Consider the following 72,089-nt stretch of genomic DNA (forward strand, 5'->3'; position numbering starts at 1 on the left):
ATACATTTACCTCTGACAAAAACTTTGTGGTAGTCCTTGCTCAGTGGGTTATCACATTCTTCAGGGATGTTCACTAGAAACTCTTTCACCAGCAGCTCATAGCAGGGACTGAAGTCACAGACTGTCTTCATCAGACCAGCTTCCTTAATGTAGTCAAAGATGTCTTGACATTTGAGAGCATCTTTGGTCAGTTCCCTTTCAACGGCCAATCTCCTTTGGTAAATGTAGTCCCATCTCAGTGCAAAGGCAGCACGATGGAAGGAGATGTTATCACAGGGGGCTTCTTCAATACCTTGAGGAACCTTCTTTGCAGTAGCCTTCTTAGGGTTTGGAGATGAGATGTTAGCAACATCTTCAGCAACATCATAATCTGAGTCACTGGATGACTCCTTCTTTCTCTTCAGTGTCTCCTTCTTCTTGACAGGAGGGGAGAGAACTTTGCTCCAACCTTTGACTGGTCCAACACCTTTTGTTTTCACTCTTGGTGCAGGAGTCTTGCTTGCAGTGGCCACAGCCTTCCCTGTACAACTTCTCAACCTTTTTGTTATACCACTAGTAGGTTTTGCAGCAGTCTTGGTGGTGACATAATCATCAACATCTACTACATCTCTCTCTGTTTCCTTCTCAGCTTCTTCAGGCTTGTCAGCTTCAATCTCTTGCTCTTCTGTGGGTATTGACTGGTTACTTTCCTCAGATTGAGTGTCCCCTTCATCATCAGAAGTACCCTCATCAGCAGTTCCAGTTTCTTCATCTGTGGACTCAGATGTTGTGGCAGTTGTCTCAACATCCTTTTCAGCAACAGTTTCCTTCACATGTTCTTCCTCAGCAGTTGCAGTTTCAACTTCTTCATTCTCATTCAAGGATGTTTCAACATCCTTCATAACAACTTCCTCAGTAACAACATGGGTTGATTTTTCAGCCACCATCTCAGCAATTGTTGGTGATTTTTCAGAAATATTAGGATCAACCTCTGTAGGAGTGTCTTCCATCTCAGTATCAACAGGCAAATTATTCAGATCTCTCTTCTCAGCATCAGATCCCAAATTATCTTGATTAGGGTTTCCAGCAATTGAAATAAGTGTTTCAACAACTTCAGAGACAGATTTAGGGTTCTGAGATTCTACTTCGGTTGCTTTCTCGGATGTGTTAACATTCGATTCAAAAACCAAATCGGACATAGACAGAGCAAACTTAGATTTATAATCCCTTCTATTCCTTTTAGAAGTTCCTTTACTAGATTTAACAGTCGAAGGAGAGATATCATCACTCACTTTTGAAGTTTCTTTCTTTTCAGCAGTTTTTCCTTTCCCTTTCTTCTCAGCGACATTTGTTTGGGCTTTAGATTTGGAAGCACGAACAGTTGTAACAGGTACAGCATCCTTGATGATTAGTGCCTTTGATCGAGAAGAACGACCGGACTTTGTAGTTTGGGAAGATTCAGACATGTTTGAATGATGATTTTTGAGGTTTAGGAAGTTGAATGGATGAAAGTTGAAGTTGGAAGTGGAAGAATAGGGTTCACGATAAAAAATTAGGATTTGAGTGAAAGTATATTGATTGCGTGTACAGACACATTTAAGGAAAGTTTGTAATGATTTCCCTAGATTAGCGTGCATTGAATGATGGGAGAGAAAACGGTTTCCTTTTGCACGCCTCAACTGCTGTAACTGCTATGCTTCTTCATGCAGGCAAATTCCCAATTTGCCCCTCAAAAATTCAAACTGATTAGCATCAAGCGCCTTTGTAAAAATGTCAGCTAGCTGTTCACTTGTACCAATGTGCTTGAGTTCCACACAATTGTCTTCAACAAGGTCTCTGATGAAATGATGCCTGATGTCTATGTGTTTGGTTCTTGAGTGTTGAACTGGATTCTTTGATATATTGATTGCACTCAAGTTGTCACAATATAATGTCATGACATCTTGGTCGACATTATATTCTTTCAGCATCTGTTTCATCCACATCAACTGTGAACAACTGCTACCTGCAGCTATGTATTCAGCCTCTGCAGTGGATAGAGACACACAATTCTGCTTCTTGCTGAACCATGAGATCAAGTTGTCACCCAAAAAGAAGCATCCTCCTGAGGTACTCTTCCTATCATCAGCACTTCCAGCCCAATCTGCATCACAATACCCTATCAAAGTAGAATTCTTTGTCTGGGAGTACAGAATCCCATAATCACTGGTGCCCTTTATATATTTCAGAATCCTTTTGACCTGTACAAGATGGCTCATCTTTGGCTTGGCTTGATATCTTGCACAAACACCCACAGCAAAGGTGATGTCTGGTCTACTGGCTGTAAGATACAATAGACTGCCAATCATGCTCCTGTATAGGCTTTGATCAACATCAATGCCATTTTCATCTTTGGTTAGCTTTAGATGAGTAGCAGCTGGTGTTCTCTTGTGTGCTGCAGTGTCCATTCCAAACTTTTTGATCATGTTCTTCGCATACTTGCTTTGAGAGACAAATATGGTGTCTTCCATTTGTTTTACTTGCAGACCAAGGAAATATGTCAGCTCACCTACCAAACTCATTTCAAACTCTGATTGCATTTGTTGTACAAAATGTTGCACCATCTTTTCAGACATTCCACCAAATACTATGTCATCAACATAAATCTGGGCAATCATCAGCTTCTCTTCTTGTTCTTTAACAAACAGGGTTTTGTCATGGCCTCCTTTTCTGTATCCTTGACTAACAAGAAAATTTGTCAGCCTTTCATACCAGGCCCTTGGAGCCTGTTTCAGTCCATAAAGAGCCTTCTTCAGCTTGTACACATGATCAGGATTAGCAGGATCTACAAAACCTTTTGGCTGCTCCACATAAACTTCTTCATGTAAGTACCCATTAAGGAAGGCACTCTTGACATCCATTTGGTACAGCTTAAATTTGAAGATGCATGCTATACCAAGAAGTAGCCTAATAGATTCCAGTCTTGCAACTGGCGCAAATGTTTCATCAAAGTCAAGTCCTTCAACCTGAGTGTACCCTTGAGCCACTAACCTTGCCTTGTTTCTTGTTACAACACCATTTTCATCTGACTTGTTCTTGAACACCCATTTTGTGCCTATGACATTAACACCATTGGGTCTAGAAACAAGATCCCACACATCACTTCTCCTAAACTGAGTTAATTCATCTTGCATGGCTTCTATCCAGAACTCATCAGTGAGAGCCTCTTTTACATTTTTAGGCTCAACCTTTGAGACAAAACATGAATTAGTAACCACTTCATTTGTCCTTCTTGTAGCAATTCCCTGGTTAGGATTTCCTATGATGAGATCCTTGGGATGGTTCTTCTGTATTCTTATTGAAGGAACTTTACTCACAGGGCGAGGTGTAGGAATGGTTGATTCATCATCTGAATCTGATTCCTTTTCTGCTACAGCTTCTTCAGATGTTGGCAAAGTTGTTGCCACATCATCTTCAGTATCAGATGTTTTAGCAGATGTCAAATCATCTATCACAACATTGATAGATTCTACTATTACCTTAGTTCTCTGGTTGTAAACCCTGTAGGCCCTGCTGTTTGTTGAGTATCCAAGAAACAATCCTTCTTCACTTTTAGGATCCATTTTTCTTCTGTGCTCTCTATCAGATAGGATATAGCACTTACTTCCGAACACATGAAAGTGTTTGACAGTTGGTTTTCTGCCCTTCCACAGTTCATATAGTGTAGTAGAAGTTCCAGTTCTGAGTGTGACACGATTGTGAATATAACAAGCAGTATGCATAGCTTCAGCCCAGAATTGATATGGAAGATGTTTTGCATGCAACATCACTCTGGCTGACTCTTGTATTGTCCTGTTCTTCCTCTCAACAACACCATTTTGTTGAGGTGTGATTGGAGCTGAGAATTCATGCTTGATTCCTTCAGAGATGCAGAATTCAAGAAAGCTTGCATTCTCAAACTCTTTACCATGATCACTTCGTATCCTAACAATAGCAGAGTTCTTTTCTCTTTGGAGTTGAAGACAAAGTTCTTTGAATGCATCAAAACTTTCAGATTTGTCTTTTAGAAATTCAATCCATGTGAACCTAGAAAAGTCATCTACCATGACAAACGCGTACCTTTTTCCTCCAAGGCTCTCCACTTGCATTGGCCCCATCAAGTCTATGTGCAGTAATTCTAGAACCCTTGTTGTGGTAAGATGTTGCAACTTTGGATGCGACATCTTTGTCTGCTTCCCTATTTGACATTCTCCACATATACTTCCTTCCTCTATTTTGAGCTTTGAAAGTCCTCTGATAGCCTCTTTAGCTATTGCCTTCTTCATGCCTTTAAGGTGCAGATGGCCAAGTTTTTGGTGCCACAACTTTACCTCATCTTCTTTGCTAATAAGACATGTTGGTACATCTTCTTCTTTAGGAATCCAGAGATAGCAGTTGTCTCTTGACCTTACTCCTTTCATTAACAACTCTCCTTGCTCATTTGTAACTAGACATTCAGCTTTCGTGAAGTTAACTTTCATGCCTTGATCACAAAGTTGGCTTATGCTGATTAGATTTGCTTTAAGCCCTTTTACAAGCAGCACATTATCTAGCTTTGGTAAGCCATGGTTTGCAAGTTTTCCAACTCCCTTGATCTCTCCTTTGGCTCCATCTCCAAAGGTTACAAAGCTGGTAGCATATGACTTCAAGTCTTCAAGATAATGTTCAACACCTGTCATGTGTCTAGAACAGCCACTATCAAAGTACCAGGTTTCTCTTGAAGAAGCTCTCAAGGATGTATGAGCTATTAGACCTGTGATCTTCTTCTTTTCTCTCCATTCCTGTCTTGTTGTAACATTAGGAAAGACAGGAGTATAGAATTCTTGATGGACTCTCCTTGGATATCCGTGCAGCCTATAGCAGAAAGGCCTAATGTGTCCTTTCCTGCCACAATGATGACATGTCCAGTTATAGAACCTGGGCATAGAATGTCCCATCAGATGTTGCGACAATCCTCCTGACACAAACGTGCTGCTGATTGGAGTATGTATAGTAGCATTGTTGAACTTCATCTGCTGCTTTACTCTTTCATGTTCAAAACCAATGGGCTTAGGTTTCCCATAGTTTTGTCTATGTAACATTTCCTCAAAGGCATCAGTACCTTTGGTCATCATTTTAGCCACTTTAGTGACTTGATCTAAATCAGCATTTAATTTGGTTACTTCTTCATTCTGTTCAGCAACTTTACACAGGAGGTTAGACTTCTCCATTTCCAGCTGTTGAATTTGACTACTCTGATCTTCAACCTTAGCATTGAGATTATCAATGTTTATGAGTAAGTCATTTTTCTCAGCTTGTAGTTTACCATTGATCTTCTTTTGTTTCTCTAATGCTTTGCAAACTTCTATACTTCTAGTATGAAGATCTTTATAAGTAGCAGCTAGTTCCTCATAAGTTACCTCCTCATCACATGATTCTGAGTCAGATACACAAACTCCTGTTAAAGCATTAACAAATTTGGCAGATTCTTCCTCCTCTGAATCTGTATCAGACCATGAAACCACAAGACTTTTCTTTTGCCTTTTTAGAAAGGTTGGACATTCAGGTCTGATATGTCCAAAACCTTCACATTCATGGCATTTCACTCCTCTTTCATCTTCATTTGTCTTTTTCTGAAAGCTGGACTGTTTGTTGTTGTTGAGTCGACCATTTGGCTTGTGCCTTTGATCCACTTTCTTCATCAACTTGTTGAACTGTCTTCCAAGCATAGCCATAGATTCAGCTAAGCTTTCTTCACCTTCAGATTCAATTTGTAAGTCATCAGCAGCACTTTTTGAAGCGAAGGCTAGATTCTTATCTTTCTTTTCATTTCTCCTGTTTAGGCCAATTTCATAGGTCTGAAGTGATCCTATGAGTTCATCTAAATTTAGACTTGAAAGATCATGAGCCTCCTCAATAGCTGTCACCTTCATATCAAATCTTTTAGGCAAAGATCTGAGTATTTTTCCAACTAGCTCCTCATCTGAGATAGGTTTTCCAAGTGCATCAAACGAATTCGCAAAATCAAGCACATTCATCTGAAAGTCATGAATGGTTTCTTCCTCCTTCATCCTGAGATTCTCAAAATTGGTTTTGAGCATCTGAAGTTTAGATAGCTTAACTTTTGATGTTCCTTCATGAGCTTTTCTCAGAATTTCCCAGGCATGCTTAACAGTAATACATCTCTTAACAAGCCTGAACATGTTTGCATCCACACCATTAAAAATAGCATACAAGGCTTTGGAGTTGCCTAGTGCCAGATCATCCTCATCTTTAGTCCATTCATCATTTGGCTTCTTGACATCAGTTTTATTGCCATCTTTGTCAAGAACCATTGGTGGTTCCCATCCACGTAACACAGCCTTCCATGTCCTGCTGTCAATTGATTTTATGAAAGCCTCCATTTTAGATTTCCAATAATCATAGTTCTCAGGACCTGTCAGTAAGGGGGGTTTAGACACTGACCCTCCTTCTTTATCCATTGTACCAGAAAGTACTCTCCCTGGAGCTCACCCAAAATAACAGAACAGGGTGCCTGCTCTGATGCCAATTGAAATTCTGGTATTACTAGAATGATGTTGCCTAAGATGTCCCAACAACTACTTTGTGAATAATGTTGTTTTCTATTGTTGGCACATCTTATATAACATATAAAAACTGACAGAGAATAAATAAATGACACAAGTAATTGTTAACCCAGTTCAGCCAACTGCCTACTCTGGGGGATACCAATCCAGGAAGGAAATCCACTAATAGCTCTAGTTACTAAGACCTCCAGCAAACCCTAGGATTTACGCCTTAAACTAAGACCTCCAGCAAACCCTTGGTTTACGCCTTATAACCTCGACACTACTCATGCAACTTCTGCCTAGGAACTCCTAGACATGAGATCCCATCTCACTTCCACTCACACAACACAACCTGTGTTGATTATACAATGTTAAGAATGATGTGGCGACAACTTGCCAAGACAACACTTCACTTTTGCTTAAAAGCTTCAAGTGAATCACACACGGTAAACTCCGTACTTCAAAGCTTAGGAGTAACCTTAAAATAATAAACTTACTTCTTAACTCGTGTTATAGAATCCACAAGCAAGAATTACAATCAAACAATAAAAGACTCAACAAAGACTCAATATGTGTAACTAATATTTTTCAATGAGATTCTTAGTCTTGAGCTCGGTCTTCGTATATATAATGATCTAGCACGCTCCTCTTTCTTCATTACTGATAGGACGCTCCTTGTAGCTCATAAAAGGTGATCTGATTTTCTTTTGATCTTCATCAAGAATGTATAGAAACTTTCCAAAAGTGTTTAAGGACTTTATAGGATAATTGTGATCATACCGTTGTACCATTAAGTCTTATCTTATCCTTAAAGCTCCTGATCAGATCAAATCTCCATTGAGCGTGCTCTTTAAGTGGATTTCCATATATAGCAGATGCTCTCATAAATGCGCGAGATTTCCTTGAATAAATATGATGTTGTAACATGTTTTCCAACATCTTGTTAGTATATTTGTTTTAGCAAAATTAAGCCAATTCAAATATCCAACAAAAGTAATTATATTATCTCAATAGACTTCACAGAATTTTTTTTAATGTTATTAAAAGTGACGAGGACAAATTAAGTTTTTTGGTAGTAGTTTCTTTTAAGGCGCATTTGATCTGCTAAAAAATAAGAGACTGGACAGGACAAATTCAATTGTACCGTGTTTAATTTTAAAACTATTCATGATACTGGACAAACTGAGGGCTAATACAGAACCATGAGACATGTTATCTGCACAAGTTTTCTAAAATACCAAAATAACATTTTGTCCACAAAATATTGTATAACACAAAGTTTCTTCAAAACCTTAAACGTTTGTCCCGTGTTGTTCTTTCTTGTACCGTACTGTTTTGTCCAGTTCGTATATTTTGCAGATCAAACGATTTAATGTATTGTAAGTAGATAAACGGAAAGTAGATTTAGATTTTTTTTAAAATCTCTAAAAATAAATCCTCAATTTATATTTTCAAAATAAAATCACTTTTTTAAAAATTTAAACAAACACACGATTGATCTCTCCAATTGTAGAAGATACCATTTTTTTTTCCACCACTAGTTTAATCTGTTTGGGGATTCTATATCAAGTGGTTCAAGCTCTCTTCCGATCACAGTTGCGAGGATCGACGTCAATCACCACATTCAGCGTCAATCACCACGGAATCAACTAACGATTGGTTAGCTGAAGATACCATTTATTTATCAATAAAAAATCACATATTTTATATCAGAGTTGGGGTTTCAATCCACACTTATTCATTACCTACTAACTAAACTAAGGTTAGAGTAAAGTTATTACGAACACTACTGTTGTCTCTTGCGACCAAAACCCTACTGAAGATGAAATCTGTAGCTGCGACAAATGATAAGGTAAGCAACAACAACTATATACCTGATGATATTGTATTCTCCATTCTATCTAAACTTCCTTTTAAATCTTTGAAAAGATTTGAATGCGTTCGTAAATCATGGTCTCTCTTATTCGAAAATCATCGCTTCTTCAACATGTTCCGTAACCATCACTTCATGAACTTGTTCCGCAACAATCTCTTATTTAGTTCTAACCGTTGTTCTTATTACGAAGATGCATCTCTCCTCTTAAAGGATTATGGAAACGGTTTATATTCTCTTTACGGTGACAAGTTTGAAAATAAGGTTAAATTAGATAGTCCATTTGGAAACCATGATAGTACTCAATATCTTGGTTTTGGTAGTATTAATGGCATACTTTTTTATTCTGAAAAATATATATTCTGGAATCCAGCTACACCGGCACTCAAGCTCCTTCCGGAGAGTCTGGTGTATGAGTCGCTTGACGTGTCAGAGGATGGTTGTGGAATGATTTATACTTCTACTCATTTTAATGGATTTGGTTATGACGACGTTACAAATGACTATAAGGTCATTCGATATGTATCTGTTACTGGCGAACTTGTTGGCGTCCAACATATGTCTCTAGATGTGTTGGGATATAAATCTTTATGTTCCTTTTGGGAGATATATAGCCTAAGAAGTGATACTTGGAGGAAACTGGAGACTGAAATGCCGCCTTCTTTGGACTGTTTTGAGGGTAGTCAAGTCTACATGGATGGAGTTTGTCATTGGTTTTGTGAAGAAGATAGCCCTGATGGACAATGTGTACTTGTAGTATCATTTTACTTGAGCAATGAGGTGTTGTTCGTAACACCCATACCCTCGGACGATGATTATTATGTATTTGATGAAACATCGTGGATAAACTTGGTGGTGTTAAATGGGTTTATTGCATTGTTCTCATATCATAAAGATACAACTTTTCATATATCAATTTTAGGTGAATTTGGTGTGGAGGAATCTTGGACTAAACTTTTAACTGTTGGACCATTGCCTTTTGTTGAGCGTCCTATCGGAGTGGGGACAAAAGGAGAAATATTCTTCGTAAGAAAAGATGAAGAACTTGTTTGGCTTGATTTAGGTACCCAAATGATTGTGGAGCTTGGTTATAAAGTAGATCCTAATTCAAGTCGGATAATAACTTACAAGGAAAGCATTCTTCCATTTGAAGGAATAAGGGACTTGTTTTTCGTGTATTGATATGTTGGATATGCTCTTTGTAATTTTTTCGTAAACTTTTTTTTTTTTTTTTTTCGTTTTGAATTCACAGATTGCATTCTCCAATACAGCTAGTTGTATAAATTGTATTGTATCTGTTGATAGTGGCTTAAGTGTGATTCGCAAATTGTATTGTATAAATTGTTTTGGATTCACAGATTACATCCTCCAATATTAGCCTATGATGAGTTCTGGAAGGTTTTACAAGGAGTTACCAGTGTGGTTTTGTGGTTGACAATCCAGTATTGATTGGAAATTTTCCGCTTGAAAATCTGTCTTGTTGCAATTCGGTTTGCAATCCAGCATTGGCTGTGACCGATATGTGGAAGGTGTGAGAGGGTGGTTGTCGTCTGTCACTGCGGCGACAGTGAATGAAAGGAGATTGTTTCTTTTATTGATCTACGTAAAGCTATTTCCTTTTTCCTCTTCTAAGTTTCTTTGTTGTAGTTATTGGTTTTAGTCTTCGTACAACTTGCTAATCTTTACTCAATTTACTATTTGAGACAAGATAATGGATATGTTTCTGGTTATGGTGTGAGTGTCTAAGGAAGAAGAGATTAGATATCCTTATCATGACGCTATGTGAGACAAGCGAGCACGCGCACACAAAAGTTAGTTGTCTTCTCTTTTCTGTATTATAGATAGAACCTATATGTTTGACAAGTAGGTTAATGATTCTGACAATGTGTACTGCACAATTATTGCTTAAAGTTCTGTTCATGGGGGCAATGGCAGGTTGCATACAAGTAGAGTAGTTATAGCTTTAAGACATTGTTGCTGTCGCTGTCGAGGGATTTTCATCTTCCAAGGTATTATATAATTTTGATGCATTTTTCATAAGCTTGTCTTTTTTATTTTGGTACTATAGCCTAAGATGTGTTCTGGAAGGATCTTAGATGGAGTTATTACTTATTAGAACCATTGTGGTTTTGTTGCCGTTCAGTTGACAATCCAGAATTGAGGATGCTCAATGTGCTATAAACGCAGCACACGTTGAAGCTGAAAGTGTTCAAAATGGTATTGGTGTCGTCAAGCTGATGGGTCGATACTCGATACAGTGCGTCATCGATACAGTTTCCTAAATGTTTGTAATGCCTTCACTAATCAGTTTTTTTTTTTTTTTTTGATAAGCCACCTTCACTAATCAGTTTATTGGTTCATTATTTAATCACCTTCAATTGGCCTAAAGATAATAAAAAATTCTGTTATATACTGTTTAAGATTCTTGCTATTATGTTTCCAAATATTGCTTGATATACTGGTATGCTTTAATTTCTTGCAGTTTTGTTAAATAGTGGCTATAAAGGCGCTATACTGTAGTGGAACCTTTTTTTTTTTTTTGACGGTATACTGTAGTGGAACTTGAACAAATCACTATTGTTCCGCGATATGCTATTTAATAGATAATGTTTTCAAGTAGTGGCTATAGCACTGCAGCATAATGGAATTTGAACGAACTGCTATTTTTTGTGATCCACAATTGATAACACTAATTCAATGTGCAGGATTTATTGCACAAGGAAAATGGTCACATGGTTATTGTGATTACTGAAGGAGCGAGACAGGAACTTCTTTTCCATAACACCAATTCCAAAAAAAAAAACAGGATGCTCTGGAAACAAACTTCTTCAAGATGTTGGGATTTGGATATCCCAAAGTATAAAGGTTTGATTGTCATTTGTTCTATTTGTAGTATGGCGCCGCTATTTTAGAATACTGATTTGACATAAGTGGTCAAAAGTACACCAATCATATTGTGTGCCTACTCACATGCTTGAATAGACACTCAAATGAGAGATCACTAATTCAAAATATACTGCTTTCTCTTTTCTGCGTTACAGATCCAACCTATATGATCTCAGTTGTTCCAAGTAATGCTTCTGAAAATGAGTACTGCGCACGTCTTGCTCAAAGTTCTGTTCATGGAGCAATTGTGGGTTACACTGCCTATACAAGTGGACTTGTCAATGGAAGATAGACTTATATACCCTTCTATCTGAGTTCATTGATCATGATATTTTTGCTGGTTTTAAATTTTAATATATATAACATTATGAGTGTTCGGTTTAGAAAAGAAAACTGAACCGTTAATGATTTGTAACAAACCAAATCAAATTAGTATAATGGTTTGGTGCACCGGTTCTGTCTTCTGAACTGAACTGCAACTACTTTTCAAACTGAACTGTACCAAATTGTTGTTATTAACTGGTATTAGGACTGTTACAAAAATATTAGGACTGTTGAAAAATATAAACTGAAGTACACTGCATCAAAAAGAACCGAACTGTGACAGACAGTTCAACTAGGTGGTGAAATGCCCGTCACAGCTTGATTTTTCTCGGTGCAGTTTGATTACGCGGTTTATTTTCGGTTTTCTTTGGAACACTCCTAGATGGCATTTGCATATGTTAGTAGTATTTATCACATTTTTCTGCATGAATGGCACTCTTTTGGCTAGCTCTCATCATGTTTTGTTGCAATGTTATGCAGAGAATCACTTTGAGACAGAACAATGTTGTCATAACTCATAACTGATGGAATGCGGGCCAGGCTGTTATCTTCAACAAATCAACCTAAATTCATAGAGGTCAAGTCTTCCAATGAAGACAAAAAAGAAGAAAACTCACTGGACCAGTTGGAAGATCGACATTGTTCAGAAGACAATTCGGTTGTTCAGCAGCAATCCGGGATTCATAGCTCCGATTACGGTACTGGTATCGCGCACAGGCTTGAAATACGGTATTTAAGAATCAAGATGTTAAGAATATCAAACTATAGAGAAAGAAATGAAGAAATTGTATTGATGAATCATCTTCGATTACATGAAAAATGAATGTGTAAGAACTCTATATATATGAGTTCCTCACTACTACACTACTATTTACACACATGTATTACTACAAGGAAGCTTCTAGAAATGGTTATAACTGAAAGGAAAGAGGCTCTAACTAAAGGCAGTTATGCTGTGAACTCTTGCACTTAGGATGAAGTGTGCAAAGTTGGCCTCAAGAGTAAGATTGTATTTTAACATCCCCTCTCAAGCTGTGGCTGCTAGAGACTTTGTCAAACAGTCTGCTAGTTGATCTTCTGTGGTGATGTGAAGTAGTCTCTTGAGTCCTTGCTGTAGTTTCTCTCTTACAAGATGACAATCTATCTCTGAGTGTTTAGTGCGCTCATGGAAAACTGGGTTAGATGCTATGTGAATAGCACTCTGACTGTCACAGTATATGGCTGGAGGTTTACTGCATTGTACCTTCAAATCCTTTAGCAAGAACAAGAGCCAGATAAGTTCACATGTAGCACTTGATAAAGCTCTGTATTCAGCCTCTGAGGATGATCTTGAAACAGTAGTTTGCTTCTTTGCCTTCCATGATACAAGAGATGAACCAATGAAGAAGCAATATCCTGTTGTTGACTTTCTAGTATCAAGACAACCTGCCCAATCAGAGTCAGAAAAGCCTAAAATTTGAAGATCAGAGCTTCTAGGTAACAAAATTCCTCTACCAGGGTTGTGTTTGAGATATCTGGATCACTCTACATGCAGCATTATAGTTATTAACTGTGGGCTTATGCAGAAATTGACCGAGTTGTTGAGTGGCAAAGCTAATATCCGGTCTTGTGTTAGTCAAGTATAGTAATTTCCCCTTCTTAAAAAAAAAAAGTATAGTAATTTCCCTATGAGCCTTCTATACAAGGATATATCTTCAAAAGGTTTACTGTCATCATTGTGGAGTTTGATAGCTGGATCAAGTGGAGTTGGTGCTGGTTTGGATCCTAACAAACCAGAATCCTTCAACAAATCTAGACAATATTTCCTTTGGGAGATACTAATGCCCTCCCTTGATTATGCCACCTCTAAGCCTAGGAAATATTTCAAAACGCCAAGATATTTTGAATTGACAGTCAAGAATTTTCTTGATTCTTTCAATCTCAACAAGGCTAGTTCCAGCAAGTATAATGTCATCCACATAAACTAAGAATCTTACTCAATTCACTATTTGTTATGGTGTGAGTGTCTAAGGAAGAAGAGATTAGATATCCTTATCATGACGCGCTTTGTGAGACAGCCGAGAACGCACACACCAAAATTATCTTCTCGTTTCTGTATTATGGATCAAACCTATATGTTCGACAAGTAGTTGTTCCAAGTAATGCTTCTGACAATGTGTACTGCACAATTATTGCTCAAAGTTCTGTTCATGGGGGCAATGGCAGGTTGCATACAAGTAGAGTAGTACTTTCAAGGGATTTTCATCTTCCTAGGTATTATATAATTTTGATGCATTTTATCATAAGCTTGTCTTTTTGGTTTTGGTACCAGCCTATGATGAGTTCGGGAAGGGTCTTAGATGAAGTTATTACTTGCTATTATATGTTTCCAAATATTACTTGATATACTGGTATGCTTTCATTTCATGCAGTCTTGTTAAATGGTGGCTATAAAGGCACTGAACTGTAGTGGAATTTGAACAAATCATTATTGTTCCGCGATATGCTATTTAATAGAGAATGTTTTCAACTAGCAGCTATAGCACTACTGCGTAGTGAAATTTGGACAAACTGCTATGTTTTATGATCCACAATTGATAACACTGATTCAGTGTGCAGGATTTATTGCACAAGAAAAACGGTCACATGGGTATTGTGATTGCTGAAGTAGCGAGACAAGAACTTCATTCCGAGAACACGCAATCCGGAAAAAACAGGATGCTTCTGGAAACAAACTTCTTCACAGTGTTGGGCTTTGCATATAGTATCAAGGTTTGATTGTCATTTGTTCTATTTTAGTCGATGCATCAAAATCACTATGTTATAGCGTTTTGGCGTCGCTATTTTAGAATACTAATTTGATATAAGTGTTCAAAAGTACACCAATATATATTATGAATATATTTTCTACTGCTTACTTTAAGTATTTTGTCCTCCAGGGACATTTCGCCAAAGAGAAGATACTTGCTATAACTATCAAATATATAGGTTTGTAATAATTTTAATACATAAAGAATTGTGCGCTTACTCACATGCGTGCTTAGACACTCAAAGACTAGATCACTAATTGAAATAATATTGCTTTCTCTTTTCTTGGTTATAGATCAAACCTATATGGTCCGAGCTGTTCCAAGTAACGCTTCTGAAAATGTGTACTAGGCACTTCTTGCTCAAAGTTCTGTTCATGGAGCAATGGCGGGTTACAGTGGCTATACAAGTGGACTTGTCAATGGAAGATAGACTTATATACCCCTATATGAGTTCATTGAGCATTATATTTGTTCTTGGTTTTAATATATAACATTACGGGTGTTCGTGGTTCGGTTTAGAAAAGAAAACTGAAATTTTACAATAGTTTGATAAAAGTGAACCGAGCCGTTAATGATTCGCCATGAACCGAGTTCTGTGTTTCCAAATTGAACTGAAATTACCTTTACATACTGAACAATACCTTTTCGAACTGAACAAATTCTTTGTGAACTGAACTGTACCAAATTATTATTATTAACTGATATTAGGATAGTTAGAAAAAACCAAAAACCGAACCAAACCAAATATTTGGACTGTTGAAAAAATAAAAACCAAATTGAACTACATAAAAAGAACTGAACTGTGACTGACAATTCAAGTAGGTCATGAACAGCAAGTCACAGCGTGATTTTTTTCGGTGAAGTTTGATAGCGGTTCGGTTATCGGTTTTCTTTGGAACACTCCTATATAGCATTTGCAAGGTAATTTCAAGAATGGTACTCTTTTGGCCAACTCATGTTTTCTTGCAGAGAATCACAGAATAATGTTGTGATAACTTATAAAATCTGAGCCAGGTTGTTAATTTGAACAAATCAACCTAGTTTTATGGAGGTAAGTCTACCAATGAAAGATCGACATTGTTCACAAGACACTTCGGTTGATGCATTCAGCAGCAATCCAGGATTCATAGCTCTGTTTACAGTACCGTACGGTATCGCGTTCGTGCTTGAAATCCAGTAGTTAAAAATCAAGATATTAAAGTTGGCAGATGGATATCATTCAGAAGACACTTTGGTTAATGAAATCACCCCCATTTGCTTGCTAATTGTTATTTTGGGTGGGGGAGTGGTTCAATTTAGTGGGCAAACGAATAAGAAATGGAAAAAGGGAAATTTTAAAAAAGATATTTCACAAAAAAGGAACTTAAAACCTGTTGATAGCTATAAGTTGTCAATTACTTTTTTGCGACCAAAGTTTCACTAAACAAATTAAACCATCTTGTGAGTTTATGATAGTTATGCCATTTCGTCAATCTACCAAAACGAATAATTAAACAATGTTGTGATTACTGTATAATATTACAAAAAAAGAACTCCAAACTTGTTGATAACTATAATTTTGATACTAGTATAATTAGTGCATATTATGCAATAGAAAAAGGAAGAGTTTGATATAACATGTCTATCAGTTGAAGACAACAACATTAAAATTCTAACATAAAGCTAATTTTTTCCATAGCCGTATCAGTTGGCAATGACTCTAACATAGTCATCAAATCAATATTCTCATCCATTTTCATAGGCAATGAATCTTAGATAGTCTTCAAATCAACATTCTCATCCATCTTCGAAGAGTTTGTGACTTTCAAATTGATGATTATTTTGCAAGTACACAAAATTATCACAAGTAGTAAAAATTATCGCAAGTACGTAGTAAAAGTTATAATTCAAACACAAATTGAATACATACTTAAACACATAAATTTAAATGTAAAAAGGGGGGAAATTTGTTTGGTTCAAAGTTGATCATAAACTTTAAAATTGACTTAGGATTAAAATCAATAGAAGAAAAACGATTGATCCTTTTGGTTCATCTAATTACTACTTCTCTTGGTAATTTCATGTATGATTACAAATTACTCAATTTAGTTTCATGATTAGATTAAATCTCAAGTGATTATGTCCAATGTCTTGGTAACATAATCCTCTCCCTTGATCATCGATTCCTAATGTCTTAGGTAATCTATGATCAATTGAGGATTACAAACTTTAATCTATTAAATCTCAATTAACAATCCGAAATGTTTTAAGTGAAAGTTAATTGATCAATTATTCTTAGATCGATGATTCATTCCTATTGTCATAGTAAAACAAATCATTGAAACCATCATATAAGTAACTAATTCATATAAAGCTTTAAACATAAGGAATAATCAAATAAACTAACTCCGTAATTCATTGATCATAACATATGATAATCACATGGTTCAAGAGAAATAATAATCAGAATCCCCTAAGGACCAATCGTGAGAATTTAGTTACACATAGTAGAAAGAGACATTACAATCAAAAGAATGAAAGAAAGCATGATTACAAGATGATCTTGATGTGTTTCCACACTTCAATCCTTGCCTCCAAGCTCCTAGATCTCTAAATGTTCATCAAAATGATGTTTTTTCGATCCCTAATCTCAAATCTACCACTTCCTTTTAAAGTCGAGGCCAATAAATGAGATTTTCACCCCAGGCACGAGCATTTTCACCCCAGCCTGCAAAATTTCGCCCCAGGCACAAAGAATTTCGCCCCAGGCGGAAAAACAGCAACTTGGCCAGATTTTTGATACAATTTTCGCCCCAGGCACGAAGATTTCGCCCCAGGCGGAAAAACAGGAACTTTGGCTTTTTTTTTTTACCAATCTTCAGCTACTTTCTTCCTTTGCAAATATTCTCAAACTAGTGCATTATTCCTCCATGAAATAGGTCAAAATTCTTCTAAAATCAGTTGCAATTGGTCTTTATTTTCATGTAATGACGCATGTCATCACAACCCAAAACTTATTCCATTCCTTTTCCTCGAGGAATATTTCAATCTCTAGGAAAACAACACACTCCCTCAATTCATTTGGCTACACAAACTCAAACCCAATCAAGTTAGACACAATTTGCACAACATTTCAATTATCAATTTCGTCATGATTCAAATGCACTTGTTTTCATACTTAGGTAAAACAAAGAGCATCAAACAAAGATTGACCACACTTAATCTCTTCACACACTCACCGACTCTCCTGTTTAAGGGTGAAATACACTCAATCAACACATCGTAACTAGACTACTGTAAATTTGCAAACATTCTCAAAAATCAATTACCATGCAATGAGCACACACATTAGAGGACTTTTATCGGTTGTATCGTGGCCTGGTTAAAGGGTGGATGGTGGCATTTTGGTAAGTGAGTAGAAAAACTTGAAGTTGATACCACTAGATTGAATAAATATAAAACCCCACCCTTTTTTTTTTTCAAGAATTGATACTAGAGAACAATTTTTCAAAACACTTTTTCTCTTGGATTTGACTATCCCAATTTCAAACACACTTTCTTTTTGTTTTCAAGAGGATTACCATATATATATATATTTTTTTTTTCGGTGAACTTTTGAATTTTTTTCTTTCATAATTTTTTTTTTTTTTAGTTCTCTAGTATAGCCACCCCAAACTTTATTTGTTGCTAATTCCAAAAGCAACCCCAAACTTAGTGACGTGCATTGTGCAACAAGCACTAAAAAGGTATCTAATTCTCCAAGAAAATCATAATTTTTTTTTTTTTTTTTTATATTTTGATATTCAAAACTTGGGTAAGATCACAAACAAAACATTTTTCTTTAACCTCAAAGGGGTTAAACAAGCGATATACAATGAAAAAGGGTGGCTAGAATAGGCTCAAGGTACCAAACAACTTGCCTCGTGTATGCATCAAAACAATAAATCAATTAAAGAGAACATATGCAAATTCTAGAGACATAGCTAAGTGTGGAATTCTCATAATCAACAAAAGATCAATGTATGGGCTAAAAAACTCACGGCTAGGCCGGATTAAAAATGTGGTCACTATTTGTAAGAGTCCCTAAGCTTTGCCTTAATAATCAACAATGATGCATAAGAATCAATTAAAAACATCACACATTCATATCAAGCAAATGGTCAACAAATTTGAATCTAAGGTGGTAGCCAAACAAATTGCAAATAGTGCCAAGTTTTCACAAAGACTAAAACATTCAAAGAGAACAACAAATAGCATAAGTACTTATTTATGACCAATATAGAGCAAGTAACAACTTCAACAATTAAAATACTAAGCAGGTCAAAAAGTAACATAAAGAAGAGAAGAGAGGGAAGAGAAAAGAGGGATAGACAAACCCTCGATCCCGCTCAGGCTGGACATGATCATCATCAAAGCGAGACATGTTTCCGGGAAATGGCACATAAGAAATCTACCCTTTCTCGAGTCACCCAGGAATATGAAATCTACTCTCTTACCTTAGATCGACGAACTCTCGAACTTTGCTCCTCGAATCTCTCATTCAAGCCCTTGCCCTAGCTTTCCTCTCGCTCTCCCTTCTCTCTAGCTTCCGAGAACAACAAGGAAAAATGAATGTTTTCTCTCTCTAAAGGGCTTAAGTAGTGCCCCCATGTATGTCCAAGGCCCATTGGGCCTCAAGCCCAATTGCTCGGTCCAACTCGCGTTAAAACTCATAAACCCGTGTGTTAACTTAAGTTCCCGTTAAATAATTATTCGCCACTAAATTAATTAAAAGTCATCGCAACAATTAATTAAGTACTTAAATAGCGAATAATAAAATCGGGTCGTTACAATATTCGGATTCGAAGCTTGTTTAAAGAAGCATAAAAGAGATCATTTGCTAAGCACAAAAGATTACCACCATGCCATAACCACCAAACCGCAGCCAGAAACATAAAGACGGATCTACCTTTTATGCCAATCTGCAGCCAGTTATAGAGATCATTCTACTGGTAAAAAGACTGATCTGTGAATTCGATAGAGCGCCAGAATCGGTGTGCGAAGTCACAGTCTCGAAGGCAGTGCAACGTCGTCTCGATTTCTTGGTTACACTGAGGACAACTGTTTATCTGAAGCATGTTGCGATGGTAGAGCATTGACCGAGTGGGAAGAGAATTATGGAGAGCTGTCCAAAGAAAGAATTTGAGTTTTTCCGGTGCAGGAAGTTGCCAGAGCCAATTCCTTGCCAGAGCCAATTCCAAGATATGTTGTCTATATCAATTCCAGCAAAATCACCTCTATTAAGCCAAAAATATCCATCTCGGGCAGAGTAAATACCATTAAGATTACCTTTCCAAGTGAAACAGTCAGCCATTCAAACACGCAGGGAGAATTTTAAGATAATCTGTGACATAGTAGTAGGGATATTAGTATAGAGCACATTAAAGTTCTAATTCCCCTCAGTGTAGACATCTTGTACACGCATTTGGAGATCATGGATATCCACATATAGGACCTTGTCTGCTAACTTCCCAGCTCCAGACCAATTAGAAAACCAGAAGGAGGAGTTACCAATACCCAAAACAACTATTAAACCTTTAATTTAAATATTAACATAAAAGAATAACTTTTTAAAATGTAAGAAAAGAAAAGAAAAAGAAATTACTTACGATTAAGTTTACCAACTAAGTGGATTCTAGGGTGGGAAAGTGGAATAGGTCTCCGATCTAGGGTGGGAAAGGGGATTCTAGGGGATCAGAGTTTGGAATGAAGTTTCACATTGATAGATTTTTGATGATTTTTAACTCTTTCGTCGTGATGATAAAAAGATTATATATAATCCATCTTTTGAGTTACTTATTTTTATAATTGGACATTAAAAGTCCTTATTTTCACTTTTATAATTAGTGTTCACAGAATGATAGTAAATTGCATTAATAAATAAAAAAAAAACTTATAAATCTCCCTTTTCCACTTCCCACGACGGCGGCAAATTATGAAGTTCGTATACGTGAGACAATACCGATACGATACTGATATGTCGATATGGGAAAATTTTCAAAATTTCCGATACGATATGATACAATACGGCGGGGATACATTATTTAAAATTAAATATATAAATGCACAATATGTAAACATAACTAAAATCAATAATTATAAAAAATTAACATTGAAATTACTCAAAATAAGCAAACAAGTGACAATTAAATATCAAGGTAAGAAATACCTAAAAAGGACAATTAGTACTATCCCAAAAAAATATCATCAATACTCCCCAAAAAAAACATAATTGATTATCCATAAATAACATCATACTCTAACATTTAATACTTAAAAAGAAACACAAATTGTATCAGTCTTCTCTTCTATGTTTCCATCATCAAAGAAAATTAATTTTCCGATACTTTTCCGATATGCGTATCGGTTATATATTTTTTTAAAATTTAATATTAATTGCCGATACTTCTCCAATACATGTATCGGAAAGTATCGGACGAATATCGGTATCGAGTATGTATCGAACACGATACTTTGCCATTTTTAGAGTATCGGGACTTTCCATATGGCAACACACCGAAGAAACTGCACAGTAGTTGCGCAAGTCTTCTTCCAATTTTCGGATTTAAAGTTTTGGTTTTCGAGGTTCTTCTTGTTTTGCCATTAATTTATTTATGTTATGAAATATAAGTAATAGTAATAATATATAAGTATAGAGGAGAGAAGAAGATAAGAGAGAAAGAATAGAGATTGTATTATTCTCATCAAGGTGTATGTTTACATGACAATACAAGTCATATTTATAGGACAATATAATGGGCCAGTGGAATGGGCCAATGCTTAATGGACATCCACCAAATTATTCATAACACTCCCCCTTGGATGTCCATCGAGGATATGCCTCATTAAAATCTTACTAGAGAAAACCCTTTGGAAAAAATCCTAGTGAAGGAAAAAGAGTACATCATCCTTTGTGTGTGAACTGCCTCATTAAAAACCTTACCAAGAAAAACCCAGTGGGACAAAACCATGGTTAAGGGAAAAAGAGTGCAGAACATATTTATATCTCCCCCTCATAAAGACAATTATATATGAGACGAAGAAAATCAAATAATCTTATGTAGTTGTAGTAGTTGCTCAAAAGTTTTACTTGAAGCTGACTTTGTAGAAAGACATGTCTTATCTTCTTTATCATATAATCTTCTCCAAATATGTAGTTTGTGCGACATTATCTTCATGTTGAATCGTTGCAAGAACCATTTAGAAGAAAACTCACAAATTCTTGTATCTGATGAATCACACACTTCAACCAAATCATATTCTTGATTTATGTTGGCGTTGTATGGTTGGCCCCATTTTGCTAAAAAATATGATCTTTCCTGATGTGGAACTACATGCTTCTATCATCCAGTATAAGCAAGATGTTCGGTACAATGCTTCAACATTGGATACCACATCCAGTAGGCCGGGCCTGTGTATGTTGAGATCTCGCGCCTAAGTTCTAAATATGGAATCCATAATAAATGATCGTTTGTGATAAGGAGCGTTGTCACGCATAATTATTAATGGATCTCGTGATCAAGTTTTGCTTACTAATCAGATCTTCAAGTTAAGGAAACAAAACATTTTAATCGAAGAATATTCCTTGAAGGATCCATTAATCAAGCTATGCCATTGAAGCCTAACTGAAGACCTAGCCTGAGCTCGTGAAGGCTATTTAAAGAAGGTTGAAGCTTTTGTTCAAATCACTGAAACCAGATTTGAGTCTTACAAAGCGTGAGTTTAGGTTTTAGTATTGTGTCTATTGTGTTCTAAGTCTTGTGTTGATTTCCCACTAGACTAGGAACTGTGTGTTTGTGCATTGTAATATCTCTGGAGCTTCTAAGCAAGGAGATAGTGTGTGTATACCATTCCAAAGCTTTTAAGCACGGAAGTGGTGTAAGTGTTTTATGAAGTGTGTCTTCACATATTAAATTTTGTATTGTACGATCACAGTGGCTGTGATCAAGAGGAGGTGAGCGGAGGTTCTCATACCTAGGTGTGTCTTAGGTAGGATATAGCACGGGTGGTGATTAGGTGAGAAGTCATAAACGGGAGGTTTATTGAGGGCTTCAAACTGATACTATCATAGTGGATTCTCTCCTGGATTGGTATCCCCCAGAGTAGGCTTATGCTGAACTGGGTTAACAAATCACTGTGTTAATTTACTTTCAGTTTGTTTAGTTTATTATTCCTTGTGTATGCGCTGTTAGATGTTGGATCATTGATTCACGCATTAAAAGTATACTATAGTGGTGAAGCGTTGAGTACAACATCTTAATACTAGTGTGCCAGAATTTCAATTTATCTTCTATACTGCTCAACTTTCCTCGTCATTTTGTTTCATGATATTGTTATTGTTGTTTGTTTCATAGATCTCCATGAGTAATTGTACTTCTTCATGTGAACATATTGTTTGTTTGTGTTCTATACCTTTACGAGGATTAAACAAATTACCTGCATATCTAAAATAACAAAATATATACTTGATGATATATTGACAATAAATAATAGGTCCATAATATATTTGGCCCCAATTGAACTAAAATGTGGTACTTCATGACCAATTAGTTCTTCATCATTTACTCGAACTCTAAAATATTCTTCAAATACTTATTTTGTAAGAAATGACAATATTTCAAGCTCTTAAGGAGTCTCTTGATGATATTGTTATCATCAACATAGATATAAAAAAAGTTCATTGTCAAATATTTTCTTAAAATGAACAAATTGTCATTTTCATATTTCTCACTTGGAAATATTCAACAAGAATATTATACAACATGCATATATATTGCTCGAGTATATAAGGAGACTTATTCATGTTTATTAAGTCATTTCTCCAATAGTTTATATATGTGTTTCACGAAAATTAAATCCTTCTGGGATTTTCATATAATCATCATTATCAAATGAGTCATTCAAACACATTGTAACACATATGTGTAACTAAACTTAAGAAGTTCTGAATTCACTTCAGGTGAATACGCCTCTTGAAAAATTAATGGTAGACATTTATCATTATTCTTTAATAATGAGTCAAACTTTAAATATTTGTATATTTTCTTTTCGCGCGAAAACTAATTTGTAATAATTATTTTCATCTTCAAGTGTATGGACTGCTGGTCCAACAACCTTTTGATTTGCAAAGCTGGTTTAATATTGTATCAATCACGTCTATCTATTTAGTCAATAATTTCATTGTCTATAATCTTTAATAGACTTTGATCTATGATCCTCATTGTCATTTATCACATATATAGCGCTTTACTATGTGCAAAAAATATTGTCAACGTTGACTTCATCTCGGTTCCATCATATTTTATCCATGACATAATTTATTGAGATATCTTTATTTTCATATCTTTCAGGTACCTGATAAGTTCTTCTGGAACTCGAAAAATCAATATCATATCCTCACTTGGTCATCTTTCTTTTTAGCTCCTTTTCTTATTTGAGGATTTTCATCTTTGGAACCGATTCGCTTACCACGCTTCGGGGTGGTTAAATTTCATTTGCTTGTCCATCAAGAACATCCATTTTGATTGGAGCATTAGCAGCTGTTTATTAATTTCATAGACTATGCAAATGAATTATCTTTAGAACTTCTGGTTCATACTAATTTGTAAGAGGATCAAGACGAGATAAAAATAATAATAATTTATTTCAAGTGATTCAATTGAACTTCTGGTTCACAATTTCAGCTTCTCTCCCCCTAATATTGGGAAAACTAATTCATCATTTGAGAACCAGCCTACAGAGTTGAAAATAAGTTCAATTTTTTTCTTCTCAAGATACTTTATAATGTATGAAGATTCATATCAAATACATTTTCCCAATATTCTTTAAGAACTGTTTAAATGCATTATATTGGAGCAATTGCACATACACAACACATCCAAAAATGCTGATATGGGAATCATGTTTATAAACCAAAGTTCAAATTGTATATTAGGGGAGAACTTATAATAACTTGTTGGCTTGATGCAAATCAATATCTCACGTACATGTTTGAATGTTCCCAAAATATAAATTAGAAGTTATGATCTCATAAGTATCAGTCATGTGATTACTTTAGACGTCTAAAGAATGAATCTTCTAGTCCATTTTTGTATGATCATATTCTATTCAATATCGATTTCAATTGACATACGATACTTATCAAATATTTTCTAACAATTCAGAAAATGAGATCTTAGCAAAACTATTTGAGAAAACAAACTCACAAACTTCTGGTTGTGAGTAAACATGTATGTGACCAATTTAGTTGATGCATCAATTCAAGTCACAAAATATCTAAATGGTCAAAAATCTCAAATTATCAATTTCTTTTGGGAATTAGTAATCGATAAAAATTATTAGAATGAAGGAACTTCGGGCCCTTCAATATATATATTTATAGTATTTTTTTCGCATCATAATAAATCCGGGATGATCCAACTGGTATTGCCAACAATAAATTTAATATGATTTGTAAACTTCTGGTTTACAATAATTTGTGCTTCAATTGCATTATTTAATATAAAAGTGTAGTATAAACTTCTGGTCTATAACTTTTTCATTACACTTAATTTATCCAAAATATGTGTATAAACTTTTGGTCTATAACTTCTTCATTTCTTGTTTCCATATTGATATTCATATATGAATGACAACAAGATTATACTTATGCAATCAATTGTTCTGCAAATCAACATCTCCCTTATTATTGAGCTGAATTGTTACTATTGTCATTTATGCTCGTTTAAAAACGTTTCATCATATTAGCAAGTGAGTGCCCTTACCAATCATTGGTACATTTATATAAATGAGCTCCAAGCAAACTTCAGGTTGCCACTCGGATTCTTCCTTGCAAATGGAGCCAATAAATTTTGAAGACTTTACAAATCAGCTCAAATAGCCACAAATCAACGGCAAACCAATATATAATAATAAAAAAACTCTAATAATAAATCAATGTAAGGATAACTTAATAGTCAATTGTCTTAATAGTTCCTCAAAATAATAATTTCAATAACAGTTTGCAAGTGAGCATTCAAATAACAACAAGACAATATAAAATTTACAAAATATTTACAAATATTCATATAAATAACATTTGGTGTAATAATTGTCGTAAAAAAAAAACATTTGGTGTAATAATTAACAAAATTGAGCCTAAAATAAATTTCCAAATAGAATACTTTAACAAAATAATTAACATTAGTGTTACAACTTTTAAAGTAAAAGAGAGTTTCTCATATAATATTTTAGGCTCAAATCGTGAGATTATATAGTTTAAAATTATATATGATTCTCAGTTCCCACATTCAATCAACACCAAATATTTAAAAATTTCACAAAATAAATTCAAATCCCATAAACCAAGGATATGATATTAATATTAAACAAATATTCTTGAATTGAATATATATATAAAAAAAATATTCTGGGTATAAATTATAATTAAATTTATTTCCAAAAGAAAAAAGATATGCTTAAGGTATGAATTATAATTTTATTTCCAAAAGAAAAAAATATCAATTAAATTGATTTATTATGGAAGAAAAATATTTCCTTAATAAGACACAATTCATACCTTAAGCATTGTAGTAGCGGAATTAATTCATAATAACACAGAGTACAAAGTTATCGTATAAAATAAAATGAATAAAGTATTAAGTCATGCACACCTTTTATTTTAGTAACATTCAAACTTAGTATATGAAAGTAACAGGAAACATCACAATTGTCAAAAATAATGTAAATAAATAATCCCTTAATTCATAATTTAAAAGGTCAAGTTGATTTCATCTTGCAAAAATCCCAAAAGTAATAGGTAGTATCACAATTACAAAAATTTGGCTAATAGAAATCACAAAAGAAATTAAATGATATGATATTTCAATTGATATTTGAAAATCTGTCAAATCAACTAGTTTTATTTTCAAAACAAATCATTTAATTTCAAATGAATCAATCATAATACTTCCTTAATCGATAATGTAATAAATTGAAAACAATAAAAGAAAGAAATAAAAGGCATTCAATTGTTTTCAATAATATTCATTGATCAAATTAACATATGAATGACATTTTTTTTTTGACGGTACATATGAATGACATATGAATGTATTAGTAGTGTATTAAATTATTGAATTCTTCTGGAATTCACACGGAATAATCTTGAGTTCTTCATGAACTACCCTTTTGAATTCTTAGGAATTCATAGAGAATAATGAGTTCTTCAGGAACTATGCTTTTGAATTCTTCAGGAATTGACATAGAATAATGTTGAGTTCTTCAAGAACTATGCTTTTGAATTCTTCGGGAATTCATAAATTAAATCTGTAAGGCCGTAAAAACGGTGCGATTCATGCTACATGCTTTCTGTGAAATTTACTTAGCAATTGAATTTTACAATTTTATCCATTGAGTTCTTCAGGAACTATATAATAAATCACTATCAATTTACAATCCTTCAAGGATGTAGGAATATTGAATTCATCTAGAATTCATTGAAGAGAAAAAGAAGTTGTTTTATTAGTTCTTCAGGAACTATATATCACATAAAAGTATTTTGATGTGCAATCCATTAGGGATGCATGGTGATAAATGGTGATATTTCGTAAGTTCTTCAGGAACAAAATAATTTTTTTTTCTAAGTTCTTCGGGAACTAAGATTATGAATTCTTCGGGAATTCATGTATTAAATGTCTAAGTTCTTCAGGAACTAAGAATAGGTTCTTTAGGAACCAAGATTATGAATTCTTCGGGAATTCATGTATTAACTTTCTAGGTTCTTCAGGAACCAAGATTATGAATTCTTAAACATGTTTATGTTTTTTTGGATGATTGAAGTGTCGATGTTTCACCATACATGTGTCGGTCACGAAGCATAATGATGCTTCACCAGACTATTGTCGGTGACGAAACTCAAACAATATCAAACGTCCAAGATACATATTATAAATAAATAAATAAATAATTGATCAACATTTTATGTAATATTAATGATCAAAGTGTTATGCTTCACCATACAAATGTCGGATATCACGAAGCATAAACAACATTGAATCAATTAAATATATAAAGGAATGATGCTTATTTATTTATTTATTTATTTATTTAATTTTAATTATTATTATTATTATTTTATCTTTATAAGTATACAAGGTGCAAACGATTCATAATCATATAATAATCAAAAATAAAAACTACTTGTGATTTCATAAAAATAGAATAAGAATTGCGTACCTCAGTTGGTAAGCTCGTGCTGATAACGTGTTATGAAATATAAGTAATAGTAATAATATATAAGTATAGAGGAGAGAAGAAGATAAGAGAGAAAGAATAGAGATTGTATTATTCTCATCAAGGTGTATGTTTACATGACAATACAATTCATATTTATAGGACAATATAATGGGCCAGTGGAATGGGCCAATGCTTAATGGACGTCCACCAAATTATTCATAACAATTTATCTTTAGTTTTGTGTTGATACTTGACTCAATTTATGCATAAAACTATTACAATTTTTTTTGCCAAATCTTAGCCACATTTACCGTTATGCTTATGCAATAAGTTAATTTCTTTTTGCTAGGATTTAAATTCTGAATCTCCAAGTTTTTTTATTTTTACTTTTATCGGCAAATATATTAATAATACAGTTTCTGCGCAAGAAGAACAAAGACCGATAAAGAACGAACTACATTATAGCGACACCGTATATATGCGGACACCGAAAATAAACACCAAAAACAAAACCCTTTAGAGACAGAGAATCTTGTAAATCTCAACTGATATGGAAATAATCAGAGAATTAAATTTTCAGATAACCAACCTGTTGTGAATTCGTCTATAAAATCACATCAATAAAAGAACTTGATGTGTGGAGCAATAGAATGGCAACCATTGATTAAGCGGAATAAGCAATAATAATAATAATTGATAAACAAGATAAATGAGAAGAAAGAACACAATATTTGTTTACCCAGTTCGGTCCAATAATGACCTAGTCTGGGGGAGAGAGCAGCCCCTCCGTTCCACTATATCAAACGAGTAACTTTACAAAGAGTTCTAATTGAGTTACAAGAATTAATCCTAATTCTACCCAAAACCCGAATCTCTTCCCGTGGCCAAGAGACTCAATTTGATAAGTATTTCACAAGGTGTACCACAAAGATAGTTCTCCCACCCTAGAGTTGTACCAAGAGAAAACTTTTTTTCCTCTCTAAAACCCTAGCCCTTGTGTGGTGGCAAACCCTAATCCTTGCCTCTACATCTCTACTCTCTTTCTCTCAATTTTTCTATGAATAAAGTGATCCCTATTTATAGAAAAATATATGCCAAAAAACTAGTAACAAATCTATTTTAAAATAAAACAAATTCAAATCAGAGTACCCTCTAAGAAAAGATTTTTCCCCAAAAAAACAGCAAAACAACACATGTTGTCAAAACGCGCTGCGCTTGGGCGTGAGCTCCCACGCCTGGGCGTGAGAAGGCAGAATTGATCCCAGTTCTGCACGCCTGGGCGCCAGCTCCCACGCCTGGGCGTGAGCAGGCAGAATCTCCCAATCACATGATTTTCTGACTTCTTGATACCAAGATTTCAAGGCATATCCAATAATTCTCTACCTTGCCTTTAAATTGATGGTGATCCCATCAACCACCGTGCTGGTCTCTCCATCTTGAATCTTCTATTCAAGATCACCGGATTGTACCTCCCTCTTCATCCTCGGAATGCCTTCCGCTCTCATGAAGATCTTGCCTCCCACTACCATAGGATTTTAGGTAGCCCCACAAGATTCACCGCCCCCTCTTCAGACTCCGAAGTGGTCAACTCCGTACCTACCTGAAGAAATGCTTGTTCCCCACTATCATCAGCATTTTAGATAGCTCAACAAGCTCCACCATCCCTCTTCAGCCCCCGGATTGTGCCTTTTCCGTCCTCCTGAAGAATCGCTTGCCTCCGACTATCCATGGATTTTTTGCGATAGCCCTACAAGCCTTCACCACTCTTCGACCCCAGAATGCCTTCTGTACTCTCGAAGTTTTGCTTGGCTCCAAACCAACCTTGAAATTTTAGGCGGTTCCACAAGGTGCAACATATAACTCTCCTTGTATCCAACTACCTCCAGTAGTCTTATAAGTTACCAAGTTTGATCACTGTTGCTTTCAATTGCCTCCCTGAAGATCCTCCCAAGGTCTTGCACTTCTTCATCTACAATTGAAACATAACCCATAAGGTCTCCATGGTCATCCCCTTCGGTTCAACAATACCACTCTTCTCCCTATCTCTGATTAGATAACCAAGAGCTAATGTTGACTGTCTACCACTATTGGAAGACTCCACCTCAAACCGAGTTTCCACCAAACTATACCCACCATGATCTCCACCTTGTAACACGCAAGACCTCTTCAACTCCTCTGAAACATACTTCAAGTTATTGTTAGTCTCCAACAATTCCAGTTCAGTTCAACACCTAGTAAACCTTGTTCACTAGTCCAACTAAACTCATGTCACTAACAGGTCCACCCGAAGTCCCACAACTCAACCACATTATGAGAGTCACCACTAGTTAAAGATGCATGACCAACTATCTTTGCATCTAAGTTCAGAAACATGCCTCACATCGTGTAAAGAAATTCACGATTGTCAAACTTCGTAGGACAAACTGAACCCATACCTTGAAACTTCAAGCTTTCCCGTTTTCAAGATGAACAACTCCACCTTCAACTAACTCTAGAGTCTCAAAGTATTCATTCTTTGACCACATGTGATAGGAGCATCAAAATTCCATGACCCAAATACTCCACCGGTTCCCAACTTCCACTAGCACTTCTACATAATAATAAAGTTGTTGTTTCAGAAGTAACCCGAGTATTATTACCACTGCCTCTCCAGGCCGACCGTCTTCGCCATCTCCATTCACCTTTTATCTTCGAGGCACCGGATAACAACACTCTATGTTTTACCCATCATCCCGAACATTAAAATTGCTTCCATCTTCACTTTCCACAATTCCAAATTGCTTTCGGAAAGTCCCTCGATATCCGACTTATAACCCATGGTGCTCACTTCAAATTGTTCCAATTGCCCCACGGTGGGCGCCAATTGTTGTGAATTCGTCTATAAAATCACACCAATAAAAGAACTTGATGTGTGGAGCAATAGAACGGCAACCATTGATTAAGCGGAATAAGCAATAATAATAATAACTAATAAACAAGATAAAGGAGAAGAAAGAACACAATATTTGTTTACCCAGTTCGGTCCAATAATGACCTAGTCTGGGGGAGAGAGCAGCCCCTCCGTTCCACTATATCAAACGAGTAACTTTACAAAGAGTTCTAATTGAGTTACAAGAATTAATCCTAATTCTACCCAAAACCCGAATCTCTTCCCGTGGCCAAGAGACTCAATTTGATAAGTGTTTCACAAGGTGTACCACAAAGATAGTTCTCCCACCCTAGAGTTGTACCAAGAGAAAACTTTTTTTCCTCTCTAAAACCCTAGCCCTTGTGTGGTGGCAAACCCTAATCCTTGCCTCTACATCTCTACTCTCTTTCTATCAATTTTTCTATGAATAAAGTGATCCCTATTTATAGAAAAATATATGCCAAAAAACTAGTAACAAATCTATTTTAAAATAAAACAACTCCAAGTCAGAGTACCCTCTAAGAAAAGAATTTTTCCCAAAAAAACAGCAAAGCAACACATGCTGTCAAAACGCGCTGCGCCTGGGCGTGAGCTCCCACGCCTGGGCGTGAGAAGGCAGAATTGATCCCAGTTCTACACGCCTGGGCGCCAGCTCCCACGCCTGGGCGTGAGCAGACAGAATCTCCCAAAAAAATGATTTTCTGACTTCATGTTTCCGAGATTTCAAGGCATATCTAACACAACCACACACGACAACAACCAAAACACCACCACCACCACCATGACAACCAAGCACCAAGAAAACAAAAAAACAGAGACGCTGAGCCAACAACTAAATCACTGTTGTGAATTCGGATCGAAAACCACACCAATAACACTTAGTGTGTGGGACAAATGAATTGAAGCAACCAAATCAAAATGAATGAGCAATTAAACACAAAAGCTAAAACTATGAAAGCGATAAAGAACACGAAGCAAATTATTTACCCAGTTCAGTCAAAACCGACCTACTCTGGGGAGAGAGAGACCCTCCAATACACTATCAAACTTCCTTCTTGATTACAAAGATTCATTACAAAAGAGTTGCAAGAATTATACTTCAACCCTAATTCTACGTACCCTTTTCCAAAATCTCTTCCCGTGACCAAGAGATTTCAATGATAAGTGATTACAAGATGTTAGAAACACTTCTCCAACTCTAGAATATACCCAAAAGGAACCTCCTTTGATCTAGATTGATGTTGGATGCAGAACCCTAAAGAACCTCACATTTTCTTTCTCTTGCGGCTGCAGAAACTGAACCCTCCTTTGAACCAGTTTTCCGCTTCAATTTCAAGGCAAATCCCAACAATCACGACAGTGAGGATTTCACCCCCACCACCACCACCACGAAGAAGAAGAGAGCCACCAAAAAACCACTCCAAATCTTCCGGTGTAGTGATGCAAACTTTAAGCCTGCAGATCTCAACAGATCTGTACAAGAATCTAAAAACAAAGCAAACATTAACCACAAACCAATCCAAGTCAAGCTCGAAAAGGAACAATCACCAAGAAACTCTAGATTGGAAAAAAAGAAACAGAGCCAACAAAACCACGACCCAAGAAGCGAATACCAACCAAGTGATCGACGAAGGAGTTAAACGGGATGGCTGGAAACCAACCATCACACCCTTGCAGCGATGATGACCTTCAAAGAGAACGGCGACCACGACGTCGATGGAAGAGAGCTTCGATGGTTGCCGGAGACTCGTGGCACCACCGCCAGAGAGGCTACATAGTGAAAAACAAGTTTGGATTGAGAGGTTTGATGCGGCGGCTTTGATTTTTAAGAGAGAGGGCAGAGCTCTGTTTTTTAGAGAGAAGAAGCGGTTGATTAATACTGAACCTCCAATTTCTTAACCTTTAACTCAACCAGTTGAGTAACCTATCTCATCCTATGTATATTTTTATCTTGTATTGGACGACAGGTTGAAAAGTAGAAAGGGACGTATAACCAATAATGGATGTCATAATTTCGTACATTGTTTTAATTTTATAACAAATTAATAACCAAGTCAAGCAAATACTAATGTTTAATAGAAGCAGGAAAATTTTTTAAACCGAAGAGTACTCAAAGTCAATGCTTCAAACAACAACCTGAGCAATCTAATAATTTATAAACTGAAACTTGCAGATGAAGAAGATAATATAAACATCCTCAATGAACTAATTCAAGATAATACATTAATTTTGGGGTTATATATAGGACGAGAAAGGGACTTACGTATTACTTACAATGCATTCGTACATTGTTTTAATTTTATAAACAAACTAATAACCATGTCCCAAGTTTTTGAAAACTATTTTCAAGATTGAATTCCAACATAAAGATAAGTAAAATATAATCAATATATAATTGTTGCACATAAAAATTAATCGAACTCAGATTTTCTCAAACTTTTAATCCTTAGAAAGAGTTCATTAAACATTTTAACCCGATTACTTGGTTCAATATATTGATATTCTAAACTTTATATATTATTTCTTTTGAAGGAAAAAATTTATATATTATGAAGTGTTTAAAAAACCTTTACTAATATTTTCTTTCCTAAGTTAATTTTTCAAGTTTGGTACCCAGAATAAAAATTGCTCCGCCATTGCACACAACACAAAACAAACTGTTGTGAATTCGTTGATAAATCACACCAATACGAAACTTGATGTGTGGAGCAAATTAATCAAGCAACCAATATATGAAGTAGATAGAGATGATGATATATAATAAATAATCCAAAGAACAACACCACAAACCTAATGATTCCTATATTAATAGTTATATTTTTATATGACATAGGACAAGAAAGGAACGTATTACATTATCAAAAAAGAAAAGAAAGGAACGTATTACTTACCATACATGTCATGATTTAATTTCGTACATTGTTTAAACTTTATAAAAAAAAAAAAGTCAATCAAATTAAGAAGACCCGTATAGTATATGCATATTTATTAGCAATAGCAACAGGCAAAATTTTCATACCGAAATTCACAGCTTCAAACATGAACCTAACAAATATAATTTATAAACTGAAACTGGCAGATGAAGAGGAAAATATAAACCTCCTCTATGAAGTAATTCAAGATAATCCATCCATTTTGGAGATTATAGATTCAAAACAGTTTGTCGAAACTCCTTTGCATATCGCTGCATCAAGGGGGCAAATCCAGTTTGCCAATGAAATTATGAATTTGAAACCTTCATTTGCTTCGAAGCTAAATCCGCAAGGATTCAGCCCAATCCACCTAGCTATGCAAGAAAACAAAAACCGAATGGTGTTGTGTTTTGTTAACATGAACAAGGACCTTGTGAGAGTGAAAGGGAAGGGAGGTTTGACTCCTCTTCATTTTGCAAGTCGAAATAAGGGAGATGTTGAACTTTTAGCTAATTTCCTCTCTGCATGTCCGAATTCTATTGAAGACTTGACTGTGAAGGGTGAGACTGCACTGCATATTGCTGTCAAAAATAACAACTACGAGGCTCTTGAACTCCTTATTTGCTGTCTTAGAAGAAATATCACAAGAGGTGCTAGGGAGTTGCATTACAATGTAATAAATTTGAAGGATGAGGCTGACAACACCGTTTTGCACATTTTAGCGCAAAGGAATTTAGAGCCACAGGTAACCTTTGAAGATACATTTCCTATTGTAAGAGATTTTATATATATGGGGAGGGATCAAAATACACCGGTGTAACATTTGAGTAATGTTACACCGCTCAATAACTCTTTAACGAATACAAATTTTACAAAATCCATCGTTGGATTGAAAGCTTATATCGTATAGATCATCCGTGTTAAATTTTACAAAAATTTAAAATCGTTTGATATGTTATTGAGACCGATGAAGATTAATGATTTATGTGTTTTTATTGAATCCCGTTAATCTTGATCTATCTCAAAAACATATCAAACTATTTTAGATTTTTATAAAATTTAATATAGGTAATCCATACGATTTAAATTTTGAAACCATAAAATTATATAAGCATTTTAGAAGGGCAATATAGTGCACACTCCTTAAGAAATTTCAAACCCGATCTACACTGGACTCTACATAGTTGTACAAAGTGTTTACAAAAAAAAAATTCTATTTAAAAAAGAGTTATCCTAAAATTTATTAATGCATAAAAGGAAGGTAAGAAAATAAAAAGGAAATTCTTTAATTTATTAATGGAATCATGTGATCCTATAAGTGACTCTTTAATAACCATTAGATAAAAATAAAATTAATAGTTTACAAAATTTATATCGGTTAAAACATTATTGAGACGTGTAACATTTGGTGTCAAACAAGTTGCTGTCATTTGATTCTGACCCTCTATATATATATTTCTTATTTAATTTTTACTGTTTTTTGTTTACAAAATTAATTGTTACGGATAGAAATATAATAATTTATTTTAATAAATTAAAACGTATATATTACTCTTTTATTTTTATTTTTTTTTACAGTAAGCGGAAGTGTTGCATGGTCACAAACATTTAAGCAAATCATCATCTGGCCATGTCGTAAAAATTGGATCTACTAAGGTAATAAATAACATATAAATTTAACTAATCAAACATATATAAATATGAATAAAATAAATTAGAGATCATGGAAATTTATCTTTTGTGAGTATAGTAATTTGATGTCGACAACGCATAGTAAACACCGATGAATTCACAAACCAACCATGAATGACCTGCAAAATATCAAACCGTGATACAATACCTGAGGCGTGCTAATCGCACTGTCCTAAGAATTTATCCGTCTCATAAGTATAAATCCCTCAGGATTCAACATGTCATTCTCAGATATAAATCATATATGAGGTAACAAAACTGAGAAAAATTAATTTGAGACAGGTTGATGTTAAACTCAGAGACTCGGTATGTGAGAGGAGAAAATAAACTCAGACACTCAATATGTGAGAGTTTTAGAAATTTAGTCCACATTCTTATATATATATATATATGCAATCCACGCAAAAAAATCATTCCAAAAGTAATTTTCACATTGCCAACTACATAGCCTATTAATTAGGAAGGAATGAGTATTGATACCAATGGGAAGTAAGTTGCACTTTGACCAAGTAAAACATATTTTAACAAATCATTAATAATACTATTAATTCATTTAAAACAATATATAAAATTATTTTAAATAACTTTAAAATAAATTATAAGCTCAAAATATCCAAGAGGACACACATAATTTTTTTTTTCTGAAGTTATTTTAAATTCAAGAATATCTTACTCTCTAATTATAAAGATTTCTGTGTAAAAAAAATAAAATTATAAAGATTTTAGTTGACAATAGGAATGATTTCTAACAATTGCTTTGTTCATTAATTACTAGGTATTGCAGACACTTGGATTATTGTTAAAGACTAAAATAAATTTGAACGCAAAGAATTTGGAGAATAATACAGCATTAGACATGGCACTGAATGAGGATATTAGGCGTAAATTGCTGAGTGTTGGAGTAAAACCTGGCTTACGAGTCCGCGCTGCTCCAACACTTGCACAAAGACTAAAATCAAATATTACAATTATTGATAAAGTGGTTATTTATATAAAATCCCTTAGAAGAGATATATCAGAGAAGCAACGCAATACTTGGTTGATTGTTGCGACTCTTGTTGCAACTTCCGTCTATCAATCAGCACTGAATCCCCCAGGAGGAGTTTATCAGGTTAATGCTAACTCAGGAAATGGTGGGAAATCGGTCATGCCAAATTCTTATTTCTTGCCGTTTTCATTAGTGAGTATGTTTGCCTTTCTTGTATCAATTCTAGCAATACTTCTTATGACCCCAAGTGGGTTAGTACTAGGCGGTCTGGTGATCGGTCCTGTGGGATGGTTTTCCTATAGTTATCTAATTTCCATGTTGTACATATCCCCACATTCCAACATCATTTTTGTTATCATTATATATGTAGTTGGATGTGTCCTGTCCACTGTTTTGGTTATTCCGTTGTACTATGTATAATTAGACGGTGGGCAAGGCAATGCACCCTACTTTGTACTGGAATCGGTAAAATTTATTTGGGTGTCGTGTTTGATCTCAATGGATCAGGAGAATTGGAGGTTCACTTGTTTCTTTTTCCTTCATGTTGTTGATACTTGCCTCTCTCTTCATGAGGAGTATTCTTCTACTCGTGTGGTGTGATTTTAAGGGGCTCTCTAGTTTGTTTGATGTTTTCTCGTATTTTTATTTGTCTGTTTATTTTTCTGTTTTGTTGGGTTCTTATGAAGTGTACTTCCTCTTTATTGTTACTAGAACTTTCGACCCGTGCACGCACGGGTCTAATTAGATGTAATATTGCAAGAATCTAATGAAAAATTAATTAATGTAAAAAATGCGAGAAAAAATAAGAGGAAAGAAATTAATTGATTTCTATTTAAAAAAATATTTGTATAAAAAGAAATTGAATGTGTATTACATATAAAAAAATAGAGTTGTATAAAGAAAAAGTGGGGTTGATTTCTATTTAAACAAAATTAAGCATTGATTTCATATTTATTACATGTAGGTTATCAAATTATATCAAATTGATTGATGTAGCCTAGTGGCAAATACACGAAATAATTCTTAAAGGTCACGAGCTCGTTCTTGTTGAGATATTTTTTAACATTTTATTTGAATTAAATTAGGGTTAAAATGAGATAAAATGAGCGGAAAAATGATTAGATTTAGAGTTAGTGTATCGAAATAAGCTTAAAATATAAGAGATTAACCTTCTCTTGTACACTTTTCATTTACATAAATAATATAGGCTTAAATGCACTTTTGATCCCCCTATTTTCAAAAAAATGAAGTTTTGGTCCCCCTATTTTAAAAACCAACTTTTTAGTCCCCCAATTTTAATTTTTTTTGAGTTTTGATCCCCCATTCCATTTTAAGGCTAATTTTGTTGATGTGGCATTGTCACTAATGCATATCAGCGTCCACATGGACAAATTTAATATCCATGTCATTATTTGTTTTTAATTCAATAAAACTTATTTTATAAAATAATTTAATTAAACCTAAGAAAGTTCATTAAAATAAAAAATCCAAAAATTCACAACCTCTAATTTATTAAACCTAAGAAAAAACAAACAATCACAACATGGACATGATCCTCTTTGATTCATATCAAACAATTGCATATTGAAAGCAAGTTTTGTGTTTCAAGAACCTTGAACTTTCACCATCATCCAACTTTATATAAAACCAATCTAGAATTAAACTTCAAACTTAAAACGATTTTTGGGTTTTCATTCAAACTCATCCAAAGTCATAGATAGTTTAAAGAGTATGAGTAATTTCTATTGAAACACAAAATCATCTATAATTTCTTTTCGTTTTTAAAAATCCAAAAATTGTTGAGTTTGAACGGAAACCATAGAATTAGTGAAATCCATAAGGAAAGATTCTCTCTAACGGTGAATAAAATTCTAGTAGTTGAAGGTTTGATAATTAGGGTTTCAAATTTCATATTTTATAAGATTTAACAATTATTATTTTAGTTGAATATATAATTCTAACAATTAAAATATTTTATAAATAAAGTTTTATTGAATTTAAAAATATATATTAATGACATAGATATTAAATTTGTCCACATGAATGTTGTCACATCATTAGTTACAAGGTCACATCAACAAAACTAACCCAAAATAGGACGGGGGATCAAAACTCAAAAAAAATAAAAATAGGGGGAGTAAAAAGTTGGTTTTTAAAATAAGGAGACCAAAACTTCATTTTTTTGAAAATAGGGGGACCAAAAGTACATTTAAACCAATAATATATTTCGCATTAAAAAAAAACGTGGGCGATTCTAAGAATCAAGGTGTAGATTCACCACTGTTGACCGAATTCTTAGATAAAAATATTTCATTGCCATTTGTTATCATTTCGCTTTCCGTCTTAGCAAATTGTGAACAAGTGTATTATTATTATTTATTTTTTTTTGGTATACAAGTGTTTTATTGTATTAATTTTTTTTTAAAGCAATATTATTATTTTAAGGGTTTTTTTAACCCTACAACATATTGTACATGATAAGAAATGAGTAAATAATGTCTTATTTTCTTTATTTTTCTCCTAATTAATTTATTAAGTAGCAACTAATATCTATTTTTTTTCTTTTCTTTCTCTCTCTCTCTCTTCAATCACTCTCTCTCTCTCTAATCTCACGCTCTCTTCTTTCTCTCAAGAAGACATTCATGAGTTCATCATGAATAGTAAACAAACAAAAAAAACCACAAAATCACCCAAATCAACCCCAAATTCCTTCTAAACCGTTTTTAAACACAAATCAAACCTCAAACAAGAAAATCTAAACAAACATATCAAAACCCAAAAAAAAAAACTGTTCTATTACCTCTTGTTTCGTTTTAAATTTCTGTCTTTTTGTTCTTCTGTTTGTTCTCTTTTATTTACCGTTTTGTTTTTATTGTATTTCTCAATCAAATTTGAGAGAAAGATGAGAAGAGAGTGTGATGAGATTCAAATTTGAGAGAAAGATGAGAAGAGAGAAAAAAAAAATATAGATATTAACTGCTACTTAATAATTTTAGGAGAAAAATAAGGGAGAAAGAGAATATAAAGCATTAATTACTCTTTTCTTATCCTGTGCAATGTTGCACAACCCTTATTTTAATTGTATCTTGTAATTTTATTGAATGTATCATGTGCTTTTATAATTTTATGTGTATTCCAACTCTGACCGCACATAAAATTATAAAAGTTGAACAGTAGATTCCCAATGATCACTGGTAGAGTTCGGAAGGATGATTATCATTTTATTTTGGACAAGTTGAACAGTAGATTAGCTTCTTGGAAGAACAAATTCCTCAACAAACCAGGCCGTGTTACTTTAGCCAAATCGGTGTTGAATTCCATCCCTACTTATTACATGCAAATCAGTTGGCTCCCCTCATCAATTTGCTCTCAAATTGATCAATTGACCAGGAACTTCATTTGGAAGGGTAACTCTAATAATGGAATTCATTTGGTTGGTTGGCAGTCGATTACACAAACTAAGAAAGATGGAGGGCTTGGTGTGAGACTTGCTAGGGAAACTAATACCGCTATGTTGGGCAAGCTTGTTTGGGATATCCAACAGAATTCCAATAAACCTTGGGTTCTTATGATTCAAGATAAATATCTCGGCAACAAGATTTTTTTCAGCACTCCAAGAAGTTATGGTTCCCCCATTTGGAACTCTATCTCAAAAGCTAAACTCGCTCTTCAAGACGGGTATCAATATCGTATCGGCGATGGTAATTCTTCTCTTTGGTATTCTCCTTGGCTGTTGAAGGAACCTTTGTGTAGAAAAGTGAATTATGTGGCAATACAAGATAGCCATCTCCGAGTCAGAGATATTTTCATAAATGATGGCTGGAATTTAAATATTTTATACACAATTTTGCCGCCTGACATTATTGATCTAGTTATGAATAATCATCTTACTCTTAATAATGGCACAACAAATTGTTTTATTTGGAACCATGATTTGAATGGTGTTTATTCTGTGGCATCTGGTTATAACTGACTGCGCCAACAACGAGGATCTGATCATAACAATGCTTCTTGGTCTTGGATTTGGAAACTTGCTGCTCCTGAGAAAATTAAGTTTTTCATCTGGTGTGTTTGCCATCATGCGATTCCCACCCTATCTTTGCTTCGTCGTCGGAATCTAGCACCTTATGATATCTGCCCGAGATGTTCTACTAGTGAGGAAACCATTCTACATTGCATGCGAGATTGTAATACTGCTAAAAGAATTTGGAATTCCTTGGGTTTTCAATCTGCTGCTTTCTTTCATTCTTCTGACCCAGAGGTTTGGATGCGTAATTATTCTAGTGGAAATGAAGCTCCCATTTTTCTGGCTGGTCTTTGGTGGAATTGGAGGGCTAGAAATATTGTTTGTGTTGGTAATGAAAATATTCAGTTGTTCCGCATTGTGGCTGAATCTCATAAACTTGGTAACCTTATTAGGGCGTGTTTGCATAAGACTCTTATTAATATCCCTCCTAAACTGACTTCATGGCACCCTTGTCGGACCAATTGCATGGTCCTAAATGTGGATGGTAGTTGTCTAGGTAGTCCGGGAAGGGCCGGCTTTGGTGGCCTTATCCGAAAAGGAAGTGGTGAATGGATAATTGGTTTTAGTGGTTTCTTGGGTATTGCTAATGTGATTTTAGCTGAGCTTATGGCTCTTTATCATGGGCTCAAGATTGCGAGAGCATCCGGCTACAACCATCTTTTCTGCTATTCCGACTCACAAACTGTGTTGGATCTAGTTCTCAAAGGGTATAATAGCTACCACTGTTATGCTGCTGTTATAGCTAACATACAAGATCTTCTTAAATTACATTGGGAAGTCTCTTTATATCACACTTTGAGGGAAGGAAACGCTTGTGCTGACTTTTTCGCTAAGTTGGGCTCGACTAATGACTCGAAGCTTACCATGTGGGAAGCTCCGCCTAGTGATTTGAAAGATCTACTCTTGTCTGATGCTCTAAGGGTGGCTTACCCTAGAGCCTAATTTTCTTGCTTTTTCTTTTTTTCTTTTGTTCCCTTCTATTTTATCTATTGTACCAAAAAAAAATAATTTTATGTGTATTGATTAGTTTTTTCCATGAAGTGCTTTTATATTGAATCATGTACACTGATAAAAATTTCGCGTTTAGAGACCGAATTGATCACTAAATCAATTACCGATCGATTTAGTGACCACTTTAAATCAGTAGAAAAAGCTCTGGTCTTAGTAACTAAAATTGCTACTCTGATCTTAGTAACCGAAATAGCGACCGACATCAGAGACTGGCTTAGTGATTAAGACCCAAAAGAACAACCGATACATTTTTGCCTAAGCCCATGATCCCTTAATCATATTTGCATGTAGTACACTTGTAATGTTGAGGCAAAATCTACTTTTGATGTTTTAAAGATTACAAACATCTTTAATTATATTTTAAATGATTCTGATAATTTTGTTATCTAACAAGTGTTTTTGAGTGATATAAGTTTAAACAGATTCTAACAACTCACTTGCAAAGTTAAAATACCTCACATTTTCTATCTCACAGCTGCCGCAGAAACTAAACTCTTTATATATACTGCGTGTTTTCCGCCCGGGGTGCAGATTTCGCCCGAGGCACAGGGATTTTCGCCCGGGGCGCCAAAACAGTGAACCAGCCCTATTCAGCCAGAACTTGCACCTGGGGCGCCAAAACAGTGAGACAACCAGTTTTCCGCTTCAATTTCAAGGCAAATTCCAACAATCTCCACCTTGCCTTTAAATTGATGGTGATGCCAACTTCCCACCAACCGTCATGCTGCCCCCCCTTGAACTACCGTCCAAGACACCAAATCAAATCCAAGTCCACTCGAATCTTGACCTTGACACCAATCTTCACTTGCTTCCAACAACCATTGCTAGAGTCACAAGTTTCCCGGTTTGTAGCTCATCCCTTCATACCTCGGAATGCTTTCCGCCCTCATGAAGATCTTGCCTCCCACTACCATAGGATTTTTAGGTAGCTCCACAAGTTTACACCGTACCCTCTTCGCACCCCAGAATGTTCCTTTCCGTACTCTCGAAGATATGCTTGCTTTCGACTATCCATGAAATTTTAGAATAATCCTACGAGCCTCACCACACCTTCTGAATTCCCGGAATGCCTTCCGTACTCTTGAAGATTTGCTTGCCTCCAACCAACCTTGGAATTTTAGGTGGTTCCACAATCCGCAACAACAAACTCTCCTTGCATTCAATTACCTCCAGCAGTCCTACAAGTTACCAAGTCTGATAACCGTTGATTTCAATTGCCTCCCCGAAGATCTTCCAAGTTTTGCACTTCTTCGGCCACAATCAAAACATAACCCACAAGATTTGCATAGCTATACCACTTTGGTGCAACAATACCACTCTCATCTCTATCTCTCATTATATAGCCAAGTGTTAATGTTGACAGTCTTCTTCTAGTCCCGCTAGTAAAAGACTCTACCTCAAACCGAGTTTGCTCCACCAAAGTCTCAAACCGGTATATCCACTATGTCTTCCACCTTGTAAAGCAAAACCTTTCAATTACTCCGAAACACACTTCAATTCCACCACCTAGTAAACTTTGTTTCACTAGTAAAACTAAAACCAATGTCACTAAACCAATCCAAAGATCCACAATTTAACCATATCATGAGAATTACCACTAGTAACAAATGCATGACCAACAGTAGAACCAATTATCTTTGCATCAAAGTTCAAGAATATACCTCACATCATGTAAAAAAAAAATTCAACCATACCTTGAACCTTACAAGCTTTCCTGTCTCCAAGATGAACAAACTCAACCTTCAACTAGCTCTAGGACTTTCAAAGTACTCCTTCCTCAAAACACATGTGATCGGAGCATCCATAGTCCACGACTTAAACTCCACCGATACCCAACTTTACCACACTAGCACTTCTACATTTTCTCAATGATAAAGTTGTTGTTTCAAAACGTAACACCGAGTATTATTCCACCGCCTCTCCAGGCCGATGTTGAGTATTATTACCACCGCTTCTCCAGGCTGATGTTGAGTATTATTACCACCGCCTCTCTAGGCTGACCTTCATCACAATCTCCATTAGCTTTTTACCTCCGAGGCACCGGATAATCACACTCCATGTTTTATCCATCATCCCAGACATTAAAATTGCTCCTGATCTCATCTTCACTTTCCGCAATTCTACATTGTCTCCGGAAAGTCTCTCGATAACCCATTTTGAACCCATGGTACTTAATCCGTTGAACCCTTTGCCCCACGATGAGCGCCAATTGTTGTGAATTCGGATCGAAAATCACACCAATAATACTTTTGATGTGTGGGATAAATGAATTGAAGCAACCAAAACAAAATGGATGAGCAATAATCAATAAATCAACAAAATTGTTTACCTAGTTCAGTCAAAATTGACCTACTCTAGGGAAGAGAGAGACCCTCCAATCCACTATCAAACTTCCTTCTTGATTAGAAAGATTCATTACAAAAGAGTTACAAGAATTAGACTTCAACCCTAATTCTACCCTTTTCCCAAATCTCTTCCCGTGACCAAGAGATTTCAATGATAAGTGATTACAAGGTGTTAGAAACACTTCCCCAACCCTAGAATATATCCAAAAGGAACCCCTTTTGATCCTAGATTGATGTTGCATGAAAAACCCTAAAAAACCTCACATTTTCTCTCTCGCAGCTGCTGCAGAAACTTAACACTTTATATATACTGCGTGTTTTCCGCCCGGGGCGCAGATTTCGCCCGAGGCAGAGGGATTTCCGCCCGGGGCGCCAAAACATTGAACCAGCCCTGTTCTGCCAGAAACCTGCGCTTAGGGCGCCATTTCTTCCGCCTGGGGCGCCAAAAGAGTGAGACAACCAGTTTTCCGCTTCAATTTCAAGGCAAATCCCAACCTGCTCTTTGGCAAATGAGTGAAGAAAGAAGAGGAAGAAGAACACTGCTTGTGGTTGAAGAAGAAAAATGGCAGCGGTGAAGTTTATTCGTCTCATTATAATTCCATTTGCAAGCGATGTTTATTCGTCTCGAAGGAGAAGAAATCAGCAGCTGCAATGCAACAGATGCAAAGGTGAGTAAGTATATACCTAAAGATATTGCATTCTCCAATACAGCTAGTTGTATTGTATATGTTGCTAGTGGCTTAAGTAACAATCTCGTGTTTGCTTAATTTGCTGATAGTGGCTTAAGTGTTATTCTCAAATATATAGTTTAGTAAAAATTAAACTTTATAGAACTGAAAAGAGTTATTATGAACTCATGATGCAATTGAGAGGGGAGTGAACTCCTGAACATGATTAGCATTTGAGCATTTCAAGTATCAACAATTTTGGACAGAATTGAGTGGAATTATTTTGTTGTATTTCGTCAAGTGTTTAGTCATTTTGATTTTCATAGTGTGTCTGCAAATCTAAGCCAATGTCTGAAAATCTGTCTTTTTGCAGTTCGGTTGACAATCCAAAATACTAGTAAATGAACAGACTATTATGCTGAGAATCACAGAGCAACAGAATAATGTAGTAAAGGAATCTAATGATCAAGATAATATTCTTGTTGGTTAGATTAGTACATTGTTCGGAATTTAATGGGAGAGGAGAGGCTACAAAGGAACTAAGCTTATATACACATATTTGAATTCGATATGTGTACTGCACAATTAAGTTCCCGAACGGGCCCTTATTGTTCGAATTGCTGTTCATGAAGAAATGACATTGGCAGGTTACTCTTGCTAACTCACATGTTTTGTTGCTTTGTAATGCAGAGAATCATAGCGAAAGTAAAAAGAGATGGAGGGAGATGTTATGTGAGACATGAGTGGTGAAAGAGATAAATAAGGAAAAAGAAAAAGGGTATCGATGGACTACCAGAGGCAAAACAACAACATGAACGAGAAAAAGGGCATGGGAGGATGCTGGAACTCGATGACCAAACAACGCAACATGGTGGAACACGAACACAACTATTGTGTAGGATGCTGCTGCTATTGACGGCTATTGTTGCAGGGACTCTCTCCTTCTCTCTATTACCCATAAGTTTTTTTTTTTTTTTTTTTTTTTTTTTTTTGGTCAGGTAACCCATAAGTTATTGATCCTGCTATTACACTGCAACTTTATATATTACCTCATAATTAGCTACTGTTACATTGTACCCTTACATATCACCTCATAATTAAGCTACTGTTACATTCTTTCTTTATTATAAATAGCTTGTATAGATACTCAAATATGGTATCATTATTTTTATAGAAATGAGAAAATCTTTCTTACAATTTCTCTTCTTTCTCAATGCAATTGGTACAATTATCACTCTCCCTCCATCTCTTTTCAGGTTCTATATGTTTATCACAGTTTCTTTCTTCATATTTTACAATTTGAGGTTCTATTTTCACATTATTGTCATTGTAATAATTACTACTTGATTTCCTAAAAATGTTTCGAGGGGCAATTTGAAATGGCCGTACTGTATATTTTCTGACAGCGATATACTTCATTAGAAGACAGGAAAAACAGGTACAACATTAGGAAATGTTAGACTCGAGTTCAATGTTATTCCGTGTCCTAATGAGAAAGGGGAATCTAACATCTAATAGGATTTCTTTTTTTTTTTCATGAAATTTTCTCTAGTGGAGAGAATGCTCTTAGATAGCCTCCATTGAAAATTACGGACTATGTTAAGGACATGGCTTTCCATATTTCTTTCAATAATTGGGTGATATGAGAGGAACGATAAATGATGGATTCTAGCTGATAAGATTATTATTTGATAAAATTAACAATCGAACAGAGAAATTGTAGTCTAAGGCCGGGTTTAACAAATTATGAAAAGGAAGGGATTGGAATGACCTAATTTATCATCTCTAATCCATTTGAAATCACCAATCTTTATTATTTACTCTGATAAATCAATATATGCTCAGTATACCCCCAACATTTACATCTTAAATATGATATAGCTGTTTTGTCGGAATTGAAACAATCTCGCGTGTATTTTATCACTTAATGATATTTTGATACATTTGCCAAATTATTCATCATCCTACAATCATATATAGAATCGGAGAAATTAAGAGAGTGAAAGACAATGTAAATAATATTATTTATTATTTATTTCATGTTGCAATATTAATATTATCTACATCGTCTTCCACTCTCATAAAAAATTTGTGCACTTTCTTGGGTCTTGTTCTCCAAGGATGTCCAGATCCAGGTTTAGATGAAGGGACACATCTACATCGATTAGTAACACTACATTGTGCAACCCAACCAGGCTTACACTTAATATCTTTACAGTCAAGGTCATTACGACAGTCAACTGTAATTAAAATTATATATAACACAAGAATGTTATTATTAATTCAAGGGGATATATGTTAGAAGTAAATAAGAACATTTAAGAAGAATAAAAATTGGCTTACGTTTACTGTTTGTTGCAACAAGAAATAAGAAAAGAAAGTAGATCATAACATAAATAAACTTCATAAGTCTAGCAATATATATGTTCCCCTTTGCATATAACAAATAGAATATGATTTGATAACTTTATGACACACTTATAGAATTGTAAAGAGAGTCATCATTGATTGTTTTTATAGAATTGTAAACATAAAATATTCCTAAATTAATTAGAACTAATATAAAATATCTCTTAACTACATTGAAGGCCTTACAACATTTTTATAATAAGAGAAATTCTTACGTGAATCCTCACTTAGACATTAATGATTAAGCACAATCAATTACATAATTACAACTCATTAAATAATTACATATAATTAATAGTGTAGTAATTAATAAAATCAAATCTCTATAACCAAAAAAGAAAAAAAAATCCCGGTATTTTCTCACATAATCTCCCAAACAACAATATCTTCCTCTTTATACTCATCAAACAAATCTCTAACAAATAACCTCATTCTAATCCAATAAGTTTTTTGTTATATTATTATTATTACTACCAAAAAAAATAATTCTAAGTTTTATATATTTCATTCATCCATTGTAATTTAAGTAAAAAAAAAACAAAAATGTAGAAAGAATATAAAATAAATACAATAAAAAGATGATAGGCTTAAAATAAACATATTCCAAGTTTTATATCCTTCGTTGTAATTGCACAAAAAAAAATAAAAAAAAATAAAAAAAGATGATATACTTAAAAATAGGCATAAAACAGATTATAGATAGGAACAAAACACAAATAATAACAATAAAACAACAAAAATAATAAAAAAAATTATATATGAATTTATGCATAAAAATAGGACCAAAATATAACAATAAAAAATTATAGAATTTTTTTAAATAATTTTTTAAATTCTTTAAGGGGCCGGCCCAAAAGTCTGTGAGCCGGCCCAAAAGTCTGTGGACCAGCCCATGAAAAAGTCTAACCCGATAAGGTCCGGCCCGATAAGACCCGACCCCCTTTTTATGAAGCCCGACTTGTGTAAAAGGATAGTGTTAATGGGCTGGCCTGATAGCTCAACCCTTTTTGACAGCTCTAATTATACTTAACATGACAATGTATTAATCATCGAAGTGTTCACATAAAAATAATTGAAACATGAAAATTAAAAACAAAAAGAGAGCGCTTAGAAGAAAAACAAAAGACAATTAGAAAGAAAAAAAATTAATAAAGTGCACAACACATGTTTTTTTATAACTTTTTTTTTTTCTTTCCTTATTTATAGAGATTTGATTTTAGTTGTTTCTCTATTAATTATTTGTAATTATTTAATATATTGATGAGTTGTAATTATGTGATTGGTTGTGCTTAATCATTAATGCTTAGGTGAGGACTAACCTAAGAATTTCTCTTATAATAACATAGTCAAATATTTTTCTTTCAAAAAATAAACTTAAATAAAAAACTTTGTAATGTTGAATATTAAAAGTAACAGTGCATAAATGTAGCCTTTTCTCATAAATAATGTAACAGCTAAAAATTGTTCCCACAAATATCTAGGGGCACAGTTGTTAATTATTGCAAAAGAAATATCATAATAACAGTCCGTAACTGTTCCCTTTTCAGTTTAAGGGAACAGTTATTTAGCGTTTCCTTTAAAGAACTGGCAACAGTCATAATGTGTTGACTAAGCCACTTTTAGGTAACAATTTTTACATGTTGCATAAAACATTGTTGCCAAAGACAACAATTGTTGTAGTGAGGGTTGTGTTTGTGGCCCTAACACACTTAGTAAGAAGGTGGCATAAAAATAATTTAAATTATTAAGACATAATTTATATGTTTTAACCTTTCATGATATTGAAAAAATTATTAATGGTATTAGTTGACCATGTATACCTTCTAAACTTGTGAAAAACATAATAAAGGAGTTTTGAATTGGATTTTTTGAATCTTTGCGAAAATAACTTTTGGTTTTTAAATTGCTTTGAATGGCCAGAACGAGATTTGCTCCAATGGGGAGGTTATGTGGTTGAATATGGTAGCTTCAAGTGTTTCCCCGTTGGCAGCTTCTTCACTGCTTTGTTCAAAGGTAAATTACATTCTTCTTTACTTTATACTTAACTTTGCTTTATTGTTTCCTGCTAGGGTATGGTAGGAAAGATTTAGTTCGTGGTTTGCATCCAAGAACAAACCACAAAATTAAGGGTTTTACATAGATCTACAAATTTAGTTTCGTAGTTCATTATTAGATTTTAGGCTTATCTATTATTTCCTTTTATTTCTGTTATTTATTTTCTCCTTAATTCAAGGAGAGAATTAATTTTTCTATTTAAACCGGTTTTGAGCTGAGGAATAACATATAACGGTGTTCACTTAAAAAAATACTATTTGGGTTATCACGAGGGGGCAGCTTGGGGATCATCCACATTGGGTTTAAGAACAATTATACAAGTGGAGGTTGAACATTTTATAAGTGAGAGGACCCGATTGTTTGTGGCAAGTGTGAGTTAAGTCTCACATTGCTTAGAAAAGTGGAGGTTGAACACTTTATAAGTGAGAGGACCCATAAACCTAATACCTTAAGGTTTTGGGTTAAAGTGCGATGTCCAACTCATTGGTATAATTGTTCTTAACCCTAATACATTTTTGATAGTTTATCAAAAAAACAAAAAAAATTGAAAATTTTATAAGAATTCACCTAAATACCCTAAATGTTTTAAGGTCACAAATATATAAAGGACGAGGTATTCTTGCTCCTTCCTCCCAGTCTAGAGGTTGAGTCGGTTGAATCGCCAGATGATGCTGAGGATTTTGATAGTCTTGAAGTTGATACTTATATTTATGAATTTGGTTATGATAACCTTACAAATGACTACAAGGTCATTCGATATGTATCTATTACAGGCGAACATGTTGGTTACGGATATATATCTATAGAGGAGTTGGAATATGTAGATTTATATCCCTTTTGGGAGATATATAGCTTAAGAAGTAACTCTTGGAAGAAACTTGATGTTTTTGACATGCCGTATTCTTCAGATTACATAGAGGGAACTCAAGTCTACATGGATGGGGTGTGTCATTGGTTTTGTTTTGAAGATAGACCAGATGAACAATGTGTGGTGTCATTTTACTTAAGCAATGGGGAATTCTTCATAACACCCATACCCTCAGATGATGATTATTTTGAATTTGATGAAACATCATGGATAAACTTGGCCGTGTTAAATAGGTCAATTGCATTGTTCTCATATCATGAAGATACAACTTTTCACATATCAATTTTGGGTGAATTTGGTATGAAGGAGTCCTGGACTAAACTCTTAACCGTTGGATCATTGCCTTGCATTAAGCATCCTCTCGGAGTGGGGTCGAAAGGAGAAATATTCTTCTAAGATCACTATTGTTGTCAAGTACATTAAGGGCCCGTTTGGTGTGCAGGATAGAGAGACATGATATGATAACACAATCCTATCCTATTCAAATCTCTTGTTTGGTGCATTAATTGGAAAGGATAAAATAAACCTATTACTTATCCTATCCTACTTAGCCTTTGTTATTTTAATCCTTATTTTAAGCTAGGTTAGCAACATGATAGGATATACTAATACTGTTCCTCACTTCGATTCCTGTTGAAACCATTTTCGTGATTTTATTTATTCTTTTCTTTTTAGGTGCTGCGTTACTAATATTTCTTTTGAAGCAATATCTTACTAATATATTACTCCTATTGATCTGGAAAATTGGAAAGTTCTTCTTTCTGCGTTTAAATATATCATAATATTGATCTGAATTTTTATTTGCTCACCACATACTAATCTTTATCTAACTATTTTATTTTAATTGATAATGAATATTCATTATTATTGCTGGATTTTTTTATTATTTGTACCCAAAAAATTGATATTATAGTTACAACAATTTTAAGTACATTTTATTGTTGTCGACAAAATATTATCAGTGCCGATAAAATATTATTTGTGTCATATCGTTTGCAGTTTGCACATACTTATAGGTTGTCATGATGCTACTCGTCTTAAATTTGTTAAGTCTTTATAATGTAATTTAAATACGGTTCGATAAAATTATTTGACAATATATTGTTGCTTTATCGTTGTTTTGTTGTTTCGTTGATTCCTTGCTACTTATGTGTGTGACAGTTTTAATTTTATACAATTTAAATTTTGACTGTTATAAACTATTTCTAAGCATGAACAATAATATGGAAGAATAGAGAGGAAGAAGAGAAAGGGATAAGAGAAAGGAATAAACTTATTCACAAGTGTGTGTTTACATGAAAATAAGAGTGTCATTTATAGGACACACTAGGGGACAAGAAAACCTACCACATAATGGACATTCATTACATATTATTCATAACACTCCCCCTTGAATGTCCATGAAGGATATTCTTTCTCTAAAAAAAAAAAAAAATCAAGTGAAGGAAAAGAGTACATCATCATTTATGTGTGAACTGCCTCATTAAAAACCTTACCAGGAAAACCCAGTGGGATAAAACCATGGTGAAGGGAAAAAGAGTGCAGTAAATATTTGTGTCTCCCCCTCATAAAGACAAATTATACATGAGATGAAAAACCAAATAATCTCCAGTACTAGTTGATCAAAAGCTTTACTTGAAGTTGACTTTGTAGAAAGATCTGTCATATCTTCTTTATTATGTTCTTCTCCAAATTAGCAGTGAGTCCGATATTATCTTCATATTGAATTGTTGCATGAACCATCCTTTTGTAATAAAAACATCAAGTTTATTGTATGTGTTGAATTACAGACCTCGACAAAAACGTCTTCTCAACTTGCTTGATGTAGTGCTGAAATCTTCACACGATTGGATGATATTGATGTTTCTTTAAGGTATAAATATTATGCTTGACTTTGTTCCAATATCTGTGTTAGCTGAATAAAATATCACGACATGTATAACTATAACTATATATAGTAAAATATATCAGTGTCTTTAATTGAATTAAGATATGGTACTTCAGGACCAATTCAAATTGTTCATCATTTTCTAGATGCATTACACGATCTTTGCTCAGATCAAATGACATCACAACCATTTTAGTACACAACAGATTTGTCCATGTCAAACTGTTCTAATACTTTTGCTATATAATTTTACTATAAATTTGTGATTCCAAATAAACTTTGTGCATTCAACATATTTCTTTAATCTACGAATTTCAGAAGCTCTTCAGGAGTTCTGATAATATTTATAGTAAATGATATTTCTCAACAAATATATTAGCATTTGATATATGGTACTTCAGGACCAATTAGTAATTCACTATTGATGAACTTACAACAATTTCATATAGAATCATGTTTTATATAAGGTTCATGATTCACGAAGCATTCTTCAAATACTTATTTTGTAAGAAATGACAATATCTCAAGCTCTTCAGGAGTCTCTTGATCATATTTTTATCATCGATATAAATCTTAAATATATCAAATTTATTGCCAAATATTTTCTTAAAATGTACAAATTGTCATTTTCATATTTCTCACTTGGAAATATTCAACAAGAATATTATACAACATGCATATAGATGTTGCCCGAGTATATAAGGAGAGTTATTCATGTTTATAAAGTCATCTCTCCAATATATATGTGTCTTACGAAAATTAAATCCTTTTAGGATTTTCATATAATCATCATTATCAAGTGAGCCAATCAAATACGTTAAAACACATATTTCACATAAATTGAGTATTTCATATGCTACTCAACTTAATTAATTACAAAGAAGTTTTGGAATTCACTTTAGGTGAATATGCTTCTTGAAAATCAATGATAGACATTTATCGATATACTTGAATAACCATTCAAACTCTAAATATTTTATTTTCATTATTTTCTTTTTTCTTGAGAACTTATTCATATCGAATTGTTTCCATCTGCAGATGAAATGGACTACTAGTCCAAGAATATTTCGCTTTGCAAAGCTACTTTAATATTGTATCAATCACGTCTATCTATTTAGTCAATAATTTCATTGTCTATAATCCTTAATAGACTTTGATTCATGATCCTCATTATTTCTTGTAATATATAGCGCTATATTATATAAATAATCATCGTCAACGTTGATTTTCTTTCGGTTTCATCGTATTCCATTCATGACATAATTCGTCGAGATCTCTTTATTTTCATAAATTTCAGGTACCTGATAAGTTCTTCTGAACTGCAAAATCAATTATGTCGAATGTTCTTTTGGAATTTTCATATCCTCACTTGGGTCATCTTTGTTTTTAGCTCCTTTTCTTATTTGAGGATTTTTATCTTTGGAACCGACTGACCTACCACGCTACAGGGTGGTTAAAATTCATTTGCAATATAAGATTGTCCAACAAGGACATCTATTTTGATTGGAGCATTAGCAGCTGATAGTTGATTTCATAGACTTTGCAAATGATATATCTTTTGAACATCTGGTTCAATCTATTTTATATGAGGATCAAGATGAGATAATAATAATTATTTATTTCAAGTGACTCATTTGAACTTCTGGTTCATATTTTTCAGCTGCTTATTCCCTCCCCCTAATATTGGGAAAACTAATTCATCATCACTTGAAAATTATCCTTCTGGGTTATAAACAAGTCCCTAATTATTGGCTCAATATAATTTATAAGGGATGAAGAGTCATATCAAATATAGTTTCCCAATATTCTTTAATAATTCATCGTATTGCATTATATTGGAGCAATCGGAACATACCAACACATCCAAAAATGCTTATATGAAAATATTAGATTATAAAACTAAACTTAATTGCAAGTTAAGGGGAAGACTTTTGTATAATAACATATTGGCTTGAGCGAATCAATATCTCAACATATATATTTAAATGTTCCCAAAATATAAAATAGAACTTGAAGTATTGATCTCATAAGTATCGATCATGTAATTAACTTTAGACGTCTAGAGAATGGATCGTCAATTCCATTATTTTTTCTTCTTGTATTATCATATTCTACGAGATGTTCTATATTATTTTAATTGACATTCGATACTTATCAAATACTTTCTAGAAAATTAAATATTAAATGAGCTCTTAACCAAATTAGTAAAAATAATCTCACAAACTTCTGGTTGTGAGTTGACAACAAACACACATGTGACCATTTCGTTGTTGCATAAATTAAAATTATAAAGTTCTAATTCGTTGTTGCATAAATTATAAAGTTCTAATTTTTCATAATAATGTTTATAAATATTGGTGGTATAATTCTTGAAGAACTAATATTTTAATTTCCCTAAAGATATAGTTCTTGAATAAGCAAAAGTTTAATATCAAGTATTCCAGAAGGATTGGAAAATTGTAATTTTCCATAGCCATTGTTGATAGAGATATATTGTTAAGTTCCTGAAGAACTTACAAAATTTTACAACATGATTACAATCTATATGATATATTTGATCTTGGTATAAGGTGAACCAAAATTAAAAGGAAATCAATAGAAGAATTATTTATGTCTCTTGAATATGCTCTTGAAGTAGCAACTTTGAAAAAAACAAAGTTCAAGAATATTTTGTATATCCATTGTTGTACATATATTGGATGGATATTATTGATATATTAAACTCGTGATTGAATGCATGGTTCAAACGTTTTTTTCTTCCTCTCATAATAATGATTATTCTTTGCTCTTAAAAAAAAAATTATTCCTTTTAAAAAAAAAAAAAATTATTCCTTGCAAACATAAATTGATTTTAATTATTCGGTTACATATTTAAATCAATTGATTGATTTTAATTTTAAAATCTTTTAATTGTTACTATATTTTAATTTCTAATTCTACTGAAATCCACATAAACATTATTTTGTTATACTTTATTTTTACTCTTTTAATTCTCATACAAATAAATTATTACTATTTTTTTATTGTGTTCCACCGAAAAGATTTTTTTTGTAGAAACATATTTGTTTAGCTTGAAAATATTCATCGATACTACTATTCATGAAAAATTAAATTTTATATTTGGTAGTACGAAAATTATTGAAAGCTCCAGAAGAGACAATGCATTATTATATCGAGAAGCAAAGTTGCACTTTGCTAATATATTTTATATTTTAAGTCTTAAAGAAATTTGTTACCGAAAGATATTCACATAAATGAATATCATATTGAAACAAGAAACGACGGAAATATTTTATCTCTATATTACGAGACATATTATCAACTTTTGTCTCTAGTTTGTGGTGTACTTATGATATTAGTGCAATTTAAGCACATGTTCAAGTAAACCAGAAGTTTACAAATAAATCATATTAATTTTATCATTGGCAAGATCAATTGGGTCATTTCTGGTCTATTATGAAGCGAAAAATTTCTATGAATATGTATAGAATGGCCAGAAGTTCATTCAATCTAACACTTTTTGTGTATTACTAGTTCCCGAAGAAAATTGATAAATTTAGTAAACGAGCGTCTCTTATTTTATATATAAGGTGATATTTATAAATCAATACACCGATCATGTGGACCAATTAAATTTCTATAATTTAATTGATGCATCAACTAAATGGTCACATGTATGTTAGTTATCAACTCACAACCAAAAGTTTGTGAGATTATTTTTGAGAGCTCATTATGTATATATTATTCTAGAAAGTATTTGATAAGTATCATATGTTAATTGAAATTTATACCGAACATCTTGTAGAATATGTTCATACAAACAAAAATAATAATGGACTTGAAGATCCATTCTTTAGACGTCTAAAGTTAATTACATGATCGATACTTATGAGATCAATATTTCTATGTTCTAGTTTATATTTTGGGAACATTTAAATATATATGTTGAGATATTGATTCGCTCAAGTCAATAAGTTATTATACGAAAGTCTTCCCCCTAACTTGCAATTAAGTTTAGTTTTATACTCTAATATTTTTCATATAAGCATTTTTGGATGTGTTGGTATGTTCCAATTGCTCTAATATAATGCAATACGATGAATTATTAAAGAATATTGGGAAAATATATTTGATACAACTCTTCATCCCTTATAAATTATATTGAGCCAATAGGGACTTGTTTATAGCCCAGAAGGATAATTTTCAAGTGATGATGAATTAGTTTTCCCAATATTAGGGGGAGGGAATAAGCAGCTGAAAAATATGAACCTGAAGTTCAAATGAATCACTTGAAATAAATAGTTATTATTATCTCATCTTGATCCTCATATAAAATAGATTGAACCAGATGTTCAAAAGATGCATCATTTGCAAAGTTTATGAAATCAACTATAAGCTGCTAATGCTCCAATCAAAATGGATGTCTCTGTTGGACAATCTTATATTGCAAATGAATTTTAACCACCCTGTAGCGTGGTAGGTCGGTCGGTTCCAAAGATAAAAATCCTCAAATAAGAAAAGGAGCTAAAAATAGAAAGATGACCCAAGTGAGGATATAAAAAGATTATTTGACATAATTAATTTTCTAGTTCCATAAGAACTTATCAGGTACCTGAAATTTATGAAAATAAAGAGATCTCGACAAATTATGTCATGAATGGAATCCGATGAAACCGAAAGAAAATCAACGTTGACAGTGTTTATTTATATAATATAGCGCTATATATGATAAGAAATAACGAGGATCATAAATCAAAGTCTATTAAGGATTATAGACAATGAAATGATTGACTAAATAGATAGACGTAATTGATACAAAATTAAACTAGCTTTGCAAAGCAGAACGTTTTTGGACCAATAGTCCATTCCATCTGCAGATGGAAATAATTCGATATGAATAAATTTTCAAGAGAAAAATAATGAAAATAAAATATTTAGAGTTTGAATTGTTATTCAAGTATATTGATAAATGTCTATCATTGATTTTCAATAAGCATATTCACCTAAAGTGAATTCCAAAACTTCTTTGTAATTAATTAAGTTGAGTAGCATATGAAATACTCAATTTATGTGAAATATGTGTTTTAACGTATTTGACTGGCTCACTGGATAATGATGATTATATGAAAATCCCAGAAGGATTTAATTTTCGTAAGACACATATATATATTGGAGAGGTGACTTAATAAACATGAATAAGTCTCCTTATATACTCGAGCAACATCTATATGCATGTTGTATAATATTCTTGTTGCATTTTGGTTCTAATGGGGACAAATACATTGCTAACCTATTATTTGTTGTCAATATATCATCAAGTATATATTTTTGGTTTAGATATGCAGGTTATTTGTCTAATCCTTATAAGGGTACCGATCACAAACAAGTTGTTTGGTCATTACATGAGGAAGTACAATCACCCATGGAGATATGTGAACCAAACTATAATAACAATCTCATGAAATAAAATGATGCGGAAAGTTTAGCACTATATGAAATAGATCAAGAATGTGATTTGTTTTGAAGTACGCTATTCACCAGATACAAGGGGTTGTGATTTTTCTAATAAAGGGTTTTTGCTACAATTCAACATGAAGATCATATCACAAACACTGCTAATTTGAAGAATATAATAACGAAGATATAAGATTGTCAACATGTCATCACCAATTGTCAAAGCTTTGGAGCAACTAATATTGAAGATTATTTGACATTTTTCTTCTTAGATATATTTGTATTTATCAGGGGGAGATATAAATATGTTCTGCACTCTTTTTCCCTTCACCATGGTTTTATCCCACTGGGTTTTCCTGGTAAGGTTTTTAATGAGGCAGTTCACACACAAAAGACTATGTACTCTTTTTCCTTCACTAGGATTTTTTCCCAATAGGTTTTTCTCTAGTAAGGTTTTAATGAGGCATATCCTCAATGGACATCTAAGGGGGAGTGTTATGAATATATTAATAGATGTCCATTAGTCTAGGCCCATATTCTTGGCCCATGTAATCTCCTATATATATGACTATCTCACAATGTAAAACACACACCTTGAATAGAACAATACAATAGTCTATTCCTTTCTCTTCTCCCTTTCTCTTCTTCTTCTCTATTCTAGTTATTCTCTAGAAATAGTTCATAACAGGTCATGTTATGAGTATAAGTTAAACTGTAACTGAAACATATAAATCTTACACTAATTATGTAACCGATCTTGCACTAATTACACTAACATTACAAATAAAAATTATGAAATTTTAATAGGTACTCATAGTAGCTATAAAAAGTTATGGCAATGTGGAATTTATTTTGTAACCGAACTTATTCAAAGCCAATTCATACAAATTAATGATTAATTAGAACTAATTAATAATTAATATAAATAAACTCACTCAAAATTGTTTTTAGTCTTTACAAAAACTCAATCATCCAATATTATAATAATAAATTAAAATATACAATAAATTGAGGCACAAAAAAAATTAAATTAAATTCTGATATAAAAGTGAAACGTACACCAGAATAAGATAAAGTGAAGCAATCAATTTGTATAGAATTTTTTTCTAAATATATCAATTAAAAAAAATAGTAACTGTTGCTATAAAATAATTGAGGGAATTTAAAAGCAATATACACCTTTCACAATCCTATTATTTTAAATCAATTGTATAATTTCTTTTTTTTTTTAAAAAAAATTAATTGTATAATAATGCATAATATATCGAAAAAATATATATAGAATATGCATCGAAGGTATATGCAAGCAATATGTGATTAATCTTTCAACATACTCTTAAAATTATTTCTCAAATTTGCTACTTCAGGAGCATAATAGAGAACTATATATACCATTTAATATTTATAGATAACGATTATGAAAAATCATTTCAAGATGCTTCAGAGCAAATTTTTCTAAGATGCTCTAATATTAAACTTTTGGTTTTTCTGGAACTATATTACAATTTATCTTTATAGTGTTTAAGAGTAATTAATTCATTTAGCAATCCTTATGGGATGCGCAACTCTTTAGTTCTCCAAGAACTATGTCCCAAATCTTCAAAACAATAATATAAAAATTTTTCTTGCAATCCTTCAGGGATGCTTCAATATCAATGTCTGCTTTTTCTTCTTTAGTTCTTCGGGAACTATATCAAAATTGATATTTACTAACAACAAAAATCTTATTATTTGAACAATCCTTCGAGGATGCTTTAATGTTAAATTCTTCTGGAATTCAACAAGATTATCATAATCTCATCAACATGTAACAATATAAATAAAAAAAAACGTGATCATGAACATGAATTAACAACAACAACAACAACAACAACAACAATAATAATAATAATAATAATAATAATAATAATAATAATAATAATAATAATAATAATGAATACAAAGAAATAGATTTAATTTTAAAGTTCCTCAGGAACTATATAACATATTTATAATGTACAAATAATCATTTGTACAATCCTTTAGGATGCATATATATTGAATTATTCATAAGTTCTTCAAAACCTCTATAATAGATCTTATCAATATATTATTTTTTTTACATCCTTCAGGGATGTGTCACAATTGAATTCATCAAGATTTCATGGAGCACAAAATTTGAATTTTTAAGTTCTTTGAGAACTATATAATAGATCTAATTGTACGATCCTTCATAGATGTATCCGTAATGAATTTTTTAGAATTATGGAGAATAAAAATTGATTCTTAAATTGTTCAAGAACTGTATAACAAATCAAATCAGTTATTTATCCAATCCTTCAGGGATTGATGTTTTTGAATTCTTCTAAAAGATTAACAAGATATTGATTTTACTTATATCTATGAATCTTCGGGATTCATATTTTAAAAGATATTTTACGGTACTTTTATAAGTGTATGCTTATGAATCTTCAGGATTCATATTTTAAAATTTCATCATACTATGAATCTTCAGGATTCATATTTTAAAGTTTCATCACACTATGAATCTACAGGATTCATATATCACCACGATACTTCTGGATCGTAGGTTTGTGAATTAAAAAAAAACGAGAAGAAAAAAAATCTGAAAAAATAGAATAAAAAAAATCATAGATAAAATAAAATTGTCACTTCCCATTGTTGCTATACCTTTCTTGAAATGGGAGAGACTATCGTGCTGATAACGTGTTATAAACTATTTCTAAGCATGAACAATAATATGGAAGAATAGAGAGGAAGAAGAGAAAGGGATAAGAGAAAGGAATAAACTTATTCACAAGTGTGTGTTTACATGAAAATAAGAGTGTCATTTATAGGACACACTAGGGGACAAGAAAACCTACCACATAATGGACATTCATTACATATTATTCATAACATTGACAATATATTTATTTATGTTGTTTTTACTATGTTATTTTAGTGTTACTTGTGTGTATGACAATTTTAATTTTATCAATGTATTTTTTACAATTATATGAAATTATGTCACAATGATAATTTTGTCATTAATTATTTTATTTTATGATAATTGAAAATATAAAATTGTTTTTTTATAAAAAAAATGAATTGTTTAACAAGAATAATATTTTCATTTAAATAAACATGTATCTTATCATGTCAATATCAAGTGTGCACCAAACACAGGATAAGATAAAATAATGATATCATATTTCTTATCCCGTGTGCACCAAACACATGATAGGAAACATGCTTATCCTGTCACTATCCTATCCTATCCTTATCCAGCTTCTTATCCTATCCTATCTCAATCCTATCATGCGCACCAAACGAGCCCTAAAATATCATTTGAGGATCTCGTGTTATTAATTTTATTTTCAATGTTTAGTCTCTTTCCATCTGCAAACTAATCTTGTTTGTTTCTATATCAATGATAATGAAGAGAATGATCCTTGACCTTTAGCAAATGACTTTTAGCTTTTTATAGATAGTATAATTTATATACTGCAGTAAAATTTTGAATGTGTATAAACGTCGTATAAGACCATCTCCAATGGTGTAGTACGTACTTATTAGGTACTCATGATACTTATTAGGTACTACCATTGGAGCAATGTCCATTTGAGTACCTAATAGGTACTGATTCTACAATAAGCATTAGTACCTGTTTTGTTTTTGTGGGTCCCATTTATAATGATGTATAGTTATTGGTGAGATGTGTTATTAGTAGGGCCTATTTAGAACTTTTCAATAGATGTTGGGTTGGAGGGATTGGATACTTATTAGGTACTATTATTAAAAAATTATAAATGAGTGATGTGTACAACTTGAGGTCTAGTTAAGTACTCAGAAATGAGTATCTCCATTTTGAATGCTCTAATAAGCATAAGCTTATTTCTTCTGATTGAAAAACTGAATTCTCACTTGTCATTTGCCAGGCAGCTTGTCGATGACAGTTCAGAATTTTTGTATTTAATGTTATTTTAAATTGATTTTAGGTAGCTTTTAACTGTCACTTTCAGCATTGGTGCTTCCATTTTCATTGAATTGAAAATATTAGCAATTTACTAATATATTCACTTTTTCATTTTTGAAGATTACACAACTTGTTATAATCTTTTATATTAACGATTCAGATTACAGATATTTATGTCATTATAATTGAGTTATGAATTTCTTTCTCATGTAACGAAACACGAACTTATTTATAGTTTGAATCACATGATCAATTCCTTTTCTTTTACTATCCTCTCTCCACCACTTGTTTTGCGCAATGTAACCGCTTACATTGAGAAGAGACGGAGGGAGTTGATATGTGAGATATCAGAGGGGAAGAGAGAAATCGGCAGAGCAAAAACTGGCAGCGGTGAACTACCAACGACGAAACAATCAACATGGTGTAGAGACAGTGGAACTCGTACACGGCAGTACAATCGAACTATTTGATAAATATAAAGTAACATAAAAATATATTGTTAATTAATATTGATTCTCTGCGGACCTAAGATCTGGATGGTAGGTTGTAAATATCAATCATTTATTTGGATCGTTGGTGGTTGTACCCGTTGTGAAGGAGGGGCAGTACCTTCACACACTCTGATAATTAAATCAGTACCACCAATTTTTAGTATTTTCTCTCATAAATCAATATATGCTCAGCATTACCCCCCAACATTTACATCTTAAATATAATATAATTGTTTTGTCGGAATTGAAACAATCTCCCGTGAATACATATTTTTTTATTACTTAAAGTATTTTGATACAATATTTGCCAAATTATTCATCATCCTACAATCATAGAAAGTAAATAAAATAGCATATTTTTAGTTACAATCGAAAAAATTAAGAGTGGAAGACAATCTAGATACTATTATTTATTTCATGTTGCAATTTTAATATTATCTACATAGTCTTCCACTCTCATAACACAAATACAAGTATTAAGTGACTTATTATATGGTATATTTTATCTTAAACGAAGTTTCATAGATCTTTTTCTTGTGCCATAAATCATTTTCCCCTATAATTTGTTTTTGCACTCTCTTGGGTCTTGTTCTCCAAGGATGTGCAGATCCAGATGGAGGAATACAGTTACACCAATGAGTAGCAGTACACTTCGCAATCCAACCAGACTTACACTTAATATGTATACAGTCACCGTCATTACGACAATCAACTGTAATGAAAATTATAACACAAGAATGTTATTATTAATTAAGGGGATATATATATATGGGGTTTTCTAACTTAGACCCTAGTTAGGTCTAAGTTAGCAAGGTGCACCTTTTCAATTGGACCAAAATACCCATTCTTTTTAATTAATTAACCAAAATACCCATTAATAGACGCAGATCCAGTGTCGCGCGCGTACCGAAGGACCATGGTTACAGACCGTTGATTTCCATCAGACAGCCAAGATCTGATCTCATCCAGACTGTCTGATCAAGCAGACAGCCCAGATCATCCTGATCCATCAGATTCCAGCGCCTACGCCACACTGGATTACAACCTGGAGAGAGAAAAATTTGCTTTTTAAAAGTAGAACACGTGTCACACAATGGTTGGCTGGGCGTGATTTTTGTTCATTTAATACTTTGAACTCAATTATTTCGTTGTAAATTAATTTTTTATTTTTTTATTTTTATACCAAAATTCATAATGTTTTTTTGTCTACAAATAGAGACTTGGTTCGTTTGATTTGGACACCGAAAAAAAAAACGCAATTTTTCACTACCTTAATCTCATTTTTTGTCTACTAAATACGTTACTTGTGTGTTGTAATTTAACACGCACCACTCAACCAACTCACTGAAACCATTATACCAGGAAAATAGTAGATAATATTCTGGAACTTTTGGTATATTTTATGAAATTTTTGGAGACCTGAAACTATTTTTAGTTAATTAAATGAGATAAAACGGTAATTAAAAACTAATGTTTGCTTCTGAAACCATTTTACTGGTAGAATGGTTGCACATAGTTATATTCTGAAACCATTTTACTGGTAGAATGGTTTCAATGAGTAATTTATTAATTGTGTTTGCTTCTGAAACCATTTATCTGGTACAATGGTTTCGAGAGTTGTAATCTGAAACCATTTTGCTGGTAGAATGGTTTCAGTAAGTTGATTATTAGTTATTTGCTTCTGAAACCATTTAGCTTGTAGAATGGTTGCACATAGTTGTATTCTGAAACCATTTTACTGGTAGAATGGTTTCAGTGAGTAATTTATTAATTGTGTTTGCTTCTGAAACCATTTATCTGGTACAATGGTTTCAGAGAGTTGTAATCTGAAACCATTTTGCTGGTAGAATGGTTTCAGTGAGTTGATGTAAGGTAGTGAAAAATTGGGTTTTTTTTTCTGTGTCCAAATCAAACGAACCAAGTCTCTATTTGTAGAGAAAAAAAAATTATGAATTTTGGTATAAAAAAAATAAATAAAAAATAAATTTACAACGAAATAATTGAGTTCAAAGTATTAAATGGAAAAAAATCACGCCCAGCCAATCAGACAGCGACACGTGTCCTGCTTTTAAAAGTAGATTCTTCTCTCTCCAGGGTGTAATCCAGTGTGGTGCACGCGCTGGAATCTGATGGATTCGGATGATCTGGGCTATCTGATTGATCAGACAGTCTTGATGAGATCAGATCTTGGCTGTCTGATGGAAATCAACAGCCTGTAACCATGGTACTGCGGTACGCGCGCGACACTGGATCCGCGTCCATTGATGATAATTTGGTTAATTAATTAAAAAGAATGGGTATTTTGGTCCAACTGAAAAGGTGCACCTTGCTAACTTAGACCCAACTGGGTCTAAGTTAGCAGCCCCCTATATATATATATATATATATATATATATATATATATATATATATATATATGTTAGAAGTAAATAAGAACATTTTAGAAGAATGAAAAATGGCTTACGGTTAGCGCTTGTTGCAACATGAAATAGGGAAAGAAAGTAGATCATAACATAAATAAACTTCATAAGTCCACCAATATATTTTCCCCTTTGCATATAACAAATAGAATATGTTTTGATAACTTTATAATAATGTATAAAGCTCAAGCTTTCTTTACACAAGTTCCATAGTTTTTAACATTTATATATGTTAGAAGTAAACATGAACATTTAGAACTAATATAAAATATCTCTTAACTACATTGAAGTGTTGTGTTTGGGGCTCTAACACACTTAGAAAGGAGCTGGCATAAAAATTATTAGACATAATTTATATGTTTTAACCTTTCATGATAATGAAAAAAATATTAATGGTATTATTTGACCATGTATACCTTCTAAACGTTGTGAAAAACATAAGAAAGGAGTTTTGAATTGGATTTTGTTTGAATCTTTTTGAAAATGACTTTTTGTTTTAAAATTGCTTTGAACGGGTAGAACGGGATTTGCTACAATGACAAGGTTATGTAGTTGAATATGATAGCTTTGAGGTTCAAGCACGAAGGAAAATGTACCTGCAAAAATGTTAGCACTGATCCAACGCTAAGATATATAGTATTTGAGTGAGGGAAATACTAAAGAAATTGGATGAATATTGCGTAACTTGGGTGTTTGAGATATGTGTGTATTTATAGTTCAAAACTTGCATGAGTATGCATGGAGAGTGATGATTCCATCTACATAAGTGGGGCTAAGAATAGTACTGTTTTAGTACTATGTTGAATTCCTATTGGCGGAGGCCATGTGCCATAGAGAACGTGGGCGTTGTTTTAGAGGGGAGTGATCCTATGCTTGGTAACATTCATTGGAGTTGATAAGCCTCGTAGCTTAAATGGTCCTTTAACGTCTTGGGATTTAGTCAAGTCCGGAACAATTGCCCCCCAAGTCCTTACTCTAAATGTAGCAAGGATTTAAACGTCTTGTCTTGTGTATGGAATGGGGGTTTCGTCCCCAATGGGGGATTTAAGCGAGAGTTTTACAAAAGAAACTTTCACTCGCTTTTCGTTTTTGCTAAGAAGACACTACTCTTTCCTCACTGCTTCAAATCCACTCTTCCTATTCAAGTGGTTTCCCGTTGGCAGCTTCTTCACTGTTTTGTTCAAAGGTAAATTACATTCTTCCTTTCTTTTTACTTTGCTTTATTGTTTCCATCTAGAATATGGTAGGAAAGATTTAGTTCGTGCCTTCGTGGTGGGGTTAAGTAAATTCGAAATCGGAAAAATTACAAAGTTTTTGGAGATGCATCCACTAGTTATGTTTCGGGGATTCTTGGTTTGAAGAGGGATGAGGGTGTTCCTCCATATCGTGTCTTTAACAAACGAAAGAGGCTTCTTGAATAGTATTATGGGCATTCTTTTGTGCCGAGGGAGGTTTCGCCTCATATCAATGAGCTTGTTAGGTTTGATTCTTATAATATTGACACTTCTCCTCCTCTTTTATACAGTGATTCGCTTTCAAAAATGGGTTGAAAGAAGCCAATAATTGTTCTACCTCCTAACACTGCACAGATTAAATGGTTTGTTCCCGACATTTTGGGCATAAATGTGAATAAAATTTCCTTCTTGAACTTGGCTGGGTTTTGATGATAACAAACTCATATCATAAAAGAAGAAAGCTTATGGAGGCTCAACATGAGGAAACAACATCAAGACCATATAGTATTAGACTTAGTATTTAAATTATTTGTAAGTATGGTCCTTATCTTTGATTTACTACTTTTAATAAATATATAACTTAGAATACTCAGAAATTATTTTAAAATTAAGGGTAAATGATCATTTACCCCCCAGCAAAATAAGCAAATTTTCATTTACCCCCCTATGCAGATTTTTTTTCTATTTACCCCCCTGCAAAAAATAGATTCACTCATTTTGCCCCCTGTGTGTACAGCAGGACATGTGATTGTGCAAATTTGCTGACGTGACTTGTACACGTGGAAAAAAACATTTATATTTATTTTTAAATTCCACGTCAGATAATATTTTTTTCAAAAAAAAACTTTTCCTACAAAATTAATAAAACGAATTTTTTTTCCAAAATTAAAAGAAAATCCTACAAATAAATTTTTTTTCCCTACAAAATTTTTAAAAATTCCTACAAATAGTTTTTTTTCGTACAAAATTATTATTTTTTTCCTAAAATAAAAAAACGAATTTTCATATTTTTCTCCCAAATAAAGTTTATTTTCAAAATAAAGATTTTAAAAATTTATTTTCAAATCTTTTTGGTTTAAAAAAAACAGAATCTTCGCCGGTTTGCTTCCACCGTCGTGATCATATTCGTCGTCGTCTTCTTCAATCACCGGAATCGTCTTCTGCTTCTTCTATTTTTCTAGTTCTAGGGAAAATGATTTTGGTATAAGAGGAAAACTCGAATAAAACTTCTTTTTCTATTTTTTTTAATTCAAAGAGATTAACAAAAAAATAATGTTTTGTTTTTAAAAAATAAAGATCATGTTTTTTTAATTCAAAAAGATTTGAAAATAAATCTTTAAAATTTTTATTTTGAAAATAAACTTTATTTTGGAGTAAATATTTATTTTGGGAGCAAAATAAGAAAATTCATTTTTTTTTTGTTGGAAATTTTTTAAAATTCTTTGTAGGAAAAAAAAATTTATTTTTTTTGCAGGAATTTTTTTAAAAAATTTATTTGTAGGATTTTTTTGGGAAAAAAAAAATCCATTTTTTTATTTTGTAGGAATTTTTTTATTAAAAAAAATATATTATCTGACGTGGAATTTAAAAAATAAATATTAATTATTTTTTCCACGTGTACAAGCCATGTCAGCAGATTTGCACATTCACATGTCCTGCTGTACACACGGGGGGCAAAATGAGTGAATCTATTTTTTGTAGGGGGTAAACAGAAAAAAAATCTGCATAGAGGGGTAAACGAAAATTTGCTTATTTTGCAGGGGGGTAAATGATCATTTACCCTAAAATTAATTACAAATAAATTTCTAAGTTAAATATAAAAGTTCATACGAAGCAAGTTTTTAAAATTATAAAAAACTGATTTGGAAAAATAGGTGTCAGGACCTTTTAAATCTATCCGGTCGTTAGCCGAGTTAAAAAGATCTGTTGCTGTTTGTAATCCAAAACCGAGTTAAAAATATATTTTGGACATAATGCATATTTTATGAACCATTGTGGATTTTTAAACATAACTTTTTATCATATGTTTTTTTGAAGAGTTGTCTTGCTTCATGGACATTTTTTAAAAGCCTCTATAAATATATTTGTGATCAATTACAATTAATAACAACTTTCATATTCACTATATTTCTAAGTTATTAATATCACTTTTTCTCATAAACTTTCATACACATATCTTGTGAAACCTTGATTATATTTTCTTATCCAAAAAAGTTTCTGAGCACTAAGATATATACATTATTAAAGTGATATTGATTTGATAACAGCCATACATAGTTTTCTTCATTGTAACTTTGTATTGTTGCTTGTTTTCCAAGGTTGTGGAAACAAGTGTTGTTTAAGATAGTGGGGTGTTATCTTGTGTTGTATGAGAATTTCACCATAGGGTTTGGTGAAGATTCTTGCGGTTAAAGATAGTGGGGTGCTATCTTGTGTTGTATGTTAGAAAGATTGTTAGGGGGTCTTGGGGTAAGATTGCTTGTAACAAAGATTCTAACATAGTGAATTCCTTCTCGGGGTGTGAAGGGAGTGAACGTACCAATAGGGAACCACTATAATTCTCTTGTGTCGATTCTTCTTTTCCCTTCTCTCTTTATTTTTTTGCATGTTGTTCTTACCTTCATCATAACTTTCAAAGAAAATAAAGGAATCCACAAAATCTCTGAAATAACAACAAAAAAAAAATCATAAAACCTAATTTACCCACCAATTAGGTTGCACTCTTAAATTTACAATTGGCATCAGAGCAGGTTCAAGTAACTTGTTCTTGAAGATCCAGAATGGCTTCCGCACAACCTGTTTTTAGAGATGGTGAATTAATCAAGAAATTTGAAAAGTTTTTAAAGAAGGAAAGGGCAAAAGAAATGAGTAAGAAAGAAACACCAAGAAGGAAGGTTACATGCTTTGAATGTGGAGAAAGAGGACATGTTAAAAGTGAATGTCCGACACTTGAAAAGAATATTAAAAACTTCAAAAGCAAGAAGTACAAAAAGCTGAAGAAAGCATATGTAGCATGGGATGACAATGAAATAAGTTCATCATCAGATGAAGAAGCAAACATTGCTTTGATGACATCACATCATTCAAGTGATGAAGAAAATGAGGTTAGTGATCATGAAATTGATAATAGACATTCATATGATGAATTACAAAGTGCCTTTAATGAATTATATGATGCATTTTTGAAACTTTCTAGAAAATGTTCAAATCAAAAGAAAACTATTTTAAAACTAGAAAGTATGGCTAATGACACAAAAGTTGGATTAGAAGAAGTAAAAAATTCTACATGCAATAAATGTCAAGGTCATGAGTCTAAAATTGTTGAATTAAACCAAGTGATAAAGAAATATGAAAAAGGTCAAATTGATTTAGAAAATGTGTTAAGTAGTCAAAGATTCTCAAATGATAAATGTGGACTTGGGTTCTCCAATTTTAATAAACTAAGTACAAATCACAATACTTTTGTTAAGGCTACTTGCAATAAATTCAACAATGTAGAATCAAAGAAAGAGCATGTTGTAAATTATCATAAAATGCCTTATGATAAAAATAACTTTTATGTCAATAAAAAGAATCATGTTTTTCGATATACTTGCTTTTATTGTAATACAAAAGGTCATACTACTAATGCTTGCTATGTAAGGAACATTGATGTTCCTATTGATTGAATAAAACAACAATAAAGATTAGAACACAGTAGAAACAATAACAAAACATTGTAGAAGCGACGGAAACATTGTGGATTGAAGCACAATCGGAGATCGATCGGAAAAACGCGAACAAACAACAATCAAGATGTCAAAGATGTTGTAGATCGGAGCACGATCGGAAAAAATGCCCGTGAATAGAGAAACACGAACAGAGAAACCCGTTGGTGTGATGTTCGTCGGCGGCGGCGCAAACAGAAGACAAAGGCGGTGTGAATAAGAAGGATGAAGAAGATCTGTAGTTGTTTCTGTTTCTGTTCTCCCTTCAGTTTCATTTTTTTTTGTTTGGATTTGTTGTTTGTAGTTGTTTGGTGAAGAAGATGAAGATCTGGAATTTTTTTCACAGTTTCTGGAATTTCTGTTCTCCCTTTATGCATTCACATAATTTTATGGATTTTGTTGTTTCTATTCTCCCTTTAATTTAGCATAATTTTTTTTGTTTGAAAATCTGGAATTTTATTGTTGAAGTTCATGAAAATATTGTTAAAGATGAAGAACAAGTGAAGGTAGAAGATGAAGGAAGGAAAACAAAATTGGGTGTTTGTGTTGCACTATTAGTAACAATGGACTTGCACAAAACCAACAGTTTTTTGAAAAAATGGACAGAAAGGACTAATATGACTAACGGCAAAGTCTTTAAGGGACCAGTTTGAGCCTTTTTTTTCTTTAAGGGACCAATTTGAAACCAAAAATTTCTTTAAGGGACCAATTTAATAATTAAGCCTTTATTTTTTCATATTTTTGGGATTCTTCAGAAGAAAGCTGACACTTCTAAGGCCCAGTCTTTCATTTCTTTCAAGCAAAATGTGTGACTTTGTGTGAGATCTATCAAGATTCAATGAAATGGACCGACACTTAGAATTTCTTGCTCCGTTCTCTAAACGATGAAGCACACAATCATTTGTGCTTTCTTGATGGAACTAGAGGTGTTACTCCCTCTTCTTCAGGTCAGCCTGACTCTTCTTCTGGGAGTAAGAAGGATGGACCAAAGAAAGACGGGAATCAAGCTGCTCCTGATGGTACTCTCCGTATCCAGAAGTGGTGGTCTAAATGCCGTTTATTTCAAGAGTCAGGAAAGTACCGTTGTAATGAGCACAAGTTGTTTGAGGGAGAGAAGGCGTTGCTAGTATGGATGAGGGCCGGCGTACGTTGCTGGTTTTAAACTTCAGCAGGGTGACACTTTTTTACTGAGAAAAAGTCGAAACGGGAAAAGGCTCAGAAGAGTGAGGCTCAGAAGGGTGAGTCCAAGAAGAAAGTAAAATTGACCTCTGATGATCAATATGTGGTTCACCTCATAGATGTATTCGTTGTGATGGCGGAGAAAGATGAAGTTGGCCGTAAAAGGCTCTTTGGCGAGGGTCTCCAAGGTTTGATTTTTCCTAAAATCTTTACTTTCGTTTATTTTAACCTTGAAAGATGAACTTAAGTTAGAATTGTAACGCCCCATATTTTATTAATTATTTATTTGTGTGATTAATTGATTATGTGTTTAAATTGTATTATTATTTAGTTAGTTACTAAGTATGATTATGCATGTTAGTTAGTCATAAGTTATTTGGTTGCTAGAATAGTGGGTTTATGGTTATTAGACTTGGAGAGAGTTAAATGAAGGGTATTGTGGTAATTAGATGATACCTTAAGAGAAGGGTTTTAATTTGTCTTAAATAAGAGAAAAGAGAGGAAGAAAGAGAAGAGAGAAAAGAAAGAAAAAGAGAAAGAATGAGAGTAGAGAAGCAAATCCCGTTTTCCATGCATCAGCTCCACTAAATCTTCGATTGCAGATTCGTTAACCGTTGGATCTCAACGAGATTTTGAGGGTAGGTTCGCAACATACAAACGCAACTTTTGACCGTTGGGATCGTCAAAATAAGGTCTGAGGTGGGAGAAATCATGCTCGCAATTTACAGTTCGAAATTGGGGGAAAATGAAGAAAAGGAAGAGAAATGCAAGAGCAAAGAGTAAATTGGAGCTTGAGGATTCAAGAGGAGTGGAGGACTAGAGTTTCCAACATTAATACAAGGTAAGAGGTTGGATTTTGTAGCTATGAGATGATTAATGAGAGGAGAGAAATCACATTTCTCTAGCTCAAACTCTCGCATCTCTTTTTGGGTTTTGGGTTTTAATTGAGGGAAATTGGGAATGTGTTATTATAGATTTTTATGTTGAATCACATGTTGATAAATGTTTATCCATGATTTGATGATGTTATAATATGATAAAAATCTATGTTTTTACTTGTTGTTGTTGTTGATTATTGTTATTTGGGTATTTCCATGTTTTGATAAAAGTGGTGATGAATATTGTTGATTCTCATGATCAATGTAAATTGGTGTCTTCCAAGTGTTTGTTAATAATGTGTAAATGAATGAAATGTACTAAAGGTAGAATTTAAGTTAACGTACCTTTTGATAGTTTGGAAAATCGCGTGTATGTACCGATACCTAGGAGTGTATGTATTGATACATACATGTGTGAATTATGTAGAAACTTGGAAATAACGAACTTGTACCGATACAAGTTGTGTTTTGTATCGATACAAGGCCCTGTTTTAACATGAAAATGCTTTACAAACCTATGTTGGTGTGGATTAATTCTAATTTTCCTTGGATTAGTGGATCTTGATGATTAATCTATGTTGATTAAATTATGATGTTTTAAGTAGCTAACTAATGATGTGTTAATGATTAAATTGATGATGTTCACAATGATGTTTTGAGTTATTAATTAAAACAATGATGATGTGAATAATTTAGCTAAGTTGCTATATTTTGTGATGATGATGAAGATGGATTAAGTTATCCATATTATAATGATGATGTATTGGTAGTTGATACCATATGTTTGGTATATACACATTTCATGCATTCATAAGTTGTGTCTATTGATGAGTATCCTAGAGACGATGATCTAGTTTACTGTTATTCTAGAGACGATGATCTAGAATGTTTTAGAGACGATGATCTAAAACACTTGGGTTTAGTTATCCAATTTTATGACGATGGGTACCACATGCATTTAGTTGTGTCTAGGTAACATTGCACGTATGAGACATTAGATGCACTAAGAGATGAAGGTGCTTCTTACTTGTTATGTGTTAGGTGGCATAATATGTTTTATGTTACTTGATGAATGATTGATGAGTGATTAATCTAAATGATGATGTGATTAGTGCTCTTGTTGAGGATTAATTATTTGGTTTATGTTTTCCGAATAATGTTGAGTTGATGTTATATTAATTATTGCTAAGTGATGATTGTTTGCAATAAGCTAATTATCTTTCAAATGAACATGTTTGATTATGTCTGAATATGACTGATACATGTTTATGTGTGTATGAGTTGTATATATGCAACTGTTGTTATTTATTTAGTGTCTGATATACTTTATATTCAGTCACTTTACA

General features: G+C 33.3%; 3 protein-coding genes and 3 long non-coding RNA genes across 23 annotated transcripts in view; 4 read left to right on the top strand and 2 right to left on the bottom strand.

Moving 5' to 3' along the window:
* The first annotated feature begins 8,115 nt into the window (after nt 1-8,115).
* Nucleotides 8,116-15,735, top strand: LOC123885110 (F-box/kelch-repeat protein At3g23880-like). 17 transcript variants are annotated; one of them, XM_045934362.1, is made up of 9 exons: nt 8,302-10,229; nt 10,354-10,427; nt 10,562-10,702; nt 11,124-11,283; nt 11,460-11,551; nt 12,109-13,881; nt 14,220-14,379; nt 14,547-14,595; nt 14,711-15,735. In XM_045934362.1, exon 1 carries the CDS (start codon nt 8,368-8,370, stop codon nt 9,598-9,600), a length of 1,233 nt encoding a protein of 410 aa, XP_045790318.1. In that variant the 5' UTR covers nt 8,302-8,367; the 3' UTR covers nt 9,601-10,229; nt 10,354-10,427; nt 10,562-10,702; nt 11,124-11,283; nt 11,460-11,551; nt 12,109-13,881; nt 14,220-14,379; nt 14,547-14,595; nt 14,711-15,735. The 17 variants fall into 17 exon arrangements, with proteins under 17 accessions (XP_045790320.1, XP_045790321.1, XP_045790304.1 ...); XM_045934352.1 differs by having other exon boundaries at nt 10,562-10,675; XM_045934357.1 differs by having other exon boundaries at nt 11,460-13,104; nt 13,194-13,881; nt 14,711-15,037.
* A 17,820-nt stretch (nt 15,736-33,555) lies between these two features.
* On the top strand, nt 33,556-36,831 carry LOC123884865 (ankyrin repeat-containing protein BDA1-like). Of its 2 annotated transcripts, none has more exons than XM_045934100.1 (2): nt 33,556-34,215; nt 35,947-36,831. In XM_045934100.1, the coding sequence occupies exons 1-2, from the start codon at nt 33,598-33,600 to the stop codon at nt 36,568-36,570; spliced, it is 1,242 nt and encodes a 413-aa protein (XP_045790056.1). In that variant the 5' UTR covers nt 33,556-33,597; the 3' UTR covers nt 36,571-36,831. The 2 variants fall into 2 exon arrangements, with proteins under 2 accessions (XP_045790056.1, XP_045790055.1); XM_045934099.1 differs by having other exon boundaries at nt 33,558-34,215; nt 35,938-36,831.
* A 9,370-nt stretch (nt 36,832-46,201) lies between these two features.
* LOC123882958 lies at nt 46,202-46,726 on the bottom strand. Its single transcript, XR_006800072.1, has 2 exons — nt 46,545-46,726; nt 46,202-46,441 (listed from the first exon to the last, which is right to left on the bottom strand). It is a non-coding gene; the product is annotated as an uncharacterized LOC123882958 (long non-coding RNA).
* Nucleotides 46,727-47,909: 1,183 nt separating this feature from the next.
* Nucleotides 47,910-50,193, top strand: LOC123884377 (F-box/kelch-repeat protein At3g06240-like). Its single transcript, XM_045933463.1, has 3 exons — nt 47,910-47,917; nt 48,460-48,623; nt 49,439-50,193. The coding sequence occupies exons 1-3, from the start codon at nt 47,910-47,912 to the stop codon at nt 49,927-49,929; spliced, it is 663 nt and encodes a 220-aa protein (XP_045789419.1). The 3' UTR covers nt 49,930-50,193.
* An 11,386-nt stretch (nt 50,194-61,579) lies between these two features.
* On the bottom strand, nt 61,580-64,059 carry LOC123885296. Its single transcript, XR_006801121.1, has 2 exons — nt 63,789-64,059; nt 61,580-62,036 (listed from the first exon to the last, which is right to left on the bottom strand). It is a non-coding gene; the product is annotated as an uncharacterized LOC123885296 (long non-coding RNA).
* Nucleotides 64,060-70,335: 6,276 nt separating this feature from the next.
* The window catches only part of LOC123885416, a 6,733-nt gene continuing 4,979 nt past the window's right edge, over nt 70,336-72,089 (top strand). The window contains exon 1 of the long non-coding RNA XR_006801155.1: nt 70,336-70,706. This is a non-coding gene — a long non-coding RNA (uncharacterized LOC123885416). The remainder of the gene's footprint in view (nt 70,707-72,089) is intronic.

The sequence above is a fragment of the Trifolium pratense genome, linkage group LG5, assembly GCF_020283565.1.
Source record: "Trifolium pratense cultivar HEN17-A07 linkage group LG5, ARS_RC_1.1, whole genome shotgun sequence".
Lineage (NCBI taxonomy): Eukaryota > Viridiplantae > Streptophyta > Magnoliopsida > Fabales > Fabaceae > Trifolium > Trifolium pratense.

Coding starts and splice junctions, on each gene's coding strand:
- LOC123885110 (XM_045934364.1), top strand. CDS start 8,368: ATGAAATCTGTAGCTGCGACAAATGATAAGGTAAGCAACAACAACTAT.
- LOC123884865 (XM_045934099.1), top strand. CDS start 33,598: ATGAACCTAACAAATATAATTTATAAACTGAAACTGGCAGATGAAGAG. Junction 34,216..35,937: donor AAAGGAATTTAGAGCCACAG/GTAACCTTTGAA, acceptor ATTAATTACTAG/GTATTGCAGACACTTGGATT.
- LOC123884377 (XM_045933463.1), top strand. Junction 48,624..49,438: donor CTTCACTGCTTTGTTCAAAG/GTAAATTACATT, acceptor TATCTATTACAG/GCGAACATGTTGGTTACGGA.